Here is a 71,766-nt window from a genome sequence, read left to right as displayed (position 1 = left end):
GAGTATAGTATATTTCCTGTCAAATTTCAGCCTCTTTGTACTGGGTTTTCTGTTTCATATTTGTTTCAGTTGGTTTTCATTTTAAGGGAGCATGCAAAGTATAATGAAGTGTAGCAATTTCCCAGTTAAGTTCAGAACTTAATCTGCTGTGCGCAGATGAGGTTAATGACTCTAAACCTTGAATGAGTAACAAGGTAAGTGTCATACCTTGCTTTGCTATTAGTTTTTATTTTATCATATAATTAACCCTGTGATGAGGGTCTGGACAATCGTTCTGCCTTCACTTTCAGTAAGGTGGGAATATGGTTACCTTCCCTATATCCATTCCCAGGAGGTTTATGGTTCTTAATTTAGCACTGCAGGGTGTTGAGGTCTTCTAAGAAAACTAGGTATGACTCTGTTGGTGTACAGACTTCTTCTTCTTTTTTTTTTACATCTTTATTGGAGTATAATTGCTTTACAGTGGTGTGTTAGTTTCTGCTTTATAACAAAGTGAATCAGTTATACATATGTTCCCATATCTCTTCCCTCTTGCATCTCCCTCCCTCCCACCCTCCCTATCCCACCCCTCCAGGCGGTCACAAAGCACCGAGCTGATCTCCCTGTGCTATGCGGCTGCTTCCCAGTAGCTATCTACCTTACGTTTGGGAGTGTATATATGTCCATGCCACTCTCTAATGTGTACAGTCTTCTAATAACAGCTGCCATCCTGAATGACTGGGTGAAAAGAAACCATTTCTAATGTGTATTCCAGGACCTCCCTATTCATAGTAGTCTATGGTCAATCCTGGCAAAGAAAGGATACTTTTATAAAACAAATAGAATGAACATCTATTCCAGGGATTGGCAAACTATAGCCCACGGGCCATATCTGGACCATGTGTAAATAAAGTTTTATTGGAACACAACCATGCTCAGTAGTTTTCATACAGTCTATGGCTGTTTTCAGGCTACAACAGCAGACTTGAATGGTTGTCACAGAGAATGTATGACCTGAAAAGCCTAAAATATTTATTACCTGGTTCTTTACAGAAAAAACTTGCTGACCCCTAACCTATTCTGTTAATTCAGATTGCCAGTGACAGAGGCGATGAATCTAGACTTGTATGTTCTCTCCTTTTATGTAAAAATTAGCATTGTAAACATGTACTGTATTTACAGCACTTATTTCATGTATAATTTAATTATTTCATTCCTACATGAAGAGATGGCTACTCAGGGAATTCTGAATATAATGACACACACAAATTAGATACCATATTTTATTCAACTCATAATGAATATGACAGGTAGAAATAGTCTACCCAGCCTATCCACAGACAATGGCTAAAACTGCACCTTACACACTTTGTCACCACCTGAAAATTGATTTTAAAAATTAAAAAATTGATTAAAAAAATTTAAGCCTTAGAAAATGGACCAAGGTGGGGTGGGAAGCAAAGAAAAACAAAAGGAAATTTTGTATCTGGCCATAAAAGAAAGCTTTCAGTGGCAGAAGTTATAATCAGGAAAATTTGATAAGGACAAAAGCTAATGGATCAATCAGCTCTTCATTATAAACTCTAAAGAGAAAAGAATTTATCCTGATGAAACGTACTTTTGAAAAATCAACCTGGAAAATGTTTCATTAATTAATTTTAAAAAAATAAAACTGATTTAACCGATATATAGAAATTGATTAAGGAATTAAATTGGCTTAATGGGTTTTATTCCAGAAGATACATTTTTCAAGGAAAATTCATCAGGAGTCATATAAAAGTGCATACAATATTCTTATTTAAAATGGCGAGACTTCCCTTGTGGCGCAGTGGTTAAGAATCTGCCTGCCAGTACAGGGGACACGGGTTCTGAGCCCTGGTCCAGGAAGATCCCACATGCTGCGGAGCAACTAAGCCCGTGCGCCACAACTACTGAGCCCGCGAGCCACAACTACTGGGCCCAAGTGCCACAACTACTGAAGCCCGTGCGCCTAGAGCCTGTGCTCCACAGCAAGAGAAGCCACCGCAACGAGAAGCCCTCTCGCCACAACTAGAGAAAGCCCGCGCGCAGCAACGAAGACCCAACGCAACCAAAGATAAATAAATTTATTTAAAAATATAATAAAATGACACATTCTCGGGTATCCTGTTTGTTTTGTGGGTGCCTCCTTAGTTCAGGAATGGCCCTGGACAGGCCTGGGGAGACTTTTCTGTGTCAGTAGAGTGAGGTGCTGTGAAAGCAGATACAGAAAGTACTATTTCTAAATCCATTTCTCCATTCAGACTCTCTGGCCCTTATACTACTGCAAGCAAGGTGGCTGAACTCCAGGTGTTTGCTTTGGCGCTCACGCAGCTGGGAAAAGTCTACGGAGGACAGTTCCACTCACCGTTTAATAAGTTTAGATAAGACGTGGCTGTTGAAATGGAAAAATGTTGTCACCCTTTTCCCACTGAAGCGCAGCATTGTTTGTGATGGTAGAAATTCTGTGCTGTGAGCCTGAGATGCTATCTCTTATGAAACCAAGCTCCAGAGATAATATTTATTTAATGATCGGTTTCTCTTCTAGGGAGAACATGCAGAGAGATTTGGAAAGAGACATATTAGTGCCTTCCTACTGCAAAGGAGGAGAAATCGGAGGACTCAGCCTGGGGGAGGCCGTCACTGCGGGTCTGTGGGGAAGGCTGGCGGCCACAGCAGCAGGGAGGGGGTTTCCCAGGCACCACTGGGCGCCCCCAACCCCCATGATGTTGTGCAGAGAGCTAAATGGTTCCTCCTGCCTGAACATCTGTGTGAGGAGAGCACCCACCACAGTCCCTTTTCTCCTCTTCACCATTAGAGGGCCCAGCTGCCTTACAACTGGTCCAGTGGCAGATGGTCAAACCAACTGGACGTAAGGCTTGGCCTTACATGTCACCCTACCAGCCAAGGTGGGAGAGAGCTCGATTTGATTTGCACTTACAATATTTTAAAAAGCAACACCAAACGAAAAGTTAGTTCGATTGACCACTTACATTATTTTATTATATCCTTAATCAGCAGTAGGATGTCTGATGGGTGAATAAATCTCTTCTGGCATCCTTTCTAAACATCCTTGTTCCATAATTCAATAAAGAGTCATCTGTGGGTGTCCTTCGAACTGAAAGACTCACAGAGGTCCAGACGACCCAGGGTCAGCCACCCCCTTCCTCCTCCTGTCTTCAGATTTATCTCCCCTACTCTTCCCACAACAGGGCCTCACTGAGCCCAGCTACCATGTCTCCCCAACACTTGTCTTCCCACCTCACTATTCCCTTGGATCTCAAAATATTTTCCAAGACACCTGGGCTATCTGAGTAAGGAATAAGGAATTTGGACAAAACACCTGGAAGTCCTCCCTTCTCTCTCTCTCCTAGATGGTCATGTCACGGCGTCCTTCTCAAGTCAAGGTTGCCCTCTCCGTTGTCTGTACCATGAATGATGAATGGTGGCACTTTTGGGCACCCCAGTGGGCCTTAGAGAGCCCAAAATCCACACCAGTGGTGCCCAGGTATGATACCCAGAAAGGACCATCTCTCCTCTGAAAGATTCTAGACAATAGGAAAATACAACTCCCCTTAGCTCCCTGCCCCAGACATTAGTGATCCCCCGTGCCAGGAACTGCTTCTCATACGTGAACCCAACTGGGCCGTCCCCCAGGCCAGGGAAGAGAGAGCATCTCATAGCACCAACCATCCAAATTGGGAATCCCAGATGTCTTCCCCAGGAGGCAGATATCCAACTGCACTCAGTTCTTCCACGATCATAATCTAAAACTATCAATCAACTGTTAACAAATATTTACTGAGCACATATAAACAGACCACAGTTACAGAAGACAATGGAAAACTGAGAGCTAATACTATATACAGCTTCATGCCATGAAGGGGGAAAACCTAAATGACATGTCACAGTTCTCTAGCAAAATCCACATAACCAATACAGGCTCAGGAAGAAATAGAAATCCTAAGTAAGCAACCACGGAGGATATAAAAAGTTCAGTCAAATTTCTACCCCCCAAAAGACACCATGCCTGAGTGAGAAGATGGCAAGTTCTCTCCACTTGCAAGGAACCAACAGTTGTCCCCTTCTGTGAATGATTATCGAGCACCTACTCTGTGTAAGGTCTTGACGTAGGGCCGGGAGGCATATAAGATAGGAAGTTCTCCAGCCTTCAAGGGTCTCACGTCAAGCTGGAGAGGTAATATTTATACACATGAAGACATAACCGGTGAAATATTAGCAACAGTAATAAGATACTGCCAGTTACCAAGCACTGTTTTTTTTTTTTTTTTTTACGGTACACGGGCCTCTCACTCTTGTGGCCTCTCGCGTTGCGGAGCACAGGCTCCGGACGCGCAGGCTCAGCGGCCATGGCTCACGGGCCCAGACGCTCCGCGGCACGTGGGATCCTCCCGGACCGGGGCACGAACCCTTGTCCGCTGCATCGGCAGGCGGACTCTCAACCACTGCGCCACCAGGGAAGCCCTACCAAGCACTTTTGATGTACTTGACATCTTTATCAAGCACTTTACATCTACTTCTTCATTTCATTCTCCATAACACGGTACACAGAACAAGGGTAGCGTGTACTTTTTGCCCTGTAGCTCTTTCAGGGCAGGGATTATTTTCGCTCTTGCATCCTATATTCTTTAATTAAGGTCCAGGAACATACCTGGCACAGTTTTTATACCCTGTAATCCCCAGTAGAAAAATTCCTATCTCTGGTTTGTTCTGAGGATTAAATTAGTGAACACAGGCAAGGCTTTGGAACAGAGCCCGGCTTGCAGGGAGTGTAGTTTAAGCATTAGGTACTCTCGCTCATGAAAGGTCTACTGGTGGCGTGGTTCTCAGCCAGCAAGCTGGGGAAAGAGAGGAGGTCCCCACGGACCTGACTCGTCCAGGCTCACAGCAACGGCAAAGCAAAGGCAGCCTGAGCCTCCCCCGACCTGGAGCCCGCGGCTTCTGCAATTTCTCCATCAACTACCTTGCAGGGCTCCCACTGCCCTTCGGCGGCCACTTTGCACCCGCTCCCTGGCCTTTCACCCACATTCAACAGGAGCTTGATGATGCTTGCTCCCTGTGCCCCTGGCCCGGGTTCCCAACATGCAGCGGACCCTGTGTAAGGACAGATAAAAGTCTAAAATTCTTCCTGTTGAGAATGGGGAAGAGATTCCCCTCCCATCCTTCTCCTCAGGGCATTTACTTTAGGAAACGCACCACTGTAAATACCTTCTCTTCCTTTTGAAATACAAGCATTAAGGGAGATGGTGCCCTCTCCTCCAGTTCAGTGGGCACCTGGCTCCAAGTTGCAAAACCACTTCCTGCCATAAAGAGGTGAGAGTTTGTTTTTCCTCTGGATGAGGCCAAGTAGCCAACACAGATGGCTCTCCAATTACCAGGTAAGGCCGGGATGAACTCCGCGTGACCAGTGGCGCAGTCAGGCCCCCTCACGTGAGGACGAGTTACTGTTTATCATGAGAACGTATGTGTGATTGGTTGTATCTGCTTATCTGCATAAAAAGTCAAGGTTGCTTCCTGTCTTTGCAGTCCCTTAGCGGAACGCCTGTGATGCCCGTCACACTCTGGTTTAGATGCTTATTCAATAATAAAAGTGTTCGCTTTCCCAACTGCTTGGTAGAGAGGACGTCTGGGTTGGGAGAACCCAGACGTCCTCTCTACCCAGCACAGCATCCCATGCTGGCACTGCTGGCACTTCGTCCCCAGCAGTGCCCCATAACTCTGCCTCATGTGTGCCTGGCTCGTCCCGCAGGCCTCCTGACTAGGCCCCCTGCTTCCCCTGCTGCCCCTTCCATCTGTTACTCGCTCAGCTCTCGGTGTAAATCAAATCACATCATATTCCCTCCCGGAGTCAAAATCCCCAAAGGCAGCCATTCCCGTGAGCCAGCTGCTGCCTCTCTGTAAGCCTCACCCTACGCCCGTCCCTTACGGCAGGCCTCCAGCCACGCTGACTGTCTCTGTCCCCTGAACACAGACTCTCAGTGCTGTCCCGTCCCCCCACCCCCAGCGTGCTTTCTTCCTCAATCTGGAGCGGAGGTCCCTCGCCACTTGAATCTCAGCTGGAATCGCACCCCAGAGGAGCCCTGCCCGCCTCTCCCCTCTTAGGACAGCCTTACTTGTTTTTTAAAATTTTAAAAAGATTTTTGGCTGCGGCGTGCAGCATGTGGGATCTCCGTTCCCCGACCAGGGATCGAACCTGTGCCCCTGCGTCGGTAGTACGGAGTCTTAACCACTGGACCGCCAGGGAAGTAAGTCCCAACCTTACCTTCTTTACAACCATTGTCATCCCAGGAGTTGCGTTATTGATGTCTGGGTTAATCATTTATGTCTGAGCTCAGTGAGCTCTCTGAGGAGTGATTTTGTTCGTTGCAATATTGCCACGCCTAGAGCAGTGTCTGCCTAAAGGTAAGCCCAAGAACTGGTGTGCCCACCAAGTCGCGGGGCGGGTAGAACTGGGGCAGGCAGCCTGGGCTTTCTGGTGAACTGGTGGAGGGCTAGGCCGGCTCAAAACAACTTCAGAGAGGCCCCTAAAACCAGTCTCTGACGGGCTCAAACGAGCAATTGGCCCATTAAAAGTCAGCCCCTTGTTGTGAAAACTCCCTCCAATGGAAATGATAGAATATTACTATCAACTCCCAAACTCAGCTCTTTCCTAGATGCTTCCAGGCACGCTTCTGTGACAGCTGGCATCGGTGACAAATACTGGCAGGAACTGGTACCCAGTGATCACCTTTGGTCGTGAGGCTGTTTCTCTTACTCAGCGATTTGTGTGCGTTTACCTATATCCCAAAGGCTGCCTCATTTGCCACAGTTTAATAAACCCAGTCGTACCAAAATGGTATCTTTGCTTATTGTGTGAAAATAGGAAGGCTTTGAAGGAGTGACTTGACTCTTTCAGGCAGCAAGGGGGGACGTTCAAAGGTTCTTCCTGAGTCTTTTGTGCCTTCATGTTTTTCATCTCAAAATAATCTGCAAGCCGGAGTGACACATCTTGGGATGGCGGCCCTGAGCCCCATCAGTTCCCTCCTCTGAAACTTCCCTGGAAGTTTCACACACAAAAGCTGAGCTGGTGGCTGTGGAGAGGAAAAAATGGTGTATAACCAAGTAGTAAGGAATCTGCAGAGGGAGAAAAATACATAGATTGGAATGAGGATCAACCAGGAGACAAGAACAGAGTTGCCAACCTAAAGACTGTCCCTTGTCATCTGCCTCTACAAGGACGACGTCACCAGCCACTGCCATCGCTGACCTTCAACACCCCCTGAAAGGAGTTCAGGATGGAGATCAGGAATGCGACGCTCTGTGCTCTGGGAAAAACTGGCAGACCAGGGCTTCAGATAAATATTTTCAGCAGAAGATTTTATGAGCCCAATTCTAGCATCTGCTCACATCTAAGAAGCACTAGCCTCACTAGCAGAAACATTTGCTCCCCGTGACTAACAGCTTTCTGCCAAAATGTGCGCTTAAGTGCACACGCCCCCTTCACCAAAATCACATGTATATTGACTTTCTCCCCTACTTCTTCCAAGCAGCTCCTCAGAGCTATATGAGACGCTGGCTCCTGGGCTATAGTCCTCATTTTGCCCAAAATAAAACTTAACTCACGACTCTCATACTCTGCATTAAAAAAAAATTTTTTTTTATTTGGTTGCACCGGGTCTCAGTTGCGGCTAGCCAGCTCCTTAGTTGCAGCAGGTGGGCTCCTTAGTTGTGGCATGCATGTGGGATCTAGTTCCCGGACCAGGTATTGAACCCGGGCCCCCTGCATTAGGAGCGTGGAGTCGTATCCACTGCGCCATCAGGGAAGTCCCTTGTGCGTTTTTTTTCAGTCGATAGAGCACATTACCTTACACCCCACTGACCCAGGCCGTCACCCTGGGAATGGGCCAGTCCAATGAAATGTTTAAGCTTCATTTATCTAATGGAAAATGCTAAAAATTTTTTAACATCTTTATTTGAGTATAATTGCTTTACAATGGTGTGTTAGTTTCTGCTGTATAACAAAGTGAATCAGCTATACGTATACATATATCCCCATATCTCCTCCCTCTTGTGTCTCCCTCCCACCCTCCCTACCCCACCCCTCTAGGTGGTCACAAAGCACCGAGCTGATATTCCTGTGTTATGCGGCTGCTTCCCACTAGCTATCTATTTTACGTTTGGTAGTGTATATATGTCCATGCCACTCTCTCACTTGGTCCCAGCTTACCCCTTCCCCTTCCCCAGGTCCCCAAGCCCATTCTCTATGTCTGCGTCTTTATCCCTGTCCTGCCCCTAGGTTCTTCAGAACCATTTTTTTCAATTTTATTTTTTTTAGATTCTACATGTATGTTACAGCATACGGTGTTTGTTTTTCTCTTTCTGACTTACTTCACTCTGTATGACAGACTCTAGGTCCATCCACCTCACTACAAATACTTCAATTTCATTTCTTTTTATGGCTGAGTAATATTCCATTGTATATATGTGCCACATTTTCTTTATCCATTCATCTGTCGATGGACACTTAGGTTCCATGTCCTGGCTATTGTAAATAGAGCTGCAATGAACATTGTGGTACATGACTCTTTTTGAATTATGGTTTTCTCAGGGTATATGCCCAGTAGTGGGATTGCTGGGTCATATGGTAATTCTATTTTTAGTTTTTTAAGGAACCTCCATACTGTTCTCCATAGTGGCTGTATCAATTTCACCACTATTATTCAATATAGTTTTGGAAGTTTTAGCTACAGCAATCAGAGAAGAAAAAGAAATAAAAGGAATCCAAATCATGAAAGAAGAAGTAAAACTGTCACTGTTTGCAGATGACATGGTACTATACATAGAGAATCCTAAAGATACTACCAGAAAACTACTAGAGCTAATCAATGGATTTGGTAAAGTAGCAGGATACAAATTAATGCATAGAAATCTCTTGCATTCTTATACACTAATCATGAAAAATCTGAAAGAGACATTAAGGAAACACTCCCATTTATCATTGCAACAAAAAGAATAAAATACCTAGGGATAAACCTACCTAAGGAGACAAAGACCTGTGTGCAGAAAACTATAAGATACTGATGAAAGCAATTAAAGATGATATAAACTTATTTTTGGTAGATGTAAGTTAGGCACTACTTGCCCTGTTTGATTCACATAAACTCAACTTTTCCCACGATGATTACACAGGCTCCTCCTTGCTGGGCAGTGTATCTGAGGCATGCTACTTTGGAGCACCCCAGAGGCCAGGATGTTAACTTCGAACTGGAGTATTTTCAAAGTTTGCATACTGGTATTGAACTCTTGTTCTATTACCATGGAGAGATTTAAGATTGCCTTTTCCAACTCATAACCTCTAAAGCTTGGGAATAAGACTCTCGATGCTGAAAAGAGCTTGGAGTTGTGGTACAAAAGGAGATTCTTTACAGTTTCTTTACTGGCACAGTTATGTAGCAGAACTTCATGAACAAAGAAGCCCAGGTTTGTAACTTGGCTGGCATTTGGGGTGGAGGATTTGGTGACAGAAGAAGCCAAGTGCCCAAGTCTACATCATCCAGACCATTGAGGTGGGAACCTTTTATATACTTTGTTGCCACATAAGATTAAAAAACCAGTGTGGTTTGCAGACAAGGTTAGAATGGAATCTGTAATTCCCAGTGTCTGGAGCATTCTATGGCCTTTGTCATTGGTGTCCCCAAACCTCCATTTCCCATGTGCTTCTGTCAATCTTTGAGAACAAAACAGATTGCAAAAGAGCTGGTACAGGAGGCCTGTCATCTGGTTTTGGCAGCTGTAAACTTTGGTTCTGTCATGTAACCAATTTTAGTCCAGGGTTGTTGTTTTTTTTTTTAAATATTTATGTATTTGGCTATGTCGGGTCTTAGTTGCAGCCCACTGACCCACTGTGTCGGGTCTTTGTTGCGGCATGTGGGCTTCTCTAGTTATGGAGGGCAGGCTTCTCTCTAGTTGTGTCATGTGGACTCCAGAGTGCAGGGGCTCAGTAGTTGTGGCACGTGGGCTTAGCTGCCCCGCAGCACGTGGGCTCTTACTTCTCCGACCAGGGATCGAACCCACGTCCCTTACATTGGAAGGCGGATTCTTAACCACTGGACCACCAGAGAAGGCCCAAGTCCAGATTTTTGATCCACCCATATATAGGTTGGGTATTGGCCAGTTTAATCATGGGGGATAGCTACAATACCCAAGTTGTTCAAGGGTGGCTGTGAGCCATTTGGAACATGTGGTGATTTGGCAGACATTTGTGTTAGAGTCACTCACTGCTTTCTTGAGAGGTTTGAGGATGCCACCTGTGGGCTCAAACTGCAGAGTCTGATTGCAACATTGTCCTGGAATGTCACCCAAGAAAGGTCCAGGGTTCTGTTTGTTTTCAATGCAAAGGGAAAAGTTTCCACCTATGGCCCTTATCTGGGTAAGGGACAGACAGTCCTTGGGCTTCTATAGAGTTTTCTGGGGTCCAAATGACTGCCCCAAAAGAAGACAGAACATGACACTGGACCTTACCTGGAGTGTGTTTTCTTCTAAAGACCCTGATGTACACCCAGTCTCCTGATCTAAAGGGATGGCGAGCCTTGTCAGGCGGTGGCGGCCATGCCCCTTTTATCTGCTGGCGATGTGCTTCAAGTACGCTTGTTAGTTCTTGTATCTAGGTAGTCATAGCATTGATTGTTCACGTAAGACTCCATAGTGTTCCTATCATCCAGGAAGGGAAGTTTTACAGGTGCCAGTAGGCATTGGTTGTCCAAACGCTAGTTCAAAAGACATTAATCCACGCCTCCTATTTGGAGTTTTCTGATCTCTACAAGGGCCAAGGGCAAAGACCACTTCTGTGGTTGCAGGGCGATCATATGGGAGAGAGTGGGTTCTCTGTAATCTGGGAGACGCAGCGGAAGACCTGGGGTCAGGGGTTACACGACTGAGAGGATGGAGGGTTAGTTAGAAGAGCCTGCCCAGAAGTGGTCTGTGCTGTGTAGAGAGGCGTGTGTCCTATGGACGCGTAAGATGGCAGACACAGCCTGGGGAACATGGAGACGGATGCGGTCTAAGGTTACAGCACTGGTGGCAGCTGCAGCCATCATATGGGGCAAATCTGATGCTATGGGATCTAACTGCCGTGAGAAATATGCTATAGGACGGATCCAAGAGGCACAAGCCTGTCCTACAATGCCTGCAGCAACCCCGTGATTTTCATGGTGGTATAGATAAGGAAGTTTGTCAAAAGTAGGTAAGAGCTGGGGGTGTGGATAAAGCTTATTTTAAGGCTTCAAAGGAGGTGCCTGTCTCTGGGGGCCAGGAAATGGGCTCTGGAGTGGTACCTGGGAGGCGTTCCTACAAGGGTTAGCAAGGGCTGCAAAATGAGGCATCTATCTGCAGCAGTAGCCACCAGCTGCCCCTAAACACTTAGGTAACAATTTTTTCATTTTAGGGAGAGGGATGGACAACAATGACTCTCCAGGTGTTTGGGGTAAGCCTTTGAATGCCCTGAAATATCTCATGTCTTAAGTAGGTAACAGTGGTTTTCAACCATTGAAGTTTAGATCTGGAGGTTTTATGGCCTCATTCAGCTGGTCCCTTCAGGAGAACAAGGGAGTCTGTAAGAGCTGATCACAAGGTAAAAGGTCGAGACTTCCCTGGTGCCACGACAGTTAAGACTCCGCGCTCCCAATGCAGGGGCCCCGGGTTCGATCCCTGGTCCGGGAACTAGATCCCACATGCCTCAACTAAGAGTCCACATGCCTCGACTAAGAGTCCACATGCCTCAACTAAGGAGCCAGAGAGCCTGCCTGCCGCAACTAAGACCAGGTGCAACCAAATAATTAAATTAAATTAATGTTTTTTTAAAAAAAGAACAAAGTAAAAGGTCAACATACTGAACAAACATTGGAGCCTTGGGTAAAGACTACAGGATCTGGTTTGCCTTAAAGACTTGGGAAAATGCTGAGAGAGACTCACAATATCCCTGAGGTATGAGAGTCCATATTAATTGTCTCCCTTTAAAGGTAAATACAAAAAAAAAAAACAGAATGCGAGTCAGTGTGCAAAGAGTTTGAGAAGAAAACTGAACAGAGGTAAATTACTGTAAAGCAGGAGTCTGTGTCAGCAGGAATTATTTCTGTGAGAATAACAGCTGGACCAGGGACCACAGGACGTCAAGGAATTGCAAAAGAGTTCATGGCTCTTGCGTCTTGTACAAATTGATAGATTTGGTTCCTGTCAGAATCAAATTTGACTTCTTTCTCTGTTGGCAAGATTGGGGTGTTACAGGGTGAGGAAGTAAAGACTAGCACACCCTGCTTCAAAAGGGAGTCTATTGTATAAGTTACAATATATGAGCTATATTGTACACCACAGGGAATATAGCCAATATTTTGTAATAACTAAAAATGGAGTATAACCTTTAAAAATTGTGAATCACTCTACTGTATACCTGTAACATATACAATATTGTATACCAACTATACTTCAATAAAAAAGGGGGAATGTATTAGAGATTTAATTCCCTGCTTTGCATCCCTAGACAGAGGGATTAGGTTATGCTTGTGACACCGAGCAGGGCCCTGTGGGGCTCCTGGGCACAAAAGCCTTCCTGTGTCCCCCCATTTCTTAATTACAGGAAATAGGCTTCATTCAGCCTCCAAGACCTTCCCTGAGTTCCAAGGGGTAGGTTCAGCCCGTTGCTAATCAGGGAAGGGAGGGGATGCAGAGACAAGGGAGGAACAGTCAAGAAACAATAGCGCAGTCTTGGGGCAGCGGCCTGGTTCCCCCTCAAGGGACACACAGAACAGTGCCTTTTGGGCTCTTTATAGAACTAAACCCCCCCAGTAAATGGAAGATGAAGCAATCCTCCTTCCAGAGAGAAGGTCACTGGATTGATAGCCTCGGAAAACCAGAGAAGCTTATCTGGAGACCACGTGAGGCCAGATTAAAGGAGTGCGGGTCCTGCACACACCCTGATCTTATCAGCACCCCTGAACTATTTGCTATAAAACTCCTCAGCAAAACCTCCCGGCTTGGGACACATACTTTTTGAGGGGCCTGAGCCCACTGTGTTCCCCTTTGCCTGGCAAAGCAATAAAGCTATTCTTTTCACCCAAAACCCTGTGTCTCCAAGACTCGATTCAACACCAGTGCACGGAGGTCGAGATTTTGGCATCAAATTCAATAAGCCTATTTACGATAAAACCCAGAGGTAACTTTCCAGGTTTAGAATAAATCTTTACCATGGATGCAAGAGGCATCCCTGGTGAGGGGGCAGATGTAGCCCTCACGATTCAAAGGTTTACTCCCAGAAATAGTCTAAAAAAGTAAAGACCTTCGTTGCATAAGTGATAAGGATGGTATAGTGAAAATGGTGTCCCTGGTCTCCCACAAAAATGTGTGGCACCTTTGCCTATAAACCCACTAATTACGTGGCACTGGGCAGGTAGGACTTTTCCAGCACTGGCAAGCAACAGGGTTTCCGACAACAAAGGCCCCTTTGAGACTGGGACCCCTTGTGAGAGCTGGAATGGCTGGACACAGAGGGTGCTGTTTTTGACTTAGTGTCTCAGAGTCCCAGAGTCTACTTGAATGGCCAAGATGCACCCCGTAAATGCCCCTGCCAGATGGCACAGACAAGAGAGAGGTTTCTCACTGGCCAAGAAGCCAAACTCTTCAGGACGTAGAACAAGACAGAAAGGAAGACTTCAACTTTTCCTCATCTGCACATTGACAGTTTGAGTTCCTTGGGGAACAGGGACAGTTCTTGAGTTCCTTGGGGTCATGCTAAGGCCTGGGAGGGTGGGGAGTGGGTAACATTCTACAGAGTACCTTGTTGCATGGAAATTTTCTTGAGGTTGGTGGGTGACCTAGTGTCAACCTGAAAGGTTCTGTGACCAGCTTACCCCCTCGCGGGTGTCTTCTTGAGGGGGCAAGCACCCTAATGTCTATTAAGTGCTTGCCTTGTACCCATCAATGGGGCAGCTGTGGCTTCCAAAACGTCCCTTAGCTTTAACCTCGTGGGTCTATCAACCCACAGCAGTGTTTGTCTACACAGACTCGTGGTCTGTGATGTTGGCCTGAACAACAGGCTTACAGGGCCTGTGCCTGTATCCCACCCTATGTAATTTCCTTCTTTTGACAAATGACACAATACAGACAAAGAAAGACAGTAATCATCTCTGGGGGGCTGAGGGGCAGGGAGAATGAACACACCAAGAGTGCTCTACCAAATTCCCAACCAAGTGTCACTGAGCCAGGGAATTAGTTCCACAAATATTTTCTCCTGCTGGTCTAAATTTAGAGACAGAAAGAAGGAGATTCTCACCACATTCGTGCCCCTGAACCCCACACACAGGTTCTGGGAGGCCAGCATGCTAAGAAGTATCACCTTCTGCTGGCCTTTGTCAGGTGTCCCAGCATCTCTTCACCTGCATCCGTCTTCAGGAGGAAGCAGCTTTCCACCCAGAGAAGGCAGTTTTTCAGCCAGATGTTCCCAGCCAGGGAAGTATCCTTCCAACTACGCCAACTGTGGGGAAGGGGAAATTTCCCCTCTTTCCCCTCCTCGTTCTTTTGTCTGGCAATTCAAATGACCTAGGGAGAGTAACAGGAGAAACTCAACTACGTTACCTGTGCACAGGGAATGTACATAAGTATGAAGAATTCCAAAAGCAGTGAGGCCAGGTGAGGTAAGGAGAAGGAGGTAGGGGTTTGAGGCCTCAAGGGGAAGTAAGGTAACTCACAGAAGATACAAAGTAATGTTTGGTAAACAAATGTTTTCTGAGCCATCCCTTTTTTTTTTTTTTTTTTAATAAACAGCTTTATTGAGATATGATTCACACAGCACAGACTCACCTGTTTCAAGTGTACAATTCAATGATGTTTAGTACATTCACAGGTATGTGCAACCATCACCTGGGTCACTTTTAGTACATTTTCATCACATCAGAAAGAAACTCCACATCCTTTAGCTATCACTCCACCTCGACACACCCACCCTCCCACACTCCCCAGCCCTAACCAACCACTAATCTACTTTCTGTCTCTATAGATTTTCCAATACTGGACTTTCATCTGAATGGGATCATATAATATCTTAGTCTGTTTGCGCCGCTGTAACAAAAATATCAGATTGTGTGGCTTAAACAACAGACTGTTCTAGAATCTGGGGAGTCCAAGGTCAAAGTGCCAATAAACCTGGAGAATCCATTTCTCGGTTCAGAGATGGCCATCTGTTCACTGTGTCCTCACATGGGGAAGGGACAAGGGAGCTTTCCAGAGTATCTTTTATTAAAGGCACTAATCCCGCTCACGAGAGCTCTGTCCTCATTACCTGATTACCACCCAAAGGCCCACCTCCTAATACCATCACATTAGAAGTCAGATTTCCACATCTGAATTGGGGAGGGACACAAACATTCAGTCTATAGTACATAATATGTGGACTTTTGTGACCAGCCGCTTTCACTTAGCATAATGGTTTCATGGTTCGTCCACATTGTAACATGTATCAGTATTCCATTCCTCTTTATGACTGACTAACACTCCACTGTATCGATATGCCACATTTTTTTATCCATTCATCAACTGATAGACACTTGGATTGTTTCCACCTTTAGGCAATGAACAATGTTGCTGTACACTTTCCCGAACAAGTTTTTGTGTAGACGTATTTCATTTTGGGGGAAATATGCTTAGGAGTGGAATTGCTGGGTTATACAGTAACTGTTGTGAAATAAAACTCACATTCTATGGCAAGACCAGAAAAATTTAAACATGCAAACTCTTCTTTGCCCTTTGGCCTCCTCTGTCCCCATGCTGTGCCTTGTGTGTCTGCATTAGGCATCCACCAAGCCTCCCCCATGGTCAGAAATACCTGCTCAGCCGTAAACAGCAACCTTCTCCCAGCATCAATGAGACAACTCCTTAAAGACAACGTTCCTTCTTGACCTCGTAAGGGACCACAGTAGCGCTTAGCTCTGGATCGTGTAAACTGTGAATAATATCTCATTTTCTGTCCAGCCCTCTGCCTCAAAAAACTTACATAACTGTGTCTGGACTGCTAATGGGCAGGACAATTCTCGGGGTTTCCTGACGTGCTGCTCCCGGGTTAGAAGCCTCAAATTCGGCACAAATAAAACTTTCCATTTCTTTCTTAGATCAACTGATTCATTCTTTTGTCAACTCTGTTTAATCATCTGAGGAACTTCCAGACGGTTTTCCCAAGTGTCTGTACCATTGTACATCCCTACCATCTCACACATTTTTAATTACCTACATTAAACAGGAAATTATATTTATAAATCGGTCATACTAACTGAACTTGTTACTGTAGTCCTTCATACCATAGGACTCAGAAGAAAAACAGTCCTATCAAAAAAAGATTATTATGTTCCTTTATGTCCTCACAGCTATGACTGACAGTCGGTGACTTTATAAATTATCTTTTCATAGGAACCTAAGCTAATAAATTCCTTTGGAAAGTTGGATCATAAAGATTGCTATAAGATTTTAAGAAAGCCATTAGCTTAAAGAAGACATATAGTTCTTTCCCTGAGCCATTCATCCACAAAAACACAGTGTGTTGCTGCCCAGTACTGTCTTCCCAAAGTGGGAGGATACGTCATTTATGAGAATCTGACAGTGGTGTATCAAAAACAGGAAATATAAAGTGACAAAAGAAAAGACACAGGAGGAGATGCTGAAGATAAACCTTGACCACAAGAAGATGAGAATTAAATCAGATCTACGTCACGTAACTAAGTACGCAACTGTACTTGTACGGAGAGTGCCAATGAGATATTTTTAATGAAATCAATTCATTTAATAACCCAGAAGTATTATACTTGGAGAAGATAAAAATCTCTATAATGAAAGGATTTTCTTTTACGTCTCCTTCTGCTATAGAAGAACTTCACAAACTTTGACCTCCAGTAGCCAAGAACCTGATTTGTCAGCCGTAATTCACGTTAGTCATGCTCTGGCCACTGTGCCCCTACTTCTATGCATCAATGACCTCTCCAGTGTTCCCTGTGATTAAAAATAATAAATGCCCAAACATTAATATTGTTGATAATAGGATACAAGTGAGGAGAAGGTATCTTTTTTGTTCGGCTTATCATTTTGTGTTAGAATCTCAAAAATCACAAGAATGTTAGAACTGGAAACCATATGGGAGATAAGTGGTTTTGTGGTTTTTAAAAAAATATTTATTTATTTATTTGGTTGCCTGGGTCTTAGTTGCAGCATGTGGGATCTTTTGTTGCGGCACGCAGGCTCTCTAGTTGTGACGCAGGGGTTTAGTTGCTCCGGGCATGTGGGGTCTTAGGTCCCCAACCAGGGGTTGAACCCACATCCCCTGCATTGGAAGGCGGATTCTTAACCACTGAACCAGCAGGGAAGTCCCAAGATAACATGGTTTTTAACTCAAGGGGAAACAATCTCATTTGGGAATCTGGTGAAAAATGTGGACTTCTTTCCTAGAAAAATGGGTAGCAACCGTAAACAGTATCAGGGTTGCTAATTAGCCATCCCTTATCCTGCTTAACCAGTAGGGTTGTGAGTGACACCCTCACCTGCAGGATTCTCACAGAATAGATGTCCTTAGAGTCTGTTGATGGGGCAGAAAAAATCGCAGGTGGTCAGAGACTTCTGGAGATTAGCCTCTCTGGGCAGAGGCATGCAGATTGCCTCCAGGGGCAAACAGCAGTTGCCAGTTTAGAAAAATACGTATTTAGGGACCTTAGGGAGCTGACAGTTCCCCGGGGAAGGCAGAGACTCGGGCTCAGAGAGAACGAAGCCAGAAACAACACTCGACCCCATCAGGAGGCTGCGTTAGAGAGATGGCATTGTCATTGCCGCTCGCAGAGACCTTGCTCTCCAGCCATCCCTTCCCTCCTGCTTCTCTCCATCGCTGGCTCTGGATCAGCCTCTTACAGGAGCATCTGATGAGCAGAGCCCGAGTCAGGAGCCCGGGCCACCGGGAAGACCAGGGAGTGCGGTCTGCTTCCAGCCCTGGGACATGGGGCTTATGAAATGGGAAACTCTCTAGTTAGGAAGAAGGATGCCAGGCAGCCCTAACACAACTTCCACTGCCTGGGAGGGTCTGGCTGAGACTTAAGAGTTGGGGAAGCGGGACTTCCTTGGTGGTCCAGTGGTTGGGACACTGCACTCGCAATGCAGGGCGCCCTGCAGGTCGAAGAACTGAGATCTCACATGCCACGGGGCAACTAAGCCTGCATGCCACAACTAGAGAGCCCACGCACCGCAACGAAAGATCCCACATGCCGCAATGAAAGATCCCACGTGCCGCAACTAAAGATCCCGCATGCTGCAACTAAGGATCCTGTGTGCTGCAGCTGGGACCCAGCGCAGTCAAATTTTAAAATATATATATAAGAGGTAGGAAGCAACTGACATTGGAGAGACCTGGCGTGAGCTCCTCATTAGGGGAAAATATTGGACTCAGGCTGAGCCCAGGGGAACGGCAATGCATGAAAAAGAATGTTAGAACTGGAAACCATATGGGAAACCATTTCTTACCAGTTTCTCCGGTAAGAAACTAAGACGCAGGTTACACCAGCCTTAGTCCTTCCCCAGTGGACCGGAGGTCCTGCCCCGATGCCCTGGATGCATAAGATCTCCCTCTGTTCCCATGCCACTACTGGAAAGGAAGGGAAAGGAAGACTATGGGAGAAATGGACTATATAGGGTGTTTAAACTTTCAAGTGACTGCTAATTTACAGACAGAGAGAGAGAGGGAGAGACTAATCCAAAATGAAAGAGTGTGTCATACAGCAAAATATAAATTGAATTTTTAGTACTAGACGGAACGGGAGCTTCAGAGCAAGAGGGGATAAAATATATAGTTTAAAAAAGTAAAGATAGGGCTTCCCTGCTGGCGCAGTGGTTGAGAGTCCGCCTGCCGATGCAGGGGACACGGGTTCGTGCCCCGCTCCGGGAGGATCCCACATGCCGCGGAGCGGCTGGGCCCGTGAGCCATGGCCACTGAGCCTGCGCGTCCGGAACCTGTGCTCCGCAACGGGAGAGGCCACAGCGGTGAGAGGCCCGCGTACCGCAAAAAAAAAAAAAAATAATAATAATAAAGATAGCATGTTTGCACCCTAAACCATAGGGCGTAAACGCCCAGGGTTCAAGTCGCCCTAAGAGCTGTGTGCAGGGGCTTTTAATCTCTGGAACGAGGTTAAACGGCGGGGGGGGGGGAAGTGCTGGGGCGGAAGTAGCTGGGCGATATCTATCCTTCGGCAGCACAAGACTTTTTTTTACTTTATTTTTAATTGAAGTAGAGTTGGTTTACAATAGTATATTAGTTTCAGGTGTACAGCAAAGTGATTCCGTTACACATATATATGTATATACCTATATCCCTTTTTTTCTGTTCTTTTCCATTATAGTTTATTACACGATATTGAATATAGTTCCCTGTGCTCTACAGTACATCTTTGTTGTTTATCTATGTTATATGTGGTAGTGTGGATCTGTTAATCCCAACACTGGAGTTTTGAGGAGTAGAGCTCCTTCTCAGGGATGCAATTTCCACAGTGTCAGCTGGGTCCAGGGGTTTACTGGGGAGATTAGGCCTCTGGAGGAAGCTGTATTCCACAATAGAGCCTCCAGGCAGCTTCAGCAGTCCTGGGAAATGGAAGGGAAGTTCATGGTCTGTGTGACTCCCAACTGGAATCCCTGTGGGTCAACGGAGGCCCAAGATGGACAGAGAGCATGGGGGGATTGGGCGGGTGCCTGGAGATGACCTCTCACCCCATGATGCAATGCCTTTGCAAGGCTCATTCCCACGCAGGAGAAAGTGGGCTCCTGAGCGGGGAGGAGTGCACAGCCCGACGGGGGGATGGCGCGTGTTCCAGGGGAGGGAAGCGAGTCCCGCCTGGCAGCCAGGTTTGCTGATATGAACTTGGCACGAGGAGCACAAGCTCTCACCTTCTAGGACACACAGTGACACTCATGACCACCACTGAATCTCCTTTTGCAAAGCACAGACCTCTGGGGACGGCCCAAAAAGGGAGACAGAGCTCGCCTGGAACAATGACATCGTTGCTCCGCTCTGAGCTTCAAGCTGGGCTTTTAAGTCTACGGTGAGGCTTTGGAAAGCTGGGCTGTCAACTGAGGGCAAAGGATCTCTCAGAATCCACAAAATGACATTTTTTTTTTTTTTTTTTTAAGATCAAAGCTTGGAGATGTAACTGGAAAGTAAATCATACAGCAAATCGCCAGGGGACAGCAGTTATAAGGTCAAGGTCATTCCCACCTAAGAGAGAAAGCCCCCTGGGGCCGGGAGATGTGACGACCTGAGGTGGGGAGGGCAGAGACCCTTCCCCCTGCCCCCATGTGCCCCTGGGGAGGGTGGAGCGGGCAGAGTCACTGCAGACGGTGCCTACCCTGAGAGGACTCCGCTTTGGCCTTGAGACCGTAATGTTTAAAACCGACCGAGAACTTACTGCATTGGACTGAACACCCTGCAGAGGCCCAGGAGAGACGTGCACTCCGTGCAGTTTTCGGGCTCCAGGGCCACGGGGAAGCAGGTGCATTTCTGTACATGTGGGACACAGGGTGTGGATTTTGAGACCTCAGGCCCAGCTCTCACCGCAGAAGCTGACAATTCTCAACCTGGGTATGTGGAGCGCCTTTGCATACGCTGTGAGTGCCACGTACCGGGGCACAGGTGGCAGGTGACGACCAGGACAGCCAGTAAGGGAAGAGTGCAGAGTGTTCCGTGCTGGGGGGATACAGCCACCAGGATCCTATGGCAGAGGGACTTGGAGTCTGAGAGAGGATGAGGGGGCATCGGCCAGGGCCTCCTCCCTCTGTGAAGCTGCCCTGAGGTCTCACCGCCGCTGGGCCTTGCCCTTTCATGGGCGTCTCAACGTAAAAAGAAACTCAACCAAGTAAGTCTAGAGGGTTACAAGTAAAAACGCATTCCCTGTACTCAGTCCACGGCTCTCGTTATGCCTCGTGTAATTCGCAAGAGAACTCTATGTGGCTGTAAACGCCATCCTGGTCCTCCTTTCTCCACAAATGGGAGTGTCCTCTGCGTGCTGTGCTGACCTTGACCTATCGGAGACCTTCCGTGTCAGCGTGGAGGGCTTCCTGGCTCTGCTCCGTGGCTGCCTGGTATCCCACTTCGTGATTGGCTGGGCCATAATTTTTTTTAGCATTCCCTCCAGTGGTGGGCGCTGAGTGTTTTTCAGCGTGTTCCTACAGTGAGCAATCCTGCAACGAAATGGATAAGCTCGAACATCTTCACTTTCCAGGGGTGCAGGTTCGTCTGCAGGTAAGTTGCCAGGAGGGAGTGGCTGCTTTTAGAGAGTGTGTGCATTTGTAATTTTGATAGATATTAATAAGCTGCTCTCCAAAACCATCATACCCGTTTACACTCCCACCAGCTATTAGGAGGGTATTTTTAGTTCAACAGACCCAAAGTTTTGAACCTTTCTTCCAAGTCTGCCACTCGTTCGTTCGTTTGCTCAGGCCTGAAAGCAGGAGGCCCCATCTTGCCCCACCACCCCCCACCCCGTGAGGAAGTCCGGGCAGTGATTCTCCGAAGACAATCTGTCCCTTCCTCTCGCCTTCTCTCCTACCACACCTGCCCTGCTCACCTGGACACCTGTGTGAGCCTCCTGACTCACTTCCCCCCTCGTATCTTCCGCCACCGCTTCTCCACACGCAAGCAGCGGGGCCCATGCTACTACCCCCAACCCCGCAGGCAGGCGCCTCCCGCAGACACCCAAACAGAGCAATGCCCACTGCGGGGTCGTCTGTTTTTCACACCTGTGAAAACCTGGTCCTAGTGCTGAGTCCGCTCTGCTACTGTAACTCCCGGCCCCCTGGAGGCCAGGACAAGGTCTCTGCGCCCAGGTGAAGGTTCAGAGCGTTGTTCTTGGGTTTTGCCCAGAGGCCTCACAGACCCACCCAGGGGGCTTCTTGCATCCCACTGCCCTGATACACACACACACACACACACACACTCCACACCACCCCCGGGCTTACTCGGGCCTCTTCTCTGGAGGAGAAACACAGCGGCCTCTGCAAGCTGAGGGTGTGGAGAAGAGAGGAGGAAGGGACAGGAAGGCCCCAGGGCCAGGGTGAGGGTGAGTTAAGCTGGAGTTACTTTAGCAGTTGTTCTGTTCAGCGGAGGACAACGCAGCTAAAGTGATGAGTGGGCACCGCAGGGCCCAGTGCCACGCATGCCTCTAGGCTGGTGACAAGTGGGCAGGCCTTGCGACAAGCAATGTGCACCGTCCTGTCCCGTTTGTGAGCAAAGCCACGGGCCTCGCCCCCCGGGCGGGCAGAGCGCTTCCCTGCGTGGGTGCCGCAGCTGCGCGCAGGAGGCCGAGATCCCACTGGCCTCCAAGGTCCTCTAAATATTCCATCCAGAGAAGCAGCAAAGGTTTGGAAGATTCACCTGAGAGGCTCAGGTACGGCGTCTGCTTTCCAAGTTCCCACAGCAAACGGGCAGCCAGCTCCGACCCGCCGGGCTGAGCTAGGGCTGGGCTCAGCGGTGCTGGATGTAGCCCTAGGTCCGGGCAGTAAGCTCTGCTGAGTGCCTGCACCTGGGACGTGGCCGGGGCACGGGCGGGGGGTGTGGACAGGTGACATCTACAACAGCGCTCCTTCCTGCGGACCCTCCCCGCAGACCCTTGCAGGGTCCTGGCAGCTGGCCTGGCCCCCTGCACTGGGATGATGTCCCGGAGAGCAGGGGTGTGAGATGACCTCCAGGAGACTAAGGCACCTCTAAGCGCTTTAAGTGTTATTTCCCGCTCGCGGGTGTTTCTGCTTTAGTCACAAATGGCAGTGCAGTCTCTGATTACCTAGTAACTAAGATGGGCTTTAAATAAACACGGGTTCATCCAGTCCACAGGAGAGACCAACACGGCAGGACAGGACCCCTTGCCTGGAGAGGTAGGGGCATGGTATACGGACATGCATCCTGGGGCCTGGAGAGGGTCCAGCATCGTGCAAACCCTTTACGACATTGAGATTGTGTTGGATTTCACTTCAAGGTCCTTCCCCCGCACCCCGGTCTCGGGGTCATTTGAAGGGGAAATTCAGAAAAATCTGAGCTGGGGATCATTTCCCTGAGCAGAGCGTCACAGAGATGGATGGCCCTTGCTGGAGATCATTTCCCCGAGCAGGGCGTCACAGAAATGGATGGGCCTCACGCTGCTGCACCTGTCTCCCTGGCTGCTCTTCTTAATCACCTGGAACAGAGCTGTCTTACAAGATGCCGACAGCTCCACTGCCTCTGGCGGAGAATTATTCCAGAATCCTTTATGGTGTGGTCAAAGAAACATAAGAAGCCTTTACTAGAGGCGGCAAAAGAGGCTCAGGAAGGGGGCTCTGAGATCCGGTGTCTAGGGCAGGGCAGGGGACAGACAGCACAGGGAAGGAGGCACCTGCGGCTCCTGACCCAGCCCGTGGACCCTGCCGGCTCTTTGTTCCCAGCCGCCCCTCGCGGCCCTCACAGTTGCCCGTCATCCGAGTCACTGAGGAACCGGGGCAAAGAGGCCCTGCCCAAGGTCACCCCAGGCAAATCTGGGAGTCCAACCCCAACTTCAGTGTCTGTACATCCCTGTAGACCATATGCAGGATTCTCTGGACAGAAAGTATGTGGAGGCAAGTGAACGTTCCTGGGAATTGGGGGTCGTGTGAAAACTCAGGCCACAGGCTTCTAACCACACCTATTAACTCCAGACCCCTTGACTCCACGGTGAAGCCCCTAGAAGCCCCGGGGCTTCACGCGGCCACTCAGATTTTTATTAAACTGCTGTTCCAGAACATCATTTCTTCTCAAACGTGACAGGCTGTTTGTAGAGTTTGGCAGGGCAAGGAATTTCATTAATATGATGTCTGCTTCTGCAACTGTTTTCCAAGACCAGCTGCCAGGAAGGATGGAGACAGAGGCATCCTTGCCCTGGAGGAGGGGCGGATGTCCCCTGTGAGTGCACCCATGTCGGGGGTCAGAGCCATCCAGCTCTTCTGCTTTTGTAAGTAGAGTTGGATGGGGCACAGCCTCGCTGTTTGGTTCGCACAGCATCGTGGCTGTTTTGCTCTACAACCCAAAGCTGAGTAGCTGCAACACAGACCACACGTCCCACGAAGCCGGGAAGATTTACTATCTGGTTCTTTACAGACAAAGTTTGCCAACCCTGCTCTAAATCAAAATGGGAGGCTGTGAGAAAGCTGTCCATGCAACACGAATTACTGCGATTCACCAAGTTCTCTGCCAACTACAGAACAAGGCGACTCTCTGATTTGAGGTGGTTGAAGATCACCCTGTGCCCTCTCCCCACAGCAAAGCCCACGCTGCCTGCCACCTCCGGGACCAGTTTGGTGTCTTGTGCTCTTTTGCCATAAAGCCACCCTCTCTCTCCCACCGGGCTCCCCCGTGCATTAAGCAGAGAGCGCTGTCTCCGCCCAAACCCGGCTCAGCCTCAGAGCTCCCGCTGCGCTACAGGATCCCCTGGGAGGGCAGAGGGCTCTGTGACAGTTTGCCGTCAGGGTGTGCCCCGTTTCCGTCTAACAGGGAGGTTCCCAGGAAAGCAGGCGGAGGCCAAGGTCCACTTAGCCCAGTGTTGCCTCAGTGGTTCCTTTTGACTGGCACCTGCATCTCCCCTCTCCCCACCGTCACTGACCCCGAGTCCGCTGGCCCGAGGACAGCCATGCCTTACCTCTACCGGGCCCCAGGACCTCAGGAGCCCCCCGCCCCCAAGGATGCCCGCATCACCCACTCCTCGGGCCAGAGCTTGGAGGAGCTGAGGCAGGCATGTCTGCAGAAGGGCGTTCTGTTGGAGGATGCAGACTTCCCAGCCAGCAGCTCCTCTCTCTTCTACAGCGAGAGGCCCCAGCTCCCCTAGGTGTGGAAAAGGCGGGGGGTGAGTGCTGCCAGGGCGGGGGGGCAACAGACAGGGGGTGTGCGGCTCAGCAACCCGGGGGGGGCGTCAGGGGAAGGACGGCCTGGGAGGCGTGGGCTATGCACAAACCGGACTTCGGCACAGCTCCTGGGACCCCCAGAAGGTATGCGGTTTGAAGGCAGGAATGATGCTCGGGGGGCAACTGGCTGCTCTGGGTGGTGGCCAGGGTGTCTGGCTCCATGATTCCCCGCCGAGGCCCGGGACTCAGGATCAGAGAGGGTCTTGTCACAGGTGGTGAGTGGAAGTCAAAACTTTATCCGGAAGTGTCAGGTGACACGTCCCACCAGAGCCCAAGGGCAAACACGCAGAAACGGGTGGGAGGTGGTTCCCCGCAGATCCCTCGCGCTAACGTTGAGACCATGCGCCCGAGGTGCTCAGGGGCTTCTGGCCAGAGCCTAGGCTGCTCAGAGTGGACAGAAGCTCACTCAGCGAGCACTCAGGACCTGTGCGATGGACAGAAGTCATGTGAAGCAGGGATTCTCTCCCCAAACCATCTCCCTTCCTGGAGGGCAGCCACCATCTGTGTCCCCGCAGGCCCCCCGCCACCAGCAGTCTGGAGGTGATGGTCCCACGTGGCCCCAGCTGGTGCCTGGGACCAGGAGTCGATATTTGCCGTGCTGGATCAGTCAGGGCTCGACCTCTGACCGGGCACCGGCTGGCTCTCCTTCCGCCAGGGAGGGTGCTGGTCTGGGAACGGCTCCTGTGGGGACAGGACGCTGTGGGCAAGGCTAAGGGTGCCGGGCCCAAAGAGGAGACCCTGAGTGCTGGTGCCACCCTGCCACTAACCCGACCCCTGACCGTGGTCCCAGGCCTCAGTCTCCCCACCTGTAAGGTGGGAACGTTAACGACCAGCGTAGGTCCGACGTCTGGCACACGGAAGTTGCTCAACAAGTGACGGCTGTTGTCCTGATCGCGGTTGCTGTTACTGCAACAGCTCTGCATCCCATCTCTCCATGAGCACCATGTCGACCTCACCATCTCCCTACATTCAAATAATGGCGATATTGTAAACATATAACATGTCTACTTTAAACAAACAAACACGAAAACCTCCGGCCTCTTCAGGGCCGGGCCCAAAGCACACATAAGCTGTTATTTACACAGTGGTAAGCTCTTTTTTAAAAAATTAATTAAGTAATTAATTTATTTATTTTGGCCGCGCCAGGTCTCAGTCGCGGCACACGGGATACTCGTTGCGGCACTCATGCGGGATCTAGTTCCCCGAGTGCAGAGTCTTACCCACTGGACACCAGGGAAGTCCCACGCAGTGGTTAGCTCTTTACTGCGATTTCCCGTTGTAGACTGTGTGTGTGTGTGTGTGTGTGTGTGCGTGCGTGTGTGAGCGCACATCTATATGCCACGCTGCCCTGGTTCAGGAGTAAGCCACTTCTGATTGTCCAGTATTTTCCTAAGTATGACAAGGCGATCACGGAATGGCTCAGCCTTTCTTCTGAGAAATTCCAGTCTCTTCCTTTCCTCCTAACTGGTCTCCCTGCTTCCGGCCGCAGCCCGTCAGGCCACGTCTACTGTAAGCAGGGGCCTTGCCGTCCCCTGCTCTGCGCCCTCAGCGGGCTCAGCGTTAGCCAGGAGTGAGGCCCAGGCTCCCACATAGCCCCCGTCCGCAGGCTGCCCTGCACCCGCCGCCCCTCCCCGCGGTCGGACCCTCCCGTCGGAACGCCCTGTCCATCTGGGAGGCCCTGCTCTGCCTGGGGAATCTGGGCTGTTGTTCAGGGGCCTCGCCCACCAAGCCTTCCTGGCTGGCTGCAGCACCGTCGGCCGTCCCATTTCAGCACTCATGCTGTTTAAATGTAATGACCTGCCCGTGTCCCTCCTCGGCGCCCAAGCCTTCTGAGAGGCAGGCCCTCATTCATCCCATACCCCACTGCACTCTCAGCTTCCAGCACCTTCTGTCACCTTCTAAACAATGATATCAGCCAACAGTTACTATGACCGGCCAACACTGACTGTTCCGGGATTATCTCATTTAATCCCAAACAGTCCTAAGATCCAGGCGTTGTCATTCTCCCCGTTCTAGCGAAGGAGAAGCTGGAGCCTGATGGTTGACGCGCACAGGCAGCACATGAGAGAGCCGGGCACCTCCCCAGGCACTGCCCCAGAGCGTCGGCCACTGGTGTGACTGGAACCCAGCGCCGTCACCCCCGTCCAGGAGGGCGCCCACCCTCCAGCCTGCATGGCCATCCCCTGGCTTCAGGTGTCATTCTGGAGCCTACGGCTCGCCCTCTCTCTGCCAAAGTTGAAATTGCTCCACGATAAGAGCGTGACGTGCACAGGCCAGGCTGGAGACCGTCTCTGTGCCCTCCGGGAACGAGGGCCCCCGGGACCCCCAAGGGATTCCAGCGCCCCAGACCTCAGCTCTGGGAGGTGCTCACCTTAACATTGACGTCTGCTCAGTGTTGCCCCAAATGATGGGCGAGGCTCCCACCCAAAAACCTGACACCTCAGGCCCCTCCACGCTCCGCTTTGATATATCATAACCGGGCAGCTGTCCTTCCTGCATTCACTTTCAGAATCGGTTCTGCCCCTTGCTTGGTCTGCGGCTGCGTTCACCCGCTCTGTCTTCAGTCCCAGAAACACACTCTGCGTGTCTCCTACTCAGGGAGGGCAGGGGCCTTGCGTCCCGTCTGACACACGTCTGTGAAGTCTGAGGCAAGGACCCGGGTGGGGATTGAGGCTGCTCTGGCAGGACAGAGCCCGGGGTCCCCGGGACGGGGTCAGCCAGGGCAGCAGCGCCACGGGAAGAGTCGCGGCGTCCCTCTGGGAGCCTCCGTGGCTCAGGCGCTGTCTGCCTTTCTCCTCGGCCCTCACGTGCTGTGTGTCCCAGCAGCGACTGCCTGGCCGTCCAGTGGGAACGTGGGGCGGGCGCTCTGCCAGCACCACCTTCTTGGCAAACACAGCTCTGCTTGGGGGCCGGGGAGTGGTGCCCAAGAGCAACCAGAGCCAGGAAAGTCAGAGGACGTCCGGGGGTGCTGGAGAGGTGCCTCGTCCCCCCGGGAGCCCGGGGCAAGGAGGTTCCGAGGGGGAACCTGGGCCTGGGGTTGGGGTAGGAAGGGGAGGTCGCCCGGGGGTGAGCCCTCCCCAGGCCTCGCGGGGAGGGCTGTGGATCTGGGGGGGCATCTCCCGGCCTGATGGGGACACAGCCGGGGTGCAGTGCAGCCCGAGCCCCTCAGCTCACAAGCGCCTCGGCTTCCCTTCGCCCCCTGACTTCCTGTCTGCCTGCTCTCATCTGCCGTCTTCCATGCAATTCCCTGCTGACTCTTAAGCCTCCTGAAGGCCCCGGTCCCGCCTCGAGCCTGGGCTGACAGCCCCTGGCAGACTGCGTGCGCCACGGCACATGGCCGAGACCTCCCTCACAGTGGGGCTCCCTTTGGGGCTGCCCTCCCCCCAGAGGCCACTGCGCTCCAGGTCCCCCTTCCCCCACCCCGTGCCCCCTTCTGCCTCGACAGCCCTGGGCACACAGCCGGGATCAGCACACAGCCGTGGGTCATAGGGCCCAGCCTCTCCAGCCTTGTTAGAAATGTGACTTTTCCCTTCATAAATTAAATACTTAATAGAGAAAAGTCTGTGTGTTTGGCTGAGCCCCTAATGAGGTACAAGGTGAACCGTACAGGCCCTGAAAGCAAACATTCCTGGACATTCGGTCCCAAGTCCTCCAGTCCACCTGCTGGTGCCCAGGCCGGTCTCCCTCCCCGGGTCCTCAAGCCGCAGTCTGGGGTCCCCTCAGGTCTGTGGAGACCCCTCTGATCCTCCCTTCACAGGACGGTGGTTTCAGGTAACCCTCGTCCTCAAGCCCCCAGACAGCATTTCTCACGAACAAACACACCTCTGGGGCCCACACTCATATGCGGGACTCCCAGGCATAAGCGCCACGCACGGGAGCGCACACGGGGCACACGCGTGGACCCGCGCACTCCACGTGCCCACACACGTCACACATTCAGCAGAGGAGGCACCCACACCCGTCAGCACAGGTGCCACGTGGCACATGGGCGTCCGACACTCCCACGCAGCGCCCCTTCACACACAGATGAATATGTAGAGCAGAGGTCTTTCTTAGGGCAATGAAACTATTCTGTATGATACTGTAATGGTGAATATATGACACCATGCATTTACCAGACACACAGAACTTTACAGCACAAAGAGTGAACCTTAATATATATGAACTTAAAAATCATCTAGGAGGATAAAGGAATCCCAGAATGAAAAGCAGCCTGTGACAAAACAATCTGATAGTATTACAAATCTATGAAACAAACTCATTGAAGGTGTAGGCGAGAAAGGCGTTGACCTAAGTAACTCTGGAAATGAGTGCAGTCTGTGAGATGGAAAGCCAGAGAGATTGGGACTTCCCTAGTGGTCCAGTGGTTAAGACTCTGCGCTTCCTAATACAGGGGGCGAGGGTTCCATCCCTGGTCGTGGAACTAAGATCCCACATGCCACGTGGCAAAAGAAAGAAAGAAGGACAGAGAGACTGTACGCAAGCACTCTAGACTAGCTGGTAAAGTTGTTTCTCATGGGGTACAGGACAACAATTCTGATACCATTATACATATCTACTGAATTGAACAATTAAGTAAATGGGTGGCAGATGGGGGAAGCCAGGTTTCTCATCGTTGGAGTGAGAGGTTACGAAGAAGCCTGGTGGAGGAGGCTAGAATGATATAAGTGGTAGTGTGTCAGAGATGGGGACCTCAGTATGAACTCAGGTTTAGTTGAATAGAGGTGGTTACACATTGATGAGTATATGCGTCACTCATGGGTTAGTACACAGGTATTATTTCCTTGTTTATCAGATGAGAGGGCCTAGAAACAACGACAATCCCATAGCAACAAGCACTCTTAACTTCTCAGGTCTTGGTTTCTAACACCATTCTCCAATCAAAGGAACCAGGGCTCCTTGGAGATAAGGCTGATTGTAGAACTGGGGCAAGAAATACAGAAGATGAGCCTAGAGTATCTTGCAGTGTCAGGAAATGAATGTGTGTGTGTATGCTTTAAACACACACACACACACACACACACACACACAGTGATGGAGTTATGTCAAAGGGACACAGGAGCCACCTGAAGGAGCCGAAAGTAGCCAAAGCTGGAACAATTCGAGCAGCAAAATAAGTAAAATGGTATCGGATTATAAATCAAAGTATAAAATTAATATTCATGAGTCCATACTGATGTAAATAAATCATTGAATAAATAAACGGGGGAAAAGAGACAAATCTTTCACATAGAAGAATTCCGGGGAATTTATGTAGACTCTCTGCCCTCAAGAAGGTCTAGCATGACCCCCACTCCTAAGTCCTTCCAAAGAGGACAGTAATGGGGGGTGAGAGGAAATTCACAGAGGAGAAACATGACAGACAGGAGGCCTCCGCCAGTGATCAAGGCGACATCAACAGTGACAAGTCATGAAGACACGATGTATGCTCGCTACGACGTGATGAGAACGGTACTTCACCCCAGTCTATGCGTGAGGAAACCAGCAGACACATCCCAACTGGGGAACATTCTACAGAACACCGGCAGTGCCTCAAAACTGTCCAGGTCTGGGAGGGAGGGAGACGCAGGAGGGAAGAGATACGGGGACATATGTGTATGTATAACGGATTCACTTTGTTACACAGCAGAAACTAACACACCATGGTAAAGCAATTATACTCTAATAAAGATGTAAAAAAAAAAACCAAAAAAAACCTGTCCAGGTCATGAAAAACAAGGAAAGCCTGAGAAACTGTCACGGGCCAGAGGAGCCTCCGGAGACTTGACTAAGTGTGATGATGTGGGACCCTGCAGTGGGATCTTCCAACAGAAAAAGCACGTTAGGTGAAAACTAAGGAAACGTGAATATGGTGTGAGCTTTAATAACAACGATGTACTGGTTCAGTCACTGGAACAAATGCACCGCACCGATGTAAGATGTTAATGTACAACCGTATTAATCAAAGATGGGAAGAGAGAAAAGCGGCTGGGACTACACGGGTCCAGAAAGCAAGAGAAATGCCTCCATCTCCCTCTCGGTCTCATACAACTAACAGCTTCATGCTCAGGCCCCATTCCACGTGAGACGAGAGGAGGCTCATTTAAACCTCACAGCAGCCCTAGGAGGAAGAGTGCAACCCCATTTTGAAAATTAGGAAACTGAAGCACGGAGTGAAAAGAGCATCCCTCAGCTTGTAAGTGGGGGAACTGACACTTGGACCTGCAGTCTGTCAGGAACCAGGGTTCTCGGCCTCCTTAAGCAATAGAGGCTGATCAGAGGCCAGACAGGAAAGTCAGGCAAGGCTTTATGGGGGCCCCTGCTGCAGCAGGGGGTAGCGAGATCAAGCAACACGCTTCCTTTTCCCCTGGGGGGATGGGGCGGCGAGCTTGTTCCTTATACGGGGTGAGAGTATCGGTGCGTCCAGGGGTCGGGCCGGAGGCGTGGCCTAGGCAGTCTGCCCACCCCTTAGGTGGCGTTGCGTGCGGCGGGGGGGGGGGGGGGGGGGCGTGCTCAGTGCCCTGCTTTTGCTCGTGGCTCTGCAAAAGTGTCAGTTGGTTATTTTTCTTGGTCTCTTTTGTCCAGAATTTGTCTCAACTGTGCATGCACGTGGGTATTTTTAGTCCCATACAGTTTCTTTGTATTCTGTTGCTCAAGGAGAGGTGTGTCCAGGTGCCAGCACGGCAGTCCCGCAGCCAAGGGTCCCAGGTCCCCGCCTGTCTCCTTACCACCACACCCACTGCCTCTCTCACAGAGTTCTCAGCATCTCTGGTTTCCTCAGAGCTCCAAGTAAACCCCATCCCTGCTCCCCACGTTCTTCCACACCTCCAGCCGGGGCGAGCCCCGGGATTTGGTTCTTGGTTAGAAAAACTCTGGCTGAGGGGCGCCACCTAGTGGTAATCCTTGTTCCCTGCAGCCGTTGCCAGGCTTCCTTGCCGCCCTCACAGGCTGAACGGGAGCTACGAGGCTCTGAAGGGGGGCAGCGCCATCGAGGCCATAGAGGACTTCACCGCGGGCGTGGCAGAGACCTTCACAACCAAGGAGGCTCCCGGGAACTTCTCTGAGATTCTAGACAAGGCCTTGAAGAGGGGCTGTCTGGTGGGCTGCTCCGTTGACGTAAGTCGCTGGCTGGCCGCATCCCAGGCACTGTTCTAGGCTCAGGTGCCAGGCTGCCCACGGAAGAGGCATACATTGCAGGGGAGCGGGGGCAATGCTTATTTATTTTAATTAAAACAAACGTTTGTGTTTAATGGTTTTCGAGTTGCAGAGGTAAGACGCCCTTGCTGTATCAGGTGGAAGAATCCTGAGATGATGGAAAGGGCAAAACTCTGTCTCCCTCCCCCGGTCCATGCCGGGACGCCTGTCGGGTGTCCGTCACGCCTCTGTCCTGGCTCATGCAACAGGCATGCGCGTATATGCACAGACTCGGGGGCGGTGTTTACTGAATGGAACCTTACTATACACTTTCCTGAAACTTGTCTCTTTCACCTCATAGATCATGAAAAAATATATCCGTGGATAGAAACAGAACAGCATTTTTTCTAATTTCTTTATGCATACAAACACACGCATGTGATTTTAACCTCATCTATTTTTTGAATCCTATTCAACTTTTCTATTTCCTCTTGGATTATCCTGGGGAATTTATCCTTTGCTAGTAAATTTCCTCTACTTTTTCAAGTCTGTGATATAGAATTGCATGTCATAGGGTTATATTCTTCTTACTGCCTCTTTGGTGTCTGTCCCTTGCCGTTGCTACGTGGTGGGAAAGGTCAGGTTTTTCTGTTTGGGGGCAAGAATGTCAGCTCTTCGGTGAAGTCCAAGCAGAGAACGAGGGGCCTCCACCCTGGGAAGAGGCTGGGAATCGCTGTATGTCACTGCTAACCACTTAGGGGGCTTCCCGTGTACCCATTTTATACGCCCACTCACAGGGCCCTCACCTGAGGGGGCAGGAGGGCCTGCGCCAGACACAGAGCTGTGTCTGGCCAACTGGGGAAGGTTTGACGTAGATACTGCTCCTTTTTTGTTTTAGATCAGAAATGCTGCAGAACCTGAAGCCCGGACACCTTTTGGTCTCATTAGGGGTCATGCCTACACAGTGATGGGCGTTGACCAGGTAGGCGACAGGGACCCCTGTTGACAGGGTGTGGGGACAGACTTCGTAAACCTATATAGCGCATTGCAGTTTTGGACGTGACAGAGGATGTCTCATCCAAAAAAGAAAGGCTGGAATTCAAAACAGCAAACGGGAGAGAGAGAGAGAGAGAGAGAGAGAGAAGAGAAGAGAGAGAAGAGAGAGAGAGAGAGAAGAGAGAAGAGAGAAGAGAGAGAAGAGAGAGAGAGTGAGAGAAGAAAGAGAGAAAAGAGAGAAGAGAGAAGAGAGGAGAGAGAGAGAGAGGGAGAGGAGAGAGAGAGAGAAGAGAGAGAGAGAGAGAGAGAGAGAGAAGAGAGAGAGAGAGAGAAGAGAGAGATAGAGATAGAGAGAGAGAGAGAGAGAGAAGAGAGAGAGAGCGACCTGTGAGGCCGGCACAGTATAAACTTGGTCAGCAGCTGCAAGAACCTGGTCTTTGTTTTTTCTGTTCTTTTCTTCCCTGATTCCACATCAGTCCTGTCATAGTCACTGTTCTCCAGAGAAGCAGCACCCATAGGCTAAATCTGTATATGAAGAGACTTAGTAGTCGGAATTGCTCACCTGATTATAGAGGCCGAGAAGCCCTGCATCCCACAAGCTGGAGCCAGTGGTGGAGTTCCAGTCCCAGCCCAAGAGCCTAAGAACCAGGAGAATCAGTAAGTCCCAGCCCAAGAGCAGAAGAGGACCAAAGTCCCAGCTCAGCAGTCAGGCAGAGAGGGCAAATTCTCCCTTCCTTTGCCTTTTTGTTCTTTTTGGACCTTCAGCGGATGAGATGGGGCCCACGCACAAAGGGGAAGGCCATCTGCTGTACTCAGTCTACCAGTTCAGATGCCCATCTCGTCCAGAAACACCTTCACAGACACACCCAGAATAATGCATAACCAAACATCTAGGCACGCCATGGCCCAGTCAAGTTGACACATAAAATTAACCATCACAAGCTATTCTCTGCAGCTGTAGTTCAGGGTGGAACTAATCCCTGGGGCGGGGGCGGGGGGGGGCACCCAGACCCCACATGGCACCACTGTAACTCCGGTGAGTGCTTTGTTTGGAGGAGTGCATGGGAGAGAGGAGGGGAGAAAGTGAGATGAGAAGCAGAGGGTGGTGCCCTTGCAGGGTCAAGTTCAGTGAAGTCCAAAGCGTTTCCCTCCGTGCCCCACTTGGGTGAATCTCAAACCCCATCGGTAGCGGACCTGGGCACCTCCGGTCTCCTCCAGCGGCTGCCATGTTTCGAGCGACATGTTCCAAATGAGTGGGGAGCACGGGGTGCAGAGGGAGCCTGTCCCTCCCCCTCAGCGGGCGGCGTGAGCAATGTGTCCTAGAGGGAGAGGCAGCTGCACTCCTTGGAGTGTTAGCTCCCTCCTCGCCCCTCCCTGTCGACACACGCCTTCCAATCATTCCGTAGAGCAGGCCTGTGATTCCTGACGTCAGATCTTCTAAATGTTATTCCAGGTGATGGCAGAAACCTCCCCATCGTACACTGTTCAATTGCGTTTGCTTCCCCTCCACCTGTAAGGAATTCACCTCCCCACACATTTCAACGAATGGACCTCTTTCATGGCGAACTTGGACTCTGGAGAGGTCCTACTCACTTAAATGATTTTGCACGTAAAAAGAGAACATTTATGCCAAAGTGTTCTGAGAACTAAAATTCCTGGATCGTTGATGAATCGAAGTCTTTGACTCTCACCCTTCCACCCCCAAAACCTCTCTATGCGTTGGTGCACTTTCCTGCGCTGGGCAGAGCCTGAGGGCTGGGTCCTCTTTCTGTACTGGCTCAAGGGCTCTCAGTGTGGCAGCAGAGACCCTCATGTGACACCTGAAAGGGGGAGAAGATCGGATTTAGAAGACTCAGTCGTGGGTTTTTGTTTATTGCGGTTGTTTAAACTCCCAGCATGTGTTTATATTCTGCTTATCTGGGAGTCAGACGCTAAGGATGAAGAACACTCAGTGTTAGACCCACACTGACTGCTGGATTCTGAAGATACACGATAAATAAGACTCGGCCTCTGCCTCTGGGGGGTTCCAGTCTAGAGAGAAAACGCACTCGTTTGAAGATTCCTGAGGACTCACTTCTTGTTCATTACAATTCCGCTTTGTTTCCCAGATGCGACGCAACCATTCTGGGGTGATGAACGTAACATCGCGTTCAATCGGAATTAGGAAATTTTGAGGGCTAGTTAACAACTGATGAGTTTTGACATGTTCTGAGTGTGTCAACAGGCTTTCAGAAAAGGCAGCCTCAGCTGGAGAGAACCCACCCTGGAGCTCACAGATGGATTTAGCATCTCACATTTCTCTGTCGCTTTTCCCTTTTAGGTAAACTTCCGAGGCCAGAATACAGAGCTCATCAGAGTCCGGAACCCTTGGGGCCAAGTTGAGTGGACTGGGTTCTGGAGCCACAGGTCAGTCTCCGCCCATCCTTCTGACAGATCCCCACCTCCCTACGGTTCGCGGGGTACGAGGCCAGGGCTGGCTTGTGCACGTGTGAAGAGGGGGCAGCCTGACTACAGTTCTCTCCTGGCTCCCGTTCAGGGAGGGTGCTGTCCTGCGTCTGGACCTTACTTCTGCCCTCGGGCCCTCCACGCTCTCAAACTTGAAGACTCACTGTGCCCTTTACCTTTCACAGAGTTGTATTATGTCAGTGACTGTATTACCTCCCATGGGAACTTTAAATCCCATGGTATGGTGAAGGCTTCATCCCAGTGATGAAGAGCTCGTGTGTGTGTGTGTGTGTGTGTGTGTGTGTGTGTGTGTGTTGGGTGCAGGTGGGGTGGCAATGAGTACTTTAGGTGTGAGAATCCCTGAAACATTGCCAAGCAGGTTGCTAAAGTGTTCTCTCTCATGGTCACTGACGGTTGGCCAGAGGCCCAGTGGCCCACAGTGAGACAGAGGGAGCGGAGCAGGAAATCCATCCATCACAGAGCAGCCACCTGGGCTATTTATATGGCCCCCGATTATACAGAGAGGGCTGTCTGTGTTGTATGTGTCCCCTCCTCGTTCCCCGGGGAACAACCTAGGTGACTGGGATGGGGGCTGTTCCAGCTCAGGCAGGGCCCCCTAACCTGTCCCCACTCCTGCCCACCCATGGCTTGGGGGGCCCCAGGGACCCTGGCAGCGAGTCTCGAGCTTCAGTGAAACGGGGCAGCGTTTGTCCTGGGCTCCCACAGAGGCACCAACCCCCTGGCCGTCGGTGTGCCGGGGGCTTCATTAAGCAGACTCCACAGCCCGGGCCTGACTGTCGGCCCCATCGCGGGGCTTGTGCCACCATCCCTGCCGTCTGCCGGGCTTCTGTCTCCTCAGACTCATCAAAGGAGGGAAGAGATCAGCCTCCCTCTCCAGTCGGAAATGGAGAGAAAGAGATAAACCCACATTAATGACACTGCTTCCTACGGTGAATAGATTTGGAGTCTCTCGGTTCAGGGATCGCGGTGTGTAAAAGGACCGAACCCTTTTTCCCCCTCCTGGGAAACACGCAGAGGGAGAAATAAAGGAAGTGCATTTTCGCTGGCTCGAGGCTGGACACCAGCTTGCCCTCTGACCCCACCCGGCCTTGGGGTAACGGGGAGCTGGTCCACAAGCCGATCCCTGACACTGACCCTGCCTGCTGTGAGAACAGGGCTGAAGGGGCTGCTTACTCCCCCAGGCCCATGAGGTGTCCGGGGAGGGGCCCTGGGTACTGCTCGTCCCTGGACTGCAGAGATGTTCTACCTGAGTTCTCCCCGCCCCCATCCAGGACAAGGTCTACAGGGTGTAGGTGAGGTAGACACATCACTTACAGCACCGCAGTGGTGGTGACTCAATTTGAACTATTTAGAGGTGGTCATGGGGGTCACAGAAACTCCGTGCACCTGGAGGTGGAACTCCTGGGTTTGCAGGACAATGGGGGCTGTGCACCTGAGGCTTCTTGCCCATAGGCGGGCTCGTCTACCTGGCAGAAGCCCACCGGGCTTCCTAGCGCGGTCTTGTAAAGAAGGTACTTGCTATGTTTAATGTCAAGCACGCGTGAACATGAGGTATTATCACCACTCTTCAAAGCGTCAGCTTGTAAACCAAGAGGAGAGGTAGAGGGCGTGTTCCAGGTCCCACATCTCAGCCCACTGTGGCTTCTCGCTGGCCTCCTTCTGCCACCCTGTTCATGTTCAACTCCCTGTGACGGCCCCAGGAGAGTCTTCCGTGGAGGAGGGTCCAGTGGTCCTGAGGGCCTTTTTGCATCAGCTGCACTTGGAGATGTACCTTCCCACCAGCCTTTCCACCCACTGGCACATTTCCAGGGCCCCGATCAGGATCCATTCCCCACATAATGTGGACCCTGGTTCCTAGGGAGGGGCAGGTCCCACCCCAAGGCCAGTGTTGTTCCCATTGCCGTCCGTGACCTTGTACCGAACGCTGGCTTTGTTCACCCCTAGTTCTTCCGAGTGGCATTCCGTTGGCCCAGCCGAGCAAAAGTGCCTGTGCCACACTGCTCTAGACGATAGGGAGTTCTGGTACAGTGCTTGTCTGTTTTCCTTTCCGCATTAACTCCATCACAGGTGTGAGCGTGTCTCACTGCCCTTAGGTGTAAGAAACACTGCTTCTTCTTCTATTTTCTTTTATTTTATTGGTAAATCAAATCCATTTTTCTCAAAACCCAGGCTGGCAGAGAATGTAATGTCACGTTTGGGGGACTCACCCTATCTACAGGTTTAAGAGGCCCAGGGGAGTTAGTGCGATCCAGGAAAGGTGGGGCTGAGCCTCTGGTCTCCGGCCCAACCTCCTTCCTCTGAGCACTCCATCATCCCCGTTTGCACGTGAATTCGAAGACAGGCAGCCCTGACGCTCACAGGTACACTCCCTCCGTGCCCAGCTTGGTCACAGGGACCCTTGAAAACTTCTACCTGAGAGCATCTAAAACTACAGACCTAAGTGGGAAGGAAACACTCCTAACCTGGACTTTCCACAGGGCTGAATCTCTGTTTAACTGAAAACTTTAATGGGCCTTCATCTCTGGAGGCTTTTTTCAATCTTATTTCTTCCCGTCGGATCCAGAAAGAGTTTGTGCATCCAGCCCTGCAAGACCACAAATTCTTTTTTTTTTTTTAAGAAATACATACTTTTTAAATTTGTTTATTTTTGGCTGCGTCGGATCTTAATTGCAGCATGAGGGATCTTTCGTTGTGGCACGCAGGCTCTTCTGGGGCACGTGGGCTTAGATACCCCACGGCACGTGGAATCGTAGTTCCCCAACCAGGGATCAAACCCGCGTGCCCTGCGTTGGAAGGCGGATTCTTAGCCACTGGGCCACCAGGGAAGTCCCACGGCCACAATTCCTGGATTTCTAGCTCTCTTCCCTTTCATGTGCTCAAACCAGTCCGTTCTAGCCTGAACTCATCTCTTTTTTATGACACCTTATTAACTACAACATGCAAAAACTAGCACGCAGTGACTAATATTCCAGTTTCTTCCCTTCTTTTCCCCTCGAGCGCAGCGTCAGTGAGCATTTGCTCTGGCTTCAGTATACTTACATATTTTCCAGACAACAACTGTGGCAAGTATTTTTGCCCTTAATAACATGGACATCTATTTTCCAGCTCCAACAGTCCCTTTCATCCTGCTGCCCAGCTGCCAAGCTGGCTCACATATTTTAGATTCCGTTATGGTGGTTCCACACTTCCAGTGACTCCAGGTAGCACCAGCTGCCGTAACAAGTAGACTCAAAATGTATAGACTCAAACGCAATCAAGTGTATTTCTCACTCATTGTAACCGTCCAGGAAGACACTCCTCTTCTGTGGGTGGCTCTCTCCATGCAGTGATTAGGGACTCAAGCTCCATCCTTCGTGTGGCTCTACCATCCTCTGGAGTGACACAGTCACCTGCAGAAAGCCAGCAGAAGAGGGGGAAAAAACAAAAAAACCTTTGGAGAAGATATCCCCAATTCCTAAAAGCCTTGACCCAGAATTAAGACACGCCACCGTTTTCACCCTCCACTAGCTGGAAGGCCCCGCCTGGTGAGTGAACTTGGTGTCCTGCTAGCCATCTGTCTCAGGAACCATGAGTTCATAAGTAGAAGAAGTTTGTGGAAAACAATCAGGGTGTTTGAGAGATTGACAAGCTGTTGAATTGGACCTTAGACACACATCGACCTTGAATTTTGAGTACTGTACAGGGTTGATGAGTTACATGAAGAGAGCAAACCCGAAGAAAGCGAGGTCTGGAATTCGGATTCTCCCATGAATTGCCGAATAAGAGCAGGCGGGGGAAACAGAGTTTGAGAGGCTATGTGAAGTCAAGCTAGTGGGAGGAAAGTCAGGCCCAGAAGGAAGGAGAAACAGGGCAGAGGAAATGAGGAAACCCCCAGGGAAGGGAGTGCCCTGTACACCGCCCACGGTCCAGCCCTGCACCATGACTGCCCTTCCAAAAGGAGCTGCGCCCGACCCCTGGGGCTGAAACTGGCCCGGGCAATGCGTGACACTAAAACTGTCAGCACTCCGAATCTGGAGCCTTTCCTCTGGGAATCTTGACACTAAAGCCTTTCCAATCTCTTTCCACTTTTATCTTTCCACCGCCCCTCCTCCCAGGACATACCCCCCGAACTTTCCCCTCTCTCATTTATGAACTCCTCTCCGTCACTGAATCATTTTCATTTGCAGTACAGCGCTGTCATTTTGCCTACTTCAAAGGAAAAGTGCTCCTCCTGGGGCTTCCCTGGTGGCGCAGTGTGAGAGTCCGCCTGCCGATGCAGGGGACACGAGTTCGTGCCCCAGTCCGGGAGGATCCCACATGCCGTGGAGCGGCTGGGCCCGTGAGCCATGGCCGCTGAGCCTGCGCATCCGGAGCCTGTGCTCCGCAACGGGAGAGGCCACAACAGTGAGAGGCCCGCGTACCAGAAAAAAAAAAAAAAAAAAAGTACGTGTTCACACCCACTACCCCTACCGGCACCCCGGGGACCCCAGGACTCCCATGGAGGGGACGAGGGACGTGTGACAGACGCCTGCCGCCTCGAGCTCCCCCAGATGCCCTGCTCCTCCCAGCTGCAGACCGGCTTTTCAGAGCTGACGATAGGTAGACTTTAAAAATAGCTTTCATTGCTCATTTCTTTCTTTTCTAAAAAAATTATTTATTCTATTTATTTACTTTTGGCTGCATTGGGTCTTCGTTGCTGTGCGCGGGTTTTCTCTAGTTGCGGCAAGCGGGGGCTACTCTTCTTTGCAGTGCACTGGGTTCTCACTGCAGTGGCTTCTCTTGTTGCAGAACACGGGTTCTAGGCACACGGGCTCAGTAGTTGTGGCGTGCAGGCTCAGTAGTTGTGGCGCACGGGCTTAGTTGCTCCGCAGCATGTGGATCTTCCCAGACCAGGGCTCGAACCCTTGTCTCCTGTATTGGCAGGCGGATTCTTAACCACTGTGCCACCAGGGAAGTCCGCTCATCTCTTGATTACACTAATGATTCAAGTTCATGGTAAAAGATTCTGAAAAATACAGAAAAGCCTAATGACAGAGGCAAACACCACGGCTAATCTCACTACCCATAAATAACCACTTTAACATATATGTGTGTGTCTTTGTGTATGTGTTTATGTACCAAATGTGTAGTCTGTGGGTGTGTGTCTCTCTCTGTATATATAGGTACACACATAGTAGGTATTACACTATAGATGCAACATTATTTTTGAATTAACAGCTTTGAGAGTTAATTTGCATACTATACAATTTACCCATTTGAAGTATACAACTCTGCTACGTGAAATAAATCAGACAGAGAAAGACAAATACTGTGGAATCTAAGAAATACAACCAACTAGTGAATATACAACCAAAGAGAAGCAGACTCACAGATATAGAGAACAAACTAGCAGTTACCAGAGAGGAGAGGGAAGCAGGGGTGGGGGAAATAGGAGGTACAAACTATAGGGTGTAAGACGGGCTACAAAGATGTATTGTACCACAGAGAATATAGCCAACATTCTGTAATAACTGCAAATGGAAAATAACCTTTAAAATTGTATAAAAATTAAAAAAAATTTTTAAATAACATATACAACTCAGTGGATGTTAGCAGGCTCATAGAGCTGTGCAGCCATCACCACAATCAATTTTCATTTGATTCAGAGCACTTCATCACTCCAGAAAGAAACCACGCACCAGTAGCATTTACTACCCTCCCCCGGACCCCCAGCCCCTGGCAAGCACTCATCCATTTTCTGTCTCCATAGACTTGCCTGTTCCGGACTTTTCATATATAAGGAATCATATAAAATGTGCTTCTCTTTGACTGGCTCCTTTCGCTTAGCCTGACACCTTCTAGGTCTATCCATGTTGTAACGTGTCAGGACTCCTTCACTTCTTTTTATGGCTGGATAATATCCCATTGTCGGAATATACCAGGTAGGGTTTATCCGTTCATCCATTGATGGACACGGGCTGTTACCCCTTTTTCGTTATCATGAATAATGCTGCTGTGAGCATTCGTGTACAGGCTTTTATGTGGTCATGTGTTTTCATCTCTCTGGGGTGTATAGCTAAGACAATTGCTGGGTTAAATAGTAACTCTATGTTTGCTTCTTAAGAGGCTGCCTATTTTCTAAAGTGATTTCTGTTCCTTTCCACTAGCAGTATGTGAGTGTTCAAATTTCTCCAATAATTTTAAACCCTGTCTCCTAAACTTAATTTTTATGAGCATTTCCCCAGAAATGATCTTAAGAATCAGAGCAGGATTCTTAAGGATTGTGTAATAATCCATCATGTGGACATAAACTGTTGTCCATACCCTTCCATTGGTCATTTGTATCATTTCTAAGTTTTTGCCATTACAAGTAACCTGATGATAAAAATCTTAACTTATAATTCTTTGCTTGGGACTCTTGAAACTCGGATAAAGAGTGGAAGGATATCCCCATTTTTAAAGCTTTTAAAGCTTTTTTTATATTTTGCAAATGTTCCTCCCCAAAGGCCATGTTCTACTCTCACCAGCATCTGAAGAGCGACTACATCACCACCCTCACCAACCCGGATCTAACCACCCTACTGGACTTTCAGCAGATGGAGATAGGTTTATCTTATCAGGGGTCAACTGAATTCTGCTTTCTTGTGTGATTTCAGAAAGGGACATCGAATTCGAGAAGCTAAGCCCGACTTCCTGTAAAAACGTCATTTCTCTAATGGACGTATCCTTCCAAATATGCAGGCAGAAATAGATGTTAAGTGTTTTTCTCTAATGCAGACTTTCCTAGAATGTGGAGAGCCTTCTTCACAGAGAATAACCAAAGCCTGGAAGACACTGGTGCTAGAATTGGAACAAAATCAAGAGACACACGGGACTTCCCTGGTGGCGCAGTGGTTAAGAATCCACCTGCCAATGCAGGGGACACGGGTTCGAGCTCTGGTCCGGGAGGATCCCACCTGCCACGGAGCATCTGAGCCCGTGCGCCACAGCTACTGAGCCTGCACTCTAGAGCTCGCGAGCCACAACTACTGAGCCCGTACACCTAGAGCCCATGTTGCACAACAAGGGAGGACACCGCAATGAGAAGCCCGTGCACCGCAACAAAGAGTAGTCCCCGCTCGCCGCAACTAGAGAAAGCCCGCGTGCAACAATGAAGACCCAGCGCAGCCAAAAATTAAAAAAAAAAGAGGCACGTCTTGGCCAGTGGGGGAACGTTTGTGAAGGGACTTGGGAATCTTTTTGCCACTTTGGGGTGCTGTCCAGGGCAATGAAGAGTTCTTCATATGTGTGTTTTCAACCTTTCTTTTGCCATCCCCCCTCACCCCTGCCATGCCCCCTCTTCAGAGATTCATGGCTTAATAGTTAAACCCCCTCTCTCAGAGCCCTGAGTCTGTGTCACACATGTCAGCCATGCCAGCCCATTGCCCTCCTCCCCTGCAGCCCCAGGAGCCTTGGGGTGATACGATGCTCACGTCTTCCTTTCTTCCTTAATTCACAGACCAGTGGCAATGGGAAGCTAGTGTTTGGTGAATTCAGAGTGTTCTGGGACAAGCTGAAGAAGTGGACAGTATGTAACCCAGCCAGGGCGTGGCTGCTAGGGGACCGTACAAGCCTAGAGCAGAAGGGGATTTTATTTTATTTTATTTTTAAATATTTAAAATTTGTTTATTTATTTTGGCTGAGCCATGTCTCAGTTGAGGCATGCGGGATCCAGTTCCCCGACCAGAGAGGGAACCTGGGCCCCCTCCATTGGGAGCACAGAGTCTTAGCCGCTGGACCACCAGGGGAGTCCCAGAAGGGGATTTTAAAGGTCCAGGTGCTGCCGACCAGAGGATTTGTGTTTGAAAAGGTGGAAGGGAGGAAATCAAGATGGAATTCCCATATTTACTCCCCATACTTATGGGAGTACCGCAGGGCTTCCACCCGATATGAAAGGAAAACAAAGGGACCCACACTTTTGGAGACCCTAAGCCTACCATTGCCCCTTCCACCTGGTGAGAGGAGTCTCTCCCCTGCATGGACCCCATGACTGCCATCAAAGGAGCCTCAACGGGGGCTTCTGCGTGCTCGCATTCTCAGTGCCTCTGCTCTCCCCCTACAGAACTTTTCCTTCAGTTTGACGCTGACAAATCTGGCACCGTGTCCCCCTACGAGCTGCGGACCGCCCTGAAAGCCACAGGTAAAGGGAAGCCTGGGCCGTGCAAGCCATCTGCGTGCGGGGTGCTGTCTGTGGCAGCCACTCACCTCTCGTGGCCCAGGGAGGGGGCTGGACTTTGACCAGAATCGATGCTTCTTAAGGGCAGGGCCCAGCCTCAAATTCAGGACTTGTTCACTCTCATCAGGGATCTTTAAAGTGTATCCACTGGGGCTGAACTCAGCCTGACCCCTGGAGGCCTCAGCCTCTGGCCAATTCTCTGGCCAAGCAGAGTTATACACGACTCTGGTGGCAAGCTCCCAAACCTTTAATTTCTGCTTTCAGATGGCGATTAACAGAGAGAGGCAGGGCATGTCCATCCCATGGTTTGGGGTCAGGTTTGGGGTACACAGAGTTCGTGTACCCCTCTGCCACGGAGGCCCGTCTCTGGCTTTGTCACCAGCAGACTGAATCCAAACCAATGATTCCGTTGTCGTTTATACCCATTTCCTGAATGAGGGATGGGCTCCAGGTGGCATTCCTAACCCTCTGGCAGCCCCTGCCAGGGCAGTCCGAGTCTCTGGGGCTCAGCTGTCCTTTGCATAGGACGGCCACTGCAGCCTACACCCCGCCAGGCCACAAGGCATTTCTCACAAAGCAGGCTTCACAGACATACCCCTGGGCCCGGCCAAAGCCTGGAATCTGGTTCCCTTCCAAGTAAAATAAACATCGGGAAACACTGTCAGCTTCATGGTATGATAATGGGACAAAATCAGGACCAGCTCGGGTCCTGTGTGATGGCAAAGAAACGAAATTAATTATAAATGTGGAGAGTGCCACAGAGGAGAAGGGCCTGATCTTCTTAGGGTCTGGGGACCTGGTTTCTAGGGCAGAAGGACAGAGCAGGGGGAAAAGGGAGCCCTTCAGAGAGGGAGGTGTGGCCACGTCCTTCTTTTCCCGGCTTGGGGAGGGGGAGGGAATCGGCCCTCACCCCGCCCTCTTCCTGCCCCACCCAGAGCAGACGCCAGGACTCTGGGTGTTGCCCCCAGCCAGCTCCACTGTGCAGGCTCCAGAAACCATGTCCTTCCTCTGGACTGGCCCCCTCTTGGTCTGGAATCGGGAACGAGGACACAGGAAGACCCTGGGCAGGCTTCTAAGCAATATTTGAAACATTTCCTGGAAAGGGAGCATGCAGGCTGGAATGAAAGAAGGCAACGCTGGTTAGGAATCAAAGCCTTAAGTGTTGGATCTGTAAGGAGCGTTACCATCTCTAAACGCCTCATTCCACCAATGAGCAAAGAGAAGGGAAGCAAAGCACCCAGGCCCAGGTTCTCGCTCCATCGTGGGCGTGTGTGAATGAGCCTAGCGTGGGGTCTGTCACTGAGGGCAGCGGCATAACTCGGTCTCCAGAGCCCCCAACGCCTCCGGGTTAGAATGCCCATGAGAAACAGACACTTACTGCGGGTGTCCTGGCTGGAATCCCCCCAGGGCCGGTGGGAGCTGGAAGTGGAGCCCTAGAACCAGAGGGTGGCACCGGGCTTGGGGCTTAAACACTGTCCAGGATCAAGTTCTCCCAAGCAAGGCTTCCTGAAAAGTCAGCAAGACCCTATGGGTGATGTGAGGTCAAAGCCAAGACCCTGAACTTGGCGAACTCAGAAGGTTCACCCAGTGACACTGTGGGTTCCCCAATGTCCCCCGACAGAGGCTCACTGTCATACTGCATCGGAGCCAAGGGCGCCGGGTAGACACTGGCTCCCTTCCTTGGGGCAGCCCTGGGCTGACTGGTGCCCCCGAAGGCGCACCTGTGGGGCTCAGCCGGGGCGGCCATCCTCCCCCTCTCCCCGCAGGCTTCCAGCTCAGCTCTCCCCTCTTGCAGCTGGTCGTTCTCAGGTACGCAGACCAGGAGTGCCAACTGGGCTTCGATGACTTCCTCAACTGCCTGGTCCGGCTGGAGACTGCAAGCCGTAAGTGTCCGGGGGGCTGCGTGTTCCTGAGCCCAGGGAGAGCACACCTCCCTCCATCACCTTACAGGAGCATGTAAGGGGCAGCCTGCTGAGAACTGCAGCAAAGGCGGGCTAAGCCACACGCCCTGCCATCTGTGTGCCGTGTGCGGCTAGCCGAGGGGTGGGTGTGCACGTCTTCTCTGCAGTGCGCCTGGTACCGTCATCCTCCATCTGCTCCCAGTGTCTTTGTGGGAGGGTAGCTGGGTGGGAATGGGGCTTCTGCCGCGAATCAGAAGAAAGGTCAGATCCCATCACAGGGCACAGAGTCGGGAGTCTCTCTCTCTCTCTCTACCTCTGTCCGCCCCCCTCCTTCCCTCTCCATCCCTCTGTGTTTACGAAAGCCCTAGACACTGACCTGATTGTCTCAAAGAAGATCTGTTTGTTAGCCCAGGAAGAGAGAGAGAGAGATTACGTACAGGTGGTCCTTAGCGTTTGCAGTTCATAGCCACCCACCCCTCACTGGGTAGTCACGCAGTTGAAGCTGAACGAAGCACATCCAGAGCCTGTGACTTAACACCAGGGTGACTGCTGTGCAGGTGTCCTCCCGGATGCCCACGCTCTGGGGTCACCATCTGGAATCTTAATAATTTTTAAAAATAGTTATTTATTTATTCATTTATTTTGACTGTACGGGGTCTTAGTTGCGGCATGCAGAATCTTTAGTTGCAGTGTGCAGACTTCTTAGTTGCAACATGCACGCGGGATCTAGTTCCCTGACCAGGGCCCCTAAACTGGGAGCATGGAGTCTTACCCACTGGACCACCAGGGAAGTCCCTTGAATCTTAATAATTTTTTTTTTTTTTAGAGTTTGTTGTTGTTGTTTTTAATTTATTTTTGGCTGCTTTGGGTCTTTGTTGCTGTACGCGGGCTTTCTCTAGTTGTGGCCAGCAGGGCCTACTCTTCCTTGCAGTGTGCGGGCTTCTAATTGCTTGTGGCTTCTCTTGTTGCAGAGCATGGGCTCTAGGCGTGCGGGCTTCAGTAGTTGTGGCGCGTGGGCTCAGTAGTTGTGGCTCACGGGCTCTAGAGCACAGGCTCAGTAGTTGTGGCACATGGGCTTAGTTGCTCCGCAGCATGTGGGATCTTCCCGGACCAGGGCTCAAACCCGTGTCCCCTGTGTTGACAGGTGGATTCTTAACCACTGCACCACCAGGGAAGCCCCTTAATAATTTTTTTAACAAGGGGTCCCACAACAAATTATGGAGCCAGTTCTGCTTGGCACTTTCTAAAATATGTTTACTGGGTGACTTCCAGGCACTGGCTAAACAAAGGCAAAGTCTGTGCTCCTTGGTTCCACAGTGGGGAGCTCCCGCTGCTTCTTTCAGGACACTTAGAACACACGGAGTTACTCATTTGAAGCTTGTCTCCACCAGACTCTAAGCTCCAAGAGAGTTGTACTGAGTGGACAAGCAAGGTACACATGATGACTGATGGGGATGATGGTCTGAGACAGGCGGGCAGGTCCTGCAGGGCCTGGCCGGTGACCTCAGGGCCCAGGCTTTCTCTGGGTGTGAGTGGGAGCTAATGAGAGGTGCATTGTAGAAACAGCCTCCTCAAAGGCGGTCGCTTATTAGACTTACAGGCCAGTCAGAGCTGACCTCGAGAGAGTGAGATTTGGTAGCTTCTCTTCTCTCAACTGCCCTTTTCCTTTCTGAATCCCCTCAGGCCCAGTCCTTTCCTGCAGGGGGTTCTCAGCTCGTTCTCATAATTGAGGAATCCTAGGGAGAAGACACTCAAAACTGAACATCACTGGTCAGTTTAGCTAAAAGCATATCAATATTATTGATCTTTTCTAAGAACCAACATTTATTTCCTTGATTTTCTCTGTTCTTCAGTTTTCTAGGATCCTTACTTATGTTAGATTCACCATCGGGAGAACTTTAAAAATCCCAAAGCTAGGGCTTTACCCCAGGCTGATTTTAACTTTATTCTAGAAATTTTTGCTCGTACACCTAAGTATAAAGTGGGATAGGGAGGGTGGGAGGGAGGGAGACGCAAGAGGGAAGAGATATGGGGACATATGTATATGTATAACTGATGCACTTTGTTATAAAGCAGAAACTAACACACCATTGTAAAGCAATTGTACTCCAATAAAGATGTTTAAAACCAAACCAAAACAAAACAAAAAAATAATAACCGGTCCCCGTGTGCCCTCCACCGGTGCCTCTCAAACCCTGCCCCATGACAGTCCCCAGGAGAGCATCCCAAACTGTTAATGATCAGGCTACAAAGACCAATTAAATTAGAATCTAGGGGGTGGCAACACAGCATCATCTTTAGAAAAATTCCCCAGTGGTTCCAGCGCCTTCCACCCAGCCTCACTTGTCACCTTGCTCATCTTTTCCACATGACCCCCTAAAGCATACTGTTTTTCCTGAGTTATTTAATTACAGATCTCAGAAATTTGGTCCTTTTGTCTGTAAACATCCCTATCAGAGAGCCTTCTTTTTAACATAATCGTCATGCCGTTCGCACCCCCACAAAATTCTCAGTGAGTTCTCAACATCCTCTAAGCCCCGGTCCACACTGAGATTCCCCAGGTCTCCTCAGGACCTACTCACGGCACGGGGCTGCTGGGTTCTGTCTCTTTTGTTCTGTGGCAGCCCCTCCTACTTCCTGGGGTATTTTAAAGGTCCCGGGTGAGGCTCAGGTAAAGCCAGTGTGGACTGGTTCCACCACCTGGACTAAGGTGGGGAGACTGAGGCCAGGAGAGGAAAGTAACTGTCTCGGGTTACTCAACGCGGCACACGGGCTCTCTTCTACCCCAGCTCTGCCTGCATGTGGGACCACCAGCGCTCACCTTCTCAAAATGGACGTGCAGAGACTGAACAGCTTTCAAGACTCATGCAAACTTTTATGTACACGTGCTTTTTTTTTCCTCTGGGGAGAAGGTCCATGGATTGAAAGGGCTCTGTAGCCCCCAACAGTTAAGATAGGGGAGATGTTTCGCATCCACGAGCTGGCTGGCTGACCCACATACAGTAAATGAAGAGACCCACTCCCCAATGCTCAGGCCACCGGCTTCTGCCATCACAGGAATTCCAGAGGCTCCCCCAGTTGAGAGACACCCCGCTCAGGGGACCTGAGTCTGGCCGCCGCCCCAGAAGATGCTCACCTCTTGGCAACAGATGGAGCGGCTTCTCCACCAGCCTCTCGGAAGGCCCCTTGGCCATGGGAAAATAGCTAAGCTTGTTGAAGGAACTTCTCTGCAATGATACCTTTCTTGTGTCTCTCCCGTCAGGGATGTTCCAGGCCCTCGGCACGAAGAACCAGGAGTTCATTCATTTCAACATAAGTGAGGTATGACCCAGCCAGACTTTCCGCTCAGGGACCCAGCCAGGGCTAGGCACAGCCCACACTCCACAATGCTTGCTGAACCCATGATCACATGGGAGGGTCCACATCTACCCTCAGGGTAATAATAATAATAATAATATTGCTAATAGCTGTGAGGCACTATTCATGTAGCAGTCAGTAGAAGCCTACAGTAGCCCTTTGAGCTAAGGACTAATAGTATCCCCATTTTGCAGAGGTGGAAACTGAGGCATAAGAGAGATTAATCCCCTGGAAGAGTGAGCGAGCAAACCCTGCCCTCTTGTCCCGTCCTCCTTCTGCCACATGGGCTCCGCGGCCTCCTGCCCTCTGCCTCCCGAAGTTCACTTCTTCTTGTTCATGACGTTGTCCTGTGGGTCTTGAGATTCTCGTGGGGGGTGAGTGTGTGTGTGTTTCTGCGCATGCAGGCACACCTCCAAGACCCTAAGGAATACACAACTTTTACCTGTTGCAGGGGCTGATCACAGCAAAAATGATGGAGGGGAGAGAATGGGTCAGTTCTGGAGGCTCGGATGAGGGGTCCCAGGAGTGGATAGCCCTGCCCCGCTGCCCAGAGTGTGGTCTGTGGGCCAGCGGCATGGCCATCACCTCGGGCAGCTTATGAGAAATGCAGAGTCCCACATAGTGATCACAGCCAACAGTATGGTGTTATAAACGTCAAAGCTGCTAAGAGACGAGATCTTAATTGTCCTGACCTCAAAAAAGAAATGACGATGTGATATGATAGAGGCTCTAGCCGACGCCACGGTGGTGAACACTTTACAATATATCAATGGATCAAATCAATGCATTTACACCTTATACTTACACAATGTTACGTGTCAATTATATCTCAATAAAAAGAAATCAACAAAATAAAAGCAAAAAAAGAAATCCAGAGAACCAGGCTCCACCCCAGACCCAGTGGATCAGCTCTCATTTTAGCAGGATACACAGTAATTCCTAAACCCACTAAAGTCTGAGAGCGCTGGTTAGACACTCTTCTGCCCAAAGGTGCGGCGGGAGGACTACAGGACACTTTCCTTCAATCGTTCCATAATTTTTTATTTCCCTTTTTTTCCATTCTCTCCCTGTGCTTTCGGTCCAGCTCTGCTTTCCCTTGGACCTAAGGGCGGAAAAGCTGGGCAGCCTGTGTCTCCTCCATCTCTGAGCTCTTTCTTCTCCCCACACGTTTCCATACTCACACTGCACACATCGGCTCACTTCCAAATTCAGTAGTAACTTTGGATGTGGGTACCATTTTATTGACTATTCCAAGACGAAGAGTTGGATGATGGTGTGTATTAGACAGGGGATGGAACTGTCAGTCTCTGTGCTCAGTTTCACCTTTTGCAGAAAGAGGTCTAGGCCTTAATCTTACACCAGAAGTTTGGTTTCTAGTAATATCATGTCACTTAGCAATTTATTATGTTGACTCATCACTGATTTTCTCATGCGGGTCTCAGATTCCTGGGTACTTTACAATTTCACCAAGAATAGAAACTGGACATTTTTCTTTTCTAGTATTCTCTTTCACCTTTAGCACATACAACACATTCAATAAGTGTAGCTCCTCTGATTGATAGCATATAAAACACCCCAAGGATGCCAAAGGAAGACATACATACTCACATAGTCCCTTATGAAAACAAGACAGACCCCTACACCCATCTTTATTTCTCATTTACCTCAAGGTTTGCCACCAATAAGTGTGAATAATGTGTGAGAGTTGCCATGTGTCCATGGTGCAGGGGAAGCGTGAGCGGGTTTTGTATTCGATAGCTCTTCGCCGGTCAAAGGCCCCAAAGTACCAGAAGCATGGAAGGAAGCATTGCATTGCTTCAAGTTCTAGGTGTCACTTCCAGCCCAAGTGTCCACAGGTGTGGGGTCTGGAATGAGCTCTGTGTCCCCATTTCCTCTTTCTCAACAGGCCAAGTCATTTTGTTGTAAGTGCTTGCGCTTGCCCCATACTTACCACCCTCTGAGACAACAGGAAAAATCTTTGAGTTCTCCCCCTCTCCTTCTCCCTTTAAACCTGCCGTCCTCAACTCTGGCTGGAAGTTAGAATCATCTGGGGAGATTGTAAAGCCTCAACGGCCTGGTCACATCCCAGACCAATTAAATCCAGGTCTTTGGGGGCGGGACCCAAGGATCAGTATTTTAGAGATTCCCCTGGTGAGCCCAGTGTGCGGCCAAGTTGAGAGCCACCTTTTTAAATCCAGAGCCTACACCCCAACTACCTCCTTTATCAGGCTTTCACACTCTAGGCCACTACCCACCTGCCCTAATCGCCCCACTACCAGATACTCAACAACCAGGGACAGACCCTATGCCCTAGACCCTGCTGCAGTTATTCAAACTAGCCAGTCCTCAGCCTGCTTACCGTGCCTCACCTTTTCCTTCCCATGGAAACCACAATAACTCTTGCCCACATATTTCCTTCACTCTTTCTGCCTTGTGATTGATCCTGGTGCTTCCCCATGTGACCCTGAATGGCTTGGTGAACCCTCCTCTTCTTGGGATCTGTGAGTATAACAAGTTATCTTTTCTGATCTGTTGGCCTCACACCAGATGATAGCTTGACTTTGCAGGAAGAAATTAAGAGCACTGGAAATGGTATCTGGGTAAATATAAAAAAAGGTTGTGTAAATGTATTTTTTCTCTTTTCTCCTAATTTTGTTAAAAGACATAATATTATATAAAGTAATAATTATAACACTATACTGTTGGGTTAATAACATATATAGAGATATGATAATAGTAGCACAAAGGAGAGGGGAGGAAATGAAGATATGTTAGAGCAATATTGCTGTGTTTCAGAAGAATTAAGTCAGTATTAACCTGAAGTAGATGGTATAAGTTAGCATGCATATTGTAATTTGTAGAGCCACCGCTACAAAAATAACTCAAAACTACAGTAAGGCAACAGAAGAATCAAAATGGTACGCTGAAAAATTGTTTAGCACAAAAACAGTGAAGGAGGAACAGATTTTAAAAAGACATATAGAAAACAAAGTGGCAGGCCTAAATCCAACCATGTCAATAATTATATTAAATATAAGCGGACTAAACACTATAATCAAAAGGCAGTTATTGTCAGACTGGATAAAAAAATCAAGATTCGATGGATACTGTTTATAAGAGACACATTTCACACACACACACACAAAAACCCCACAAATAGGTTGGAAGTAAAATGATGAAAAGGGTATACCATGCAAATGGTGGCAACTAGATAGCCAGAGGTGACATATTACTATCAGACAAAATGGACTTTAAGACAAAAATATTACTAGAGACAAGGAGGGATATTTCGTGATGATAAAGGGTAAATACATTAGGAAGATATAACAATTTAAACTGTAATAGTACCTATCAGCAAAGTCTTAAAATTTATGAAGCAAAAATGGATAGAATTGAAAGAAGAGATAGACAATTTAACAATTAGAGATTTCAATACCCCACTTTCAGTAGTTGGTAGAGCAACTAGACAGAAAATCAGCAAGGATGCAGAAGACTGGAACAGTACTATCGATCAATTTGACATGTATAGAACACTCTACCTAAAAATAACAAATACACATTTTTTCAAAAGCATATGGAACATTCTCCAGTTTATATCATATATTAGGCCATAAAACAAATATCAATATATTTAAGAGGATTTCAGTCATTTAGAGCCACAAAGGAATTAGAAATTGGGAACAAAGAAATTTGGGAAGTCCTCAATTTTTAGAAATTAAACAACACATTTCTAAATAACCCATGAGTCAAAGAAAAAAATCACAATGAAAATTAGAAATATTTTGAGCTGAACTAAACAAGAATAGAACATATCAAAATTAATGGGATGGAAATAAAGTAGGACTTAGAAGAGCAGAAAGCTCTAAAAACAATAACTTAAGTTTCTGTCTTAAGAAACAAGAGAGACGGAGAGAAAGAAAGAGAGGCATTAAACCCAAAGAAAGAGTAAGAAAGGTCAGAAGGAATCAGTGAACTAGAAAACTGAAGAATAGAGAAAATCAAGGAAATGAAAGGTTGGTTCTTAGAAAAGATCAAAAATATTGATATACTTTTAGCTAAACTGACCAAGAAAAAATAAAGACACAAATTTACAACAGCAGGAATGTAAGGGGGCATCACTGCCGACCTTACAGAAATTAGAAGGATTATAAGTGAGTGTTACAAACAACTTTATGCCAACAAATTAGACGACTTAGATGAAATGAAAAGAATTCCTAGAAAGAAAGGAATTGCCAATACTGACTTAAGGGGAAACTGAAAGTCCTAAATAGATCTGTAACAAGTAAAGAAATGGAAATAATAGTTTAAAAATCTCCCCATGAAGAAAATCTCAGGCTTTTCTTTTCATCAGAATTCACTGGTGAATTCTAATATTTAAAGAAGAAATAATACCAATCTAATACAACCTTTTAGAATACAGAGGAAGAGGGACGATTTCCCAACTCATTCTATAAGGCTAGTATTACCCTAACAAAGCCAGACAAAGACATCAAAGAAAAGAAAACCACAGACCAATGTCCCTATTGCAACAGATGCAAAAATTCTTAACAAAATATTAGCAAACCAAATCCAGTAGCATATCAAAAATGTTTAAACACCATGACCACATAGGATTTATCCTAGAAATGCAAGGTTGATTTAATATTCAAAAATCAATCCATGTACTATGCCGTTCAAACAGAATACAGGACGAAAACCTCTGGATCATCTCAAAAGATGCAAAAAGAAAAAATTCAACAAAATCCAACACCATTCATAATTAAAATTCTTGAAAAACTAAGAATAGAGGAAACTTTCTCAACTTTATAAAAAGCATCTATGAAAACCCTACAACTATCATACTTAATGGTAAAAGACTGAATCCTTTCTCCCAAAGGTCAGGAATAAGGTAAAGATATCAGTGCTCACCACTTCTATCCAGCTTTATACTGGAGGCTCTACCCAGTGTGATAGGGGCAAGAAAAAGCAATTAAACACATACAGATGGGAAAGGAAGAACTAAACCTGTTCACAAATTCACAGATGACGTGAATTTGTATGCAGAAAATCCTGAAGATTCTACATAAAATCTACATAAAGAACAAAGTAAGAATACTTAAACCACTCAATTTCAAAACTTACTACAAAGCTACCGTAACCAGGAGAGTGTGATTTTGGCTTAAGGACAAATCATGCAGACAAACTGAACGGAACAGAAATCCAGAAATGAACTCTTACGTTTATGGTCAATGAACTTTTTACAAGGGTGCCAAGTCAACTTAATGGAGGAAAGGATGATCTTTTCAACAAATGATGCTGGAAGGATTGGATATCCATATAACCATAGGTAAAATAAAAACAAAAACAAACTTAGATTGGTATCTCACACCATATTAAAAAAATCAACTCAAAACATATCATACTTAAATGTAAGTATTAAAACTGTAGTCTTCTAGAACAAAACATAGGAGTAAGTCTTTGTGACCTTGGATTACGCAAAGGTTTCTTAGATATGACACCGAAAGTGCAATTCATTAAAAAAAAAAAACCTTTAGTAAATTAGACTTCATTGAAATTAAAATATTTGCTTTTCAGAAGGCACCATTATATTAAGAAAAGCCACAAACTGGAAGGAAATATTTGCAAATCAAATATTTGCAAATCATGAATACATATCATGTCTGATAAATGATTTGTATCCAGGATATATGAAGAATTTTTACAACTCAATAAGGAAACAAACAACTCAATTTTTTAAATGGACAATATTTCAATAGACATTTCTCCAGAGACGATATACAAATGGCTAATAAGCACATGAAAAGATGTACAACATCACTAGTCATTAGAGAAATGCATACACCTACCCATTAAAGCCACAGTAAGATACCACACATACGATGGTGCTCATGAAAAAGACTGATAATATCAAGTATTTCTGAAGATGTGCAGAAACTGGGCCTTTATCCCTTGGTGGTACTGCCAATTTTTAAAACAGTTTGGTAGTTTCTTTAAAAGTTAAACATAACACTTACAATATAAATAAACAATTCCAGTCCTAGGTATCTTCCTAAGAAAAATGAAAACGCATGATGTATACACAAAGGCTTGCGTGTGACTATTCATAACACCATTATTTATAAAGCCCCAAAATGAAAATAATCCAGGATGGGGGAATGCATAAACGAAATTCTTTACAGTGGAATTATTATAAATACTGTAAAATAAACTGCTGATGTATGCTTATTCCATTTCCATTTCCATAAAGCTTCTAAAAAGGCAAATCTGTAGAGACAAAAAGCAGATCAGCAGTTGCCTGGGGCTGGAAGTGGGAATGGGGATTAACTGCAAACAGCATGAAGGAACTTTCTGGGGTGTTGGAAATGTTCTAAAAGTGGATGTGGGGGTGGCTGCACAGCTCTGTACATTTACTAAAAAGCATTTGTTTGTACACTTACAGTGGGTGTGTTTTGTAGGATATAAATTACACCTCAATAAAGTCAGTAATAAAAAGTACGTGAGGGCTTCCCTGGTGGCGCAATGGTTGAGAGTCCGCCTGCCGATGCAGGGGACACGGGTTTGTGCCCCGGTCCGGGAAGATCCCACATGCCGCGGAGCGGCTGGGCCCCTGAGCCATGGCCGCTGAGCCTGCGCGTCCGGAGCCTGTGCTCCACGACGGGAGAGGCCACAACAGTGAGAGGCCCGCGTACCGCAAAAAAAAAAAAAAAAAAAAAAAAAAGTACGTGATCTATGAGAGACGAGACAGAGACAAGGATATAAGAGAGAAAATAAGTAGACAAATAATGTTGAATTAATCGATGTCTGACCCAGCCCCCGGTCTTTGTTAAATCAGTCAAAATGATAATCCATGTTGGTGTTTTACTTAGTTTGAGGAATAATTGTTTTCACTTATCATTTAGGGGACAAGTGTTCCTATTTAGGGTAGTAGGGATCAGTTCAATAAGACACATTTGGAGCTGAGGTTGAACACATCTATGTAGGCTAATCTATTAATTTTCAATTTTTTAATAACAGAAGCTTCGGCTTGGTTGAGTGAAATATGTATATATATAGGCAGGTCGCGGCTCCTTCCCTGACTGCTGCTGGGGTGATATTCAAAATATTTAACCACCACATAGACCTTTGGTCAGGCGACCGTGTCAGTGGATTCAGCCTCTGTTGCCCATCCGGACCTTGGATGAGACATTTTAAAATACTGACTTAAGAGTGTGTTTCTTTCTTTTTTTTTTTTTTTCTTAAATTATTCATTTATTTATTTAGCTGTGTCAGGTCTTAGTTGCAGCACGCAAGCTTCGTTGAGACTCGTGGGCTTCTCTCTAGTTGTGGCGCGCAGGCTCAGTAGTTGCGGGCTCTAGAGAGTGCGGGCTTTGTTGCCCCGTGGCATGTGGGATCTTAATTCCCCAACCAAGGATCGAACCCGTGTCCCCTGCATTGGAAGGCAGATTCTTAACCACTGGACCCCCAGGGAAGCCCCGAGAGTGTGTTTCTTGGCTTCCGGCGTCTGTAGGTTTGTCTGTTACCTCGGGAAGACCAGCGAAGGCCTGAGGCCTCTCCAACTTCTCACCCAGGGCCTAGTCAATGAATTACAGTGGAAGACAAGACCAAGGTTGCTTCCTGAGTTCACCCTACGCGTTCAAATGAACAGTCATACTTTCCAATTAGCTCCATTAATATTTGGACCGCTTTTCAAGTTTGATTTTCTCATTCCCATAAAATAGATTTTAAAGCAACCTAAAGTGAGACTCAGAGGGGCTCGGGAAGCAGCCTTGAATGCAAGGCTGACCGCTTCTTGTTCCAGCAGAACCTGGCCCTGTTCACCGGGGCCAGTGTAGCCCAGAGGGTGGGCTGACTATCTGTGTACCTTAACTTTCCCGTGACCTAACTTTCCTGGACTCAAACTGTACAGTGGATGACAAATGGAAATTCATGTATGTGATAGCAGTGCTTGACACACTATAACATTGTAAGTCCTCAGTAAAGTACAACCTAAGGGAAAAAATTCTTGAAACAAAGACTTCCATGGGCCCTGAGATAGAAGGGGGACAGCCCGTGGGCCACTCCTACAGCCCCATTCCCTCAGGCAACAGGAACGATGTGTCTTCCCCCTCTGTCTCCCCACGGGGCTTGTCCCCAGATCTGAAGTTGACCACAGTGCTGTGTCACATCTAAAGAGCCTGCAACCAACTCAGGGAGTGCAAAATCTTTCCCCAAAGATCCTTAGACCAAATCCCTCAGACCCTACCAGGAGCATCACAGGCTGTAGGCGCCTTGATCTGAAATCTGGAGCCCACCCAGTTCCTCTCCACCGTGGCCTAACAGAGCCGCACGGTGCACCGAGGGGCCCAGCTTCACAAAGTACCAGAACACGTGACCGGGTTGGCAGAGACGCGGAGGTCATTGGTGCCAGCTCAGTTCAGTGCACTGGATCATTTATGATACAAAGCGCCATTCTACCGAGAGCCAAGTACCAGTGGGAAGGCTGCGTGGCACCACAGCTGTGAATCAACAGTAGCCTGTGCAGCTACGGATGCCACCCGGGGCATTTTCCCAGCCCCACTGTGCCGTTCTGAAAGGCGGGAGGGGTTGGGGAGAAGAGAGGTTGGGGGAGGGGCAGAGGAACATCAGTAGAAAGGGAGGGAAAGAGAGATGGATTTAGCCCCAGCTAGCTGTGTGACTTTAACCATATCACTTAACCTCTCTGGGCTGTCTTTTTTTTTTTTTTAACATTTGACTTTTTATTACTTTAAAAAAATCCAACTTCAGTTAGATTAACAGACTAGATTAGAACTTCAAATGTGATACATTATACACTGCCCTGGATTTCTATTACTCAAAAGCCAGTTGGAATGTGGCCTACACAAATCACGGGCGAGTACAAAAATGGAAGTAATCATTGAGCGATGCCTGTTTCCTTCCACCCCGTCACCGATTATCCGTACTCTGGGGACTTATAGATTCAAGTTTGACACAGTTGAAAAGCCCAAGTGGGACTGCTTTTCCAAAGATACTCTGTTGTCCTTCAGAGACATGTTATTTCCTCCTTGCACTGTGCAATCGTATGATTCCTTCCCTAACCCTGGGACCTCGAAAGCAAGTCAAATGTGGCTCGGTCCTGGTCCAGTAGCTGGAGACAGACTGGTAGGAGACGGTAGAGGTGGGGCTGGCAGGCCTGAGAATTCATTCATCTGATTTCCCGACAGGGCTCAGGGTCCTGGGAAGAACGAGGCCAGAGCAGTCTCTCTCGGCCACGTCAGGACCTGGCTTCTAGGAAATACTCTGTACTGTCCACATCTCAACGAGCTCAGCTTCTCCCTCCTGTAAACACTTTCTCTCTTGTCCCTTACAGTTTGGGTCCTAAACAGACAGTCATCCGCCTAGACGGTCTCCCCTGTGACCACTAGACGGTCTCCCCTGTGACCACTCCTCAGTGCTCTGCTGGAGCTGGCTGCCTCTCCCCTTTGCTGAAACCTCTGTTGGGACGCTGCCAGCTCGGGGGACCCCCATCAGGCCCCATCCTGTGTGAGGCCTCTGCAGTTCTGGGTGTTTGGCCACGCCCCTCGGTGTGAAGGACTCCTTCGCTCTGGGCCCCGTTACCTCTGGCTTCCCCTGCCTTCCTGGCCACTCTTTGACCCTCTCATTTCCACGCTCTCTTCACTTTGTTCAGACTTAAACACTGGTGTCCTTTGCGAATCAACCCTCGGCCCCTCTTCATCTTAGTCTATGCCTCCTAGGTTTTGTGTCCTTGTGGCCTCGATCACCATTTCTCTGCCACTTACTCCCAAACCCATGTCTCCCTCCTCCCCTCACTCCCCTCCTGGGCTCCCCGACCACACGGGTTGGAGGAGAAGTGTATCTGCACTTGCCCTGCGTGAGACCTTCCACAGGCGTCTCCACTTCTGCATTCTGCAAACATTGACGGCTCAGCCAGCGTGGTGACGGGTACCGTGTCACCCTACTGCTTAAAATATGGCCATGCCCCCTCACTGCTGCCGGGAGATCCCCGCTTATTTCGATACATCTTACCTCTTCCGCTGCTTACCTCCTGGCTGCACCGCCCTCGTCCTCCGGGAAGCAGCCCAGAGCCGGCCGCCTGTCCTCCCATTTGCCCCAGGCCCTTGGTCTTGCTGGATGCCAGCACTGCCTTTACTGTGCTTTTATCCTGTCCCCTGTGGAGTCCCCTGCAGACAAGGAGCAACTTGAGGGCAGGGACTGGGTCACCCACCTCTGTGTGTCCCAAGTGTCTAGCACAGCTTCTGGCCCATGTTAACGGTTGGGCCCTGTCTCTTTTTTTTTTTTTTTTGCGGTACGCGGGCCTCTCATTGTTGTGGCCTCTCCCGTTGCGGAGCACAGGCTCCGGACGCGCAGGCTCAGCGGCCATGGCTCACGGGCCCAGCCGCTCCGCGGCATGTGGGATCTTCCCGGACCGGGGCACGAACCCGCGTCCCCTGCATCGGCAGGCGGACTCCCAACCACTGTGCCACCGGGGAAGCCCGGGCCCTGTTTCTTCTGCTCAGTTAGTGTTTGTGAACCACAAGCGTGGAGGAAGGGAAATTAGACCCAGCACATGCATGCCTGTGCCCCTTTGATCCATTTGAAGAGTCAGGATAGGCTTGGCTTTGTGGATATTGGAAGGGCCGCTCACTGAACACTTTTGCAGGCCTGTGGCACTGCCTCAGTTATTGCTGAACAGCTCCCAGGGCGTTCTGCTCCAGAGACAGCATCGTGCCCTGCAGATACTAGAAATTTCAAGCATGCAGGGGGCCTGCACTAAAGCAATGAGCACTGTGGTAAAAAAAAAAAAAAAAAAAAAAAAAAACCTTTGACAGAGAACAGGTGCAAGTCCCTTTTTCTAAACAAAAGAATCACGGTGCTGTTCATGGAAAATGCCTGAGCATTCAATAATTACAATTTTTAAAAAATCACCCTATCCAAGCAGCATTCAGTTGGTCAAAATACCCTGGAAAAGTCAGAAAACATGGGGTTGAGAGTCTCACAGAAATCCCACATCATGTTTACCTTTATTTATTACTGCACTTGGTAGAGATATGTACATATCAGTCCGTTTTTTGCAATTGATCACTGTATCTACAGAAACAGAAGTTTCCTTAGCTGAAATCACAGAGGTATATAGGATTGTGGTGGCATCGTATCACAGGGCACGCACACAATAATAATTAAGGAGCTCTTGCAGAGCAGTTTCAAGGCCTATTATAAGCCCTCATATTTCTAAAAAACAATCCCAATTTCTTGTTGTTGCTGTTGTTTATTTATTTATTTTTGGCTGCGTTGGGTCTTCATTGCTGCACGTGGGCTTTCTCTAGTTGCGACGAGTGGGGGCTACTCTTTGTTGTGGTGCGCGGGCTTCTCATCGCGGTGGCTTCTCTTGTTGTGGAGCACGGGCTCTAGGCGCGGGCTCAGTAGTTGTGGCGCACGGGCTTAGTTGCTCCGCAGCATGTGGGATCTTCCCAGACCAGAGCTCCAACCCGTGTCCCCTGCACTGGCAGATGGATTCTTAACCACTGTGCCACCAGGGAAGTCCCCCCAGTGTTTTTAAAACCACTTTATGTTGTTCTTATTATATATATTACAAAGAGTTTAAATGATAAAAATATGAGGAATGAGGTTGAAAAGATCATCCCAAATATCATCATCCAGATAAAATTTTTTTAACTTTATTCTATTGTGGTAAAATATACGTAACATAAAATTTACTATTTTAACCATTTTGAAGTATACAGTTCAGTGGCATTAAGTACATATCTATCCATTTCCAGAACTGTTTCATCACCTCAACAGAAGTTCTGGACTCACTAAACAATCACTCCCCATTTTCCTCTACTCCCAGCTCCTGGAAACTTCTGTTCTACTTTATGTCTTTGTGAACTTGCCTATTCTAGGTACCTCAACTAAGTGAAATAATACAAGTTTTGTCTGTTTCTGTCTGGCTTATTTTACTTAGCGTTCTGTTTTCAAGGTTCATTCAAGTTATATCATGTGTCGGAATTTCATTCCTTTTTATGGCTTAGTAATATTCCCTCGAGTGTATATACTACATTTTGTTTATCCATGTATCTGTTGATAGATATTTGGGTTGTTTCCATCTTTTGGCTATTGTAAATAATGCTGCTATGAACATGATGTACAAATATCTAATTGAATCTCTGCTTTCAGTTCTTTCGCATATATACCTAGGATTAAAATTGTTGGATCTTATGGTAATTCTTTGCTTAATTTTTGAGGAAGAGCCAAACTGTTTTCCACTGCAGCTGCACCGTTTTACATCCCCACTGGCAATGCCCAAGGGTTCCAATTTCTCCACATCTTCACTAACACTTGCAAATTTCCTTTTCAAAAAAATAATAGTCACCATAGTTGATATGAAGTGGTATCTCACTGTAGTTTTGATTTGCATTTCTTTAATGACTAATGATGTTGAGAATCTTTTTTTTTTGATTATTTATTTATGGCTTTGTTGAGTCTTTGTTGCTGCATGCGGTGCGTAGGCTTCTCATTGTGGTGGCTTCTCTTGTTGCAGAGCGTGGGCTCTAGGTGCTCGGGCTTCAGAAGTGGTGGTGCACGGGCTTAGCTGCTCTGTGGCATGTGGGATCTTCCCAGACCAGGGCTCGAACCCGTGTCCCCTGCATTAGCAGGTTGATTCTTAACCACTGTGCCACCAGGGAAGCCCTGTTGAACATCTTTTAATGTTGCATATCTTCTTTGCAGAACTGTCTGTTCAAGTCCTTTGCCCATTTTGAACTGGATTGTTTGGTTTTTGTTGTTGAGTTGGAGGAGCTTTTATTCCGGATGTTAATCCTTTATTAAATATATGATTTGCAAATATATTCTCCCATTGCATGGCTTGTCTTTTCCTTCTCTTGACAGTGTCCTTTGATCCACAAAAGTTTTAAATTTTGATAAAGTCTTATTTATCTGTTTTTTCTTTTTTGCCTAAGCTCTTGGTGTCATAACCAAAGAATAAATGCCAAAACAAGTGTCATGAAGATTTTCCCCTATGTTTTCTTCTAGGAGTTTTGTAGTTTTAGCCATTAAGTTTAGGTCTTTGATCTGTTTTGAGTCAATTTTTGTGTATAGTGCAAGGTAAAGGTCCAACTTCATTCATCTACATGTGGATATCCAGTTTTCCTAGCCCTATTTGTAGAAAAGACTGTTCTTTCTCTCACTGAATGGTCTTAGCATTCTTGTCAAAAATCAATTGACCATATACGTGATGGTTTATTTCTGGACTCTCTATTCTGTACCATTGATATGTGTTTGTCCCTATGTCAGTGTCACACTGTTTGATTACTGTAGCTTTGTAGTTCATTTTGAAGTCAGGAAGTGTGAGTCCTATAGCTTTGTTCTTCTTTCTCACGATTGTTTTGGGTATCACCCTTGAGATTCCAAATAAATTTTAGGATGGGTTTTTCTATTTCTGCAAAAAAATGCCATTGGGATTTTAATAGAGATTGTGTTGAATCCCTAGATTGCTTTGGAATTGACAGCTTAATTATGTCTTCCAATTAATAAACACAGAATATCTTTCCAATTTTTTCTTCTTTCATTCCTTTCAGCAATGTCATTTTAGTTTTCAGTGTACAAGTTTTTGCCTCTGTTAAATTTATTCCTTTTTGTTCTTTTTAATACTATTATAAATGGAATTGTTTTCATTTCTTTTTTGGATTGTTCATTGCTAGTGTATAGAAATGCAACAGAATTTTGTGTGTTGATTTTCATTGTGTCTTGCAATTTTGCTGAATTCTTTTATTAGTTTAACAGGGTTTTGTGGAGTCTTTATTTTCTATGTACAGGATCATGGCATCTGCAAACAGAGGTAATTTTACTTCTTCCTTTCCAATTTGAATGCCTTTTATTTCTTTTTCTTGCCTAATTGCTCTGGCTAGAATTTCCAGTACTATGTTGAAAAGAGTTAGTGAAAGTAGGTATTTTGTCTTTTTCCTGATCTTAAGGGACAAGTTTGGTCTTTCACTATTGAATATGGTGTCAGCTGTGGATTTTTCACATATGGTTTTATCCTATTGAGGACGTTCCTTTCTATTCCTAGTTTGTAGAGTGTTTTTATCATGAAATTGTGTTGAATTTTGTCATATGCTTTTGCTGCAACTGAGATCATCACGTGGGTTTTCTTCCTTCATTCTAGTTTTTTTTTTTTTTTTTTTTTGACCACGTCGCACAGCTTGTGAGATCCCAGTGACCAGGGATTGAGCCTGGGCCACAGCAATGAGAGCTCCGAATCCTAACCACTAGACCACCAGGGAACTCCCTCCTTCATTCTATTAATGTGGGGTGTTACATTAATTGGTCTTCATTTGTTGAACCATCCTTGCACTCCAGGAGTAAATCCCACTTGGCCATAAAAAATAATTCTTTTAATATGCTGCTGAATTCAATTTGCTAGTATTTTGTTGAAGATTTTTGTGTCAGTAGCCAACTGGGATATTGATTTGTAGTTTTCTTACAGTGTGTTTTTCTGGCTTTTGTATCAGGGTTACACTGGCCTCATAGAATGAGTTAGAAGTGTTTCCTTCCTTCAATTTTTTAGAATTAGAGAAGGATGTGGACATTCTCTAAATGTCTGATAGAATTTACCAGTGAAGCCATTTACTTCTGGGCTTTCCATTTGTTGAGATTTTTGATTACTGATTTAATTTCCTTACTAATTAGAGTTCTTTTCAGATTTTCTATTTCTTCATGAGTCAGCTTTGATAGCTAGTGCAGCTCTAGGAATCTGTTCATTTTATACAAGTTATCCAATTTGTTGCCATACAATTATTCATCGTATTCCTCTTATGGTCCTTTTTATTTCTGTGAAATTGATTTTAATGTCTCTGCTTTCATTTCTGATTCTAGTAAGTTGAGTCTGATGAGGAAGCTATTGTCATCTTTATTTTTGTTCCCTTGGGTATAATGTGCCCTTTTTTCTGGCTTCTTTTAAGATTTTTCTTTCTTACTGTTAGCAAGCAATGTAATTATGATTGATGTGCCTTTCTAGTTTCTTTGTGTTTTCTGTGCTTAGCGTCCATTGAGATTTTTAAGTCTGTGAGTTCATAGTTTTCTCTAAATTTGGAGAGTTTTCAGTCATTTTTAAAAATATTTTTGTTTCCCCATCTGCCTTCTGTGTTGGACACTTCCAGGCCACTTGAAGTCATTCCATAGGTTACATGCTCTATTTTATTTCAGTCTTTTTTTCTCTCTGTGTTTCATTGGGATAATTTCTTTTGCTACATCTTCGAGTTTACTAATTTTTTCTTAAATGTCTACTCTGCTGTTAATTCCATCCTGTGTTTTTGTTTTGTTTTGTTTTGTTTTAATCTAAGCCATTGTTGTTTTCATCTCTAGAGGTTCAGTTTGGGTTTTGGTTTTTTTTTTATATATTCCATGCTGCTACTTAACATTTGCAAATTTTCTTCTAGCTTCTTGAGAATATGGAATCGGTTATAATGACAGTGTTTATGTGCCTGTTTACTAATTCTATTGTCTGTGTCAGTGCTGGTTCAGTTTCAGCTGATTGATTTTCTTTTCCCTCGTTATGGTTTGTGTTTTCTTGCTTCTTCACGTGACTGGTAATTTTTGACTGATCACCGAACACTATGACTTTTGCCTTGGTTGCTGGATATTGTTATATTCCTATAAATATTCTTGAGCTTTGTTCAGGAGCACAGGTATTCAAAATAAGTTTGATCCTTCTGAGTCTTGCTTTTAAGCTTTTTTAGGTGGGACAAAAGCAGCATTTAACCTGGGGTTATTTTTCCACACATCCAGAAAATCCAGGGTAACCTGCTTTTTTTTAATTCTAATGTAGGACTGAATAATTAAAGGATTTTATGGATACAACTACTGAATAAGAACTTGCCCACCCAGTAATTGTAAAACAAAAGACAGACAATTTCCTTATAGTGGGAATTGTCTTATCTTAATTGTCTTATCTAATACATAGATCAATTTTCCAAGAAAATAATATTAGGTTGGCCAAAAAGTTCGTTCGGATTTGTCCGTAAGATGGTGTGGAAAACCCGAATGAACTTTTTGGCCAACCCAATGCAATCAGGATAACCTGCCTGTTTGAAGGTCTGTGACCTTAATTACATTTACAAAATCCCTTTTTCCAGTTCACATAGTATAACCAGAGTTTTCCGGGATTTGAGCATAGACATCTTTGAGGGGCTGTTATTCGGCATAACACAGTTCTCCCTCTAGCGCCCCCTCCCCCCAAATGCATGTCTGTTCCACACAAAAGATACAGGAGCCTATGAGCCTTCCCCTGCTGCTGCACCATCCCGAACACCGCAACAACTGGCAGTGCCAAAAAGGTGCCGCCTCTGTGCAGGCTTCCAGAGTCCAGACCAGCCCAACTTCTGCTCCGGCATTACCCCACTCTTGCTGCTTTACAACTGCCAGCAGCTACTGCGCGGTCAAAACCAGAAATAGAAGGGTCTCCCTTCCTTCTGAGTTCTGTGCTTCTCCCAGAGCCTCTCTCCTATTGGCAGCAGTCACCTTACCCAGCAGCGGGCAGCCTGGAAAGAGTGAGGCCAGCTGCACTGGCTTGCACTTCCCTCGCCTGCCCTCTCGAGGTCTGATCAGTGGAATCAATGCTCAAAGAACGATAGCCGGGGGTGAACAAAGACTCAGATGTATTCATCAGTGGGCATTGCTAAACTCTGATGGCAGTGGGTGAGGTGTGCGGGGGGCTTAGGGACAGCCATGATGTGACCCGGCTGCGGTGGGAAGGAAGGGAGGCTGGGCGTCCCTAAGAGGAGGAAAGAGGAGAGACAGGGCTGCTCCAGGGGTGCTCAGTAGCCCAGAGGTAGGAGTGAGGCTCTATGGGGAGATGCAGGGCCTGGGCTTTCACAGGACCTCTCGCAGCCAAGGAATTTAAAGTGAAGGAGGGGCTTCCCTGGTGGTCCGGTGGTTAAGACTCTGCGCTTCCAATGGGGGCGGGGAGGGGGGGCACGGGTTCCATCTGATAATGGAATGGAATATTTATAAATGGAATATTTTCTGCCATATCAATAAACAAAGGATGTCACAGTCATCAAGTATTGCAACCCTCCAAAGCGAGCCAGTGGGCCGGAGGAAACTCAGGGCTGAAAAGAACACCTGCCACCTAGCAGCCATCAGACTGCAGCCACTCCCTGCGGTGAGCCCTGAGGAAACTCAGGATGTGAAAATACAGGATGCTGGCCCCAGAGAGCCGAGGTGCGTATCAGAGGAATGACTTCAGTGGGCCCAGACCCTTGCATCTGCCCATACACAGAAAGGTGCTAAATCCCTTAGCTTGAGACACCTGGTTTTCTTTAATCAACAATAATCTTTTGACGTTCGGACTATCTGCCCTTTGTTGCAAAACTCCTATATATCCTGGCTCCCCCCTCACCTCCTCCGAGCAGTCTCTCTGAGCTATCTGAAAGCTGCCTCCCAGGCTGCAGTCCTCCTTTTGCCCCAAATAAAACTTAACTCGCAACTCTCACGTTGTACATTTTTTTCAAGTCAACAGATCCCTGGTCGGGCAACTAAGATCCCGCATGCTGTGCAGTATGGCCGAAAAGTATATTAAATAAACAAACCAATTGTCAATTTTAAAAAAATAAATTTAAAAAAATGAAGTGAAGGAAAAGATACCTATGGGAGTGGGGGGAAGGGGGAGAAACCTGGCAGAGGGCACCTGGCAACCAGAGCTGAGCAGGTGTGGGCGAAGGGACGGGAGGATGTGTCTGGAGGCACCGGCACCAGAGGAGGTACACCCTTGCCCACCATCAGCACTGCCAGGTCACAGGAGAAACGGTCCTGCCAACATGAGGCCCTCGACCACCATCAGGGCTGATCATTCCCCCTGGGTCAGGGGGCCCCAGGCATCAGGACACCAGCATTGTCTCTTCAAGATCTTGACACAATCTTTCGAAATGAGGGAGATGAGAACACCCACGCAGGGTCTGAGATGCCCACGTGGCGGGGAGAATCAGTTTTCCACGTCCTGCCCTGTGTGGCTCAGCCAGGCCGGGCCGGGGCTGCGGGAGAGGTGCGTCACTGAGGCACGATGGCTCATGGCATGGGGCTCAGGAGGCCGCCTTCACCAGAAGAGGCCTCCTGGCCCCTCTTGTCCAGGGAAACCCTGCCTTCCTTCCTCTGGGAGAGCCGGTGCCATCCGGCCGGTGGGGGGGGGCCCGGCACCAGGCAGAGGATTAACCACGAGGCCCTCCCTCCGGTAGAAAATGGAACTCCCCACCTCTCCTGCCAAAAGGCTACTCACACTGGCAGGCCTGTTTTCAAAGGGTCTAGGAGCTGGGCGGGAGGAAGCGAAATGTGCATGAAAATGGAGCTGCCCAGTAGCGTGAATCCCAAGGAGATGCAGCAGGTCCAGGGGAGTACCAGCCGCAGCCGGGGGCCGAGGGCTGGTTTGGCTAGATTTCCAGAAACAGCCTGTGTGAAGCTGGCCAAGGAAAACCTTTTCTCCCCAAAGCCTGGGGAGCTCACACATCGAAGCATTTTCCCCTGGAGATTCAAGTAGTTCTGATCCAGTGTTGAGGCGTGGCCGGGGTCTTCCCCTCAAAAGCGCTGCAGGTGCGGGACCGGGGGTCCGAGAAGTAAGAGGGTAGCTCAGAGATGGTTGGGCACCTCACCCAGTTAGTGAGGCTGAATTTCCCGGACCCCAAACTGCCTCTGTTTATGAATTTCTACCGTGTTCTAAAGAAAACCAGTTTTGTAGAGAAAACTGACAACACTATTTTTATGCCTCTAGAAACTGGGGCAGCTGAGGGGGCTGTGAAGTACTGCAGAAGGCATCTTCTTCCTCCAGCGATGGCCCTGGGGCCCAGGCGACAGCCACCCTCTGATGTGGTACAAAAGCCATACTAGATCACATCCGGCAAATAGGATGATGGAGATGGGGCTGGGCCAGCAGTGTGTCCCAGGAGACGCCCCGGAGAGCCTGTGGATGAGGAGCGAGAGGAAATGGTTCTAATAGGAACATCTGCATCTAATTACTCGGGAAGAACACAGTACTTTGGAGAATGCATTTTCTTCCTCGGTGCAGGGCAAAATATAAATGCGATCCAACAGCCTGTTCCACCCCAGCTTTCTCTCAGAGTCACAGCCCCTGGGTCAGATTCAGGCAATGTCTCTATCCCTGTTGGAAACCTGTCGACAGGACTGAGAGGTCTATAATTTAGAAATGGAGAAGGTCTGAGATGGAAAGGACCCCAGAGATCACCCTGAAGAGTGGTACTTTTTTTTTTTTCCGGGTCGGAGACCTTTGAGAATCTGAAAAAAAGAGTTCCTGGCCCTTTGCTCTGGGAGGCGCACACACACACAGAGGTGAGCACATCATTCTAGAGAGCTCTCCCACCCTCTGATGCCTCTCTATGTGCAGTAGGTTAGAGCCCCTGCCCCCTGTTTCCCTGAAGTCGTAGATGGAGAGGGGGACGCCCGGCTGGTCATTTCCAGAACAGGACTGCAGCCCAGGCAGTCTTTTCTTGCCCACACCACCGCCATCCGCCCAGCAGGTCTTCCTCGGAGACCGGAAGCTTCCCTGGCTGTGGGGTGAGCTCCGCTTCATCCACCTGATCAGCCGGCCGCCGGCTATGGGGAGGGAAGGACGCCCCCGGGACCCCGTGCTGGGCTGTATTAAACATCTAGCTGCGTTTCCGCCTTGTATTTGCTGCACGAGGTAGGTATTGATACAGTGAAAGTGCAGAGACGAAATAGGTGTCACAACATCTCAGGGTGAGAAGAAGCTTCAGGGAGCTGATCGCAGGTGGCTTTCACGACGGGCTCACTGATAATGATGGTGTTACATCATAATGCTGGAGTCCAAGCTCGCTCTGCTCGCCGCTCGACAGGCCAGTAAATCGGGAGACGAGGCGTTGAGGCAGGGAATACGACTTTGTTCGCTAAGCCAGTAGACCGATAAGATGGCAGACTAGTGCCTCAAAAGAGCCATCTTATCGGGGTCTGGATGCCAGTTCGTTTTATAGCACAGAGACGGGGGAGGAGATAAAGAAGTGAAGTACAAAGGCCATAAATTTTGCTAATATCCCCTGGAATGGCCAGCCTCGGGGAGGGGTGTGTTAATTTCTTCTTTCTTGCAGCCATGCACAGGTGGACAGGGTCCAGATATTTCCTTGAACAAAGGCACTTTGGTTTAATATCTAGGCAGAGGGGCAGGGTTCCCTGAGGCAGGTCATCATGTACAGACAGGATCCTTTTAGTGAACAAAAGCAGCGAAGAGCAAAGGTTACAGTAGAAGAAACAGATGCAGCATGGAGCCAGGTTTTGTTCTTCCCTGTAAAGTATTTGCTGTGGACGGGCCCTGAGGACCGTGCTTTACATTTTTACCTATTTCGTCCTCACAGAACTATTATTTTACCTGTAGTGCAGGTGAGGCACCTGGAGAACAGAAAAGTTCAGTAACACGTCCTATGTGGTCTCCTGACAAGAAGGCACTTAGAAACAGTAACTCTGCTGTAGGTCACGGGAGCAAATCTGACTGTGGCCCCCGCAGGGGAGATAACGGAGGACATGAGAGGATTTTGGTGAGAGGTGTGGTTCTAGAAAGCGGGTCATTCATGGAACAGCAGGGTCTCCTAAACGGCACTGCAGGGACTAGTGTCCCATGGGATTTGGGGTGCTGGCAGTGAGGCTGAGAAGCTGTAGAGCCCTTCTGCTCCCCCCACCCCGCCTCAGCACTGGCTAGGGTGAGGATACAGCTGGTGCAAGGTGAGCGATTCTAGAAGAAATCGCTGTTCTGCCTGTCACACACAGTGTTCGGGAGCTGTGGCGTCTCCCCCAGTGCATGAAGACAGAAGCAGCCCCCAAGTAGGAGGGGGGCCAGGGCCTGGGGGAGCAGAGCTGGGGTGAAGCCTGGAAGGCAGACAGAGTCCACTGAGGCCAGTGCTGGCCACCCACCAGGCCCACAGCTCAGCCTGCCGGGTTCCTCACCACTGTCCCTGTCCCCCCGACCCCAGCCCTGGCCCCCGCTGGGCACAGAGCCTGGGGCAGGGCTGGACAGGCCGGGGCTGGAGGCTGGGAGCTGGCACGTCTCGGGCACTTCGGTACAGTCCAGCGCAGGCACCTGCCACCCCTCAGTGGAGGCACCTTTCGGAAGGTGGGAAGATGGCACTGCAGGGCCACCAGTCCCACCTCCGGGAGCCTGCCCGGCCAGGTGGCAGCAGGAGGAAGCAGAGGAAAGGCTCATCGGAGCTGCCTGCAAATGGGAACAAAGTCACAAAATGGCATCGTGCCCTCTGAGGGGCTAGGCGTCACCTTGGAGGTGGTGGCCAGGAGAGGGGACAGGAAGACAGCTAGCTGTTTGGAAGGCATTTTAGGCACCAAGAGGGGAGCCTCCGCCTCCTTCTCTCCTTCCTTCACCGCCTTGCTGAGTTGTCACGTGACTGCCGTTAGGATGCTGCCCTGGGAACGTTCACTACCCGCCAGGCGTTACGTTAACCGTGTTTCTCGCCAACCCTCTCAGCAACCCCACGAGGTCCGTACAACCTCTTGAAAAAGGTCATGTAACCTCTACCCGCCAGCGCATCCTGACCTGGGGCTCCCCAAACTGAGACCCGAGGTGGGGTCCAGCAGGGCCCCCCAGTGAGTGAAGGTCAGAGACACCAGTGGGGTCAATCTCGTGCTCCAAAAGAAAGGAAAGCTGAATGTGCGGTGGGCAAATCCTGTACCCAATTTCGCTAGGGCTCAGGTCCCGGATTCAGGTCCCCCAGGCTGGTGAGTCCCCATGTATCTCCTCCGCCCAGCCCTGAGCCCTCAGGGATGCTTTTAGAAGCTGTATTTTAGAGGACGTGGCTGCTGCCTGGTTTGCTCCACCCTGCCGTCCAACAACAATCAAACCCACAGAAGGCCCTGAAAAGGTACAGGAGAGGATTCTCCCGGCCCGACACCGGCACTCCCATCAGACGTGGGGCAGGGCTGGGGGCGGCACCAGGCCTGAAGAGGTCTCACCCAAGGAAAGGACCAGTGGCTCTCCAACACAGACAATGTGTCCAGCCTCATTCATGGACCACGAGTGTCACGGCCACTCATCTGTGCGGCCGCCCTTGACCAACTGCCCCACTTCCTCCTGCCATGTTCAGCCTCCTTACCTCACCTCCCTTGCTCTCCACGCCCCTGGACACTGCTTTTTCTCTGCCATTGTCTGGTTGGGTGCCATTGAACAGAGCACTCAATCTCTCTTTTCCTCTATTTTTTCAACTGGAAAATGGAAAGAATGGTCACCATCTTCCTGGAGGAGCAGGGGTGGGGTGAAGGAGCCATTAGAAAGAGTGGTCTGGTAAAGATTCAAAACCCATTCGTGGGCTTCCCTGGTGGCACAGTGGTTGAGAGTCCGCCTGCCGATGCAGGGGACACGGGTTCGTGCCCACATGCCGCGGAGCGGCTGGGCCCGTAAGACATGGCCGCTGAGCCTGCGTGTCCAGAGCTTGTGCTCTGCAACGGGAGAGGCCACAACAGTGAGAGGCCCACGTACAGCCAAAAAAAAAAAAAAATCCACTCATTATTTGCAAAAAAAGCTGCTGCACGGAGAAGATCCTTGACCCAGGACCCGTTTTGTACAATTCTTTGAGGTCAATTTTGTTTATTTTCCTGACTCCCCATCCCAAAAGGTCGGGGTAAGCCAACAGGCAGACCTGCCCTTTGCAGGGGTCCTCTCCACTCAAATTAATCTGACAATGCATTGGTCCAGCAGGTTGGGAGGGAGTGTGTAGCCTTGAGGCTCATGGTGGACTCCCTGCAGGAGGGAGGAAAGGGAGCTTGCCCAGCAGGGACAGGTGTCACCCC

General features: G+C 48.7%; 1 protein-coding gene across 1 annotated transcript; it reads left to right on the top strand.

Moving 5' to 3' along the window:
• Positions 1 to 24,686: 24,686 nt before the first annotated feature.
• CAPN9 (calpain 9) lies at positions 24,687 to 49,564 on the top strand. The gene is given in 14 exon segments (XM_065893938.1): positions 24,687 to 24,899; positions 25,473 to 25,497; positions 25,613 to 25,770; positions 26,564 to 26,709; positions 31,884 to 32,052; positions 32,969 to 33,052; positions 35,387 to 35,472; positions 37,477 to 37,554; positions 42,130 to 42,211; positions 42,989 to 43,061; positions 43,592 to 43,669; positions 45,472 to 45,588; positions 48,869 to 48,927; positions 49,415 to 49,564. Coding segments are annotated over 14 exon segments (1,518 nt in total).
• Positions 49,565 to 71,766: the final 22,202 nt, after the last annotated feature.

This window comes from Phocoena phocoena, chromosome 16 (genome assembly GCF_963924675.1).
Source record: "Phocoena phocoena chromosome 16, mPhoPho1.1, whole genome shotgun sequence".
Taxonomy (NCBI): Eukaryota; Metazoa; Chordata; class Mammalia; order Artiodactyla; family Phocoenidae; genus Phocoena; species Phocoena phocoena.
Note: the sequence above shows the minus strand (reverse complement) of the source record. Positions and strands in the feature narration are given on the sequence as shown.